Source organism: Mesoplodon densirostris, chromosome 7, assembly GCF_025265405.1.
Source record: "Mesoplodon densirostris isolate mMesDen1 chromosome 7, mMesDen1 primary haplotype, whole genome shotgun sequence".
In the NCBI taxonomy this organism is placed as follows: Eukaryota; Metazoa; Chordata; class Mammalia; order Artiodactyla; family Ziphiidae; genus Mesoplodon; species Mesoplodon densirostris.
The window spans coordinates 107,853,504-107,914,451 of NC_082667.1; the positions used below are offsets into that span (position 1 = coordinate 107,853,504).

The 60,948-nt window shown below is 41.5% G+C and overlaps 3 protein-coding genes and 1 pseudogene across 4 annotated transcripts; 2 read left to right on the forward strand and 2 right to left on the reverse strand.

Moving 5' to 3' along the window:
- Positions 1-9,143: 9,143 nt before the first annotated feature.
- C7H11orf71 (chromosome 7 C11orf71 homolog) lies at positions 9,144-9,786 on the reverse strand. Its single transcript, XM_060104949.1, has one exon. The coding sequence runs from the start codon at positions 9,625-9,627 to the stop codon at positions 9,232-9,234; it is 396 nt and encodes a 131-aa protein (XP_059960932.1). The 5' UTR covers positions 9,628-9,786; the 3' UTR covers positions 9,144-9,231.
- Positions 9,787-9,911: 125 nt separating this feature from the next.
- RBM7 (RNA binding motif protein 7) lies at positions 9,912-17,642 on the forward strand. 2 transcript variants are annotated; one of them, XM_060103709.1, is made up of 6 exons: positions 9,970-10,056; positions 10,644-10,767; positions 10,947-11,109; positions 11,753-11,840; positions 14,599-14,689; positions 16,495-17,642. In XM_060103709.1, the coding sequence occupies exons 3-6, from the start codon at positions 11,049-11,051 to the stop codon at positions 16,855-16,857; spliced, it is 603 nt and encodes a 200-aa protein (XP_059959692.1). In that variant the 5' UTR covers positions 9,970-10,056; positions 10,644-10,767; positions 10,947-11,048; the 3' UTR covers positions 16,858-17,642. The 2 variants fall into 2 exon arrangements, with proteins under 2 accessions (XP_059959691.1, XP_059959692.1); XM_060103708.1 differs by lacking the exon at positions 10,644-10,767 and having other exon boundaries at positions 9,912-10,056.
- A 3,495-nt stretch (positions 17,643-21,137) lies between these two features.
- LOC132494256 (nucleus accumbens-associated protein 1-like) lies at positions 21,138-23,227 on the reverse strand (annotated as a pseudogene).
- A 22,639-nt stretch (positions 23,228-45,866) lies between these two features.
- On the forward strand, positions 45,867-56,422 carry REXO2 (RNA exonuclease 2). The gene is made up of 7 exons (XM_060103701.1): positions 45,867-46,074; positions 47,034-47,117; positions 50,667-50,744; positions 51,261-51,372; positions 52,702-52,810; positions 54,032-54,085; positions 55,988-56,422. Exons 1-7 carry the CDS (start codon positions 45,928-45,930, stop codon positions 56,115-56,117), a joined length of 714 nt encoding a protein of 237 aa, XP_059959684.1. The 5' UTR covers positions 45,867-45,927; the 3' UTR covers positions 56,118-56,422.
- Positions 56,423-60,948: the final 4,526 nt, after the last annotated feature.

Here is a 60,948-nt window from a genome sequence, read left to right on the forward strand (position 1 = left end):
TCTAGAAAGTAAAGCAGGGGGCTTCCCTGGTGGCGCAGTGGTTGGGAGTCTGCCTGCCGATGCAGGGGACACAGGTTCGTGCCCCGATCCGGGAAGATCCCACATGCCGCGGAGCGGCTGGGCCCGTGAGCCATGGCTGCTGAGCCTGCACGTCCGGAGCCTGTGCTCCGCAATGGGAGAGGCCACAACAGTGGCCTCAACAGTGAGAGGCCTGCGTACCGCAAAAAAAAAAAAAAAAAAAAAAAAAAAAAGGAAAGCAGGGAGTGCAAAACGCCAAATTCAGGACAGTGATTATGTCAGGTGGGAGGAAGTGATGTGAGCACAAGGTTATCAAAGCGAGATAAACAGAAGAGATTTTTAAGAGCGGGGTAATATTTAAAGTTGGGTAGTAAGCACCCAGGTGTTGACTGAAAAAAATGCACATCCTAAAAGTTGAGAATTGTTTCATTTGGCAGACTTTCTGAGGACTTCAACCCCAGAGGCAGCCTCTCAGGTAGCTCTGAGGGACTGCTCTGAAGAGGTAAGGGAGGAGTGAGGATATATAGGAGTTCTGCAATAAAGGCCAGGTAGTCAGAACATCAAAAGATTATTGTTAATTGAAGAAAACCAGATATCTCGAGTTAGTGAATTTAGCGCTTTTCTATGTATGGGAAGATGTGAGAGTCTGGGCTCACTGAAGCCATTCCTTTGATGTGCACCTTGGCTCTCTAGAGCCAGTATGCCCTGCTTTCCCATCCTGAGGCTCCTCCGGGTGCACAATTAGGGGGCTGCAATGGCTAAAGACTTGGCAGTAGGCAGCTGGGTTGTCTCCACCCTGAGTTCCCTCAGGGCTCACTGTTCAGTGTGGCTGCAGTGACCTGGTGGCCGCAACATCCTTTGTTTACTGATATGATAGGCAACCTTTTTCATTCACATGGGTATTGGTTGCATTTTACTTACACTGTCTTGTACATATTATTGTCTATTTTAAAGGGGAAAAAACATCCAACCTGCTAGCTAAAGAAAACTTCCCTCTGGATTTGGCCACCAGCTGCTAGCTGGCTACCTTAGCACAAGTAGTATAGCATAGTCACCAAGAGTATGGGCTCTGAGGTCAGGCTGCCTGGTCAAACTTGAATCTCCACTCTGCCATTAAATAGTTTTGTGCCCTTGGGTGGTTACTAAAATTCTCTGCAAACTAAGGCTCAAAGATCAAACCCAGCCCTTTGCCAATTTTTATAGAACCTTCCAGCTAAGAATGGATTGTACATTTTTAAGTGGTTAGAAGAACTGCCCTAGACCACTGTTATCGAACTGTAAATGGCTTTGGAAATTAGCTTTTGCTACAGGCTTGATAATGTTTCTCAATGAATTAAACCTAAAGCTGTGAAGCAAAACAGTACTTCTACACCATACCTATACTGTGGTAGACTCATTTCAACAACTAACCTTGTTTGAATCACAAGCAATCTCAAGCTGGTTTATATACTTTACTATGCTGTTAATAAGTTAAGAAGTAAGATCTCCATATCCAAACAAATTTGCAGTAGATATATTTTCTGAGTTCACACTACTGTTCAACAGTCTTTTAGACCTAGATCTAAGTGCAAAGAAAATTCCAGTATTTCAAAATCCATTAACTGTGCAATTGAGGAGCTTGCACATAAACTTCAATTGAAAGCAATTAATCTACAATGTAATGACATGCTTAAAGGCAAATATCAGAAGAATTTAATAGAATTGTATAAATGCCTTCCAAGCAATGAATATGCTCAAGTAAAACCATATGTTCATGGACTGATATTAGTATTTGGCAGTACCCACGAAAAGAAAATTTCAAAGATATTTTCAAAGATAAAATACATAAAATTCATTAAAAATCAGCATTTTCAGATGAGCACTTGCTATTGATTTTTTTTTCTTTCTTTCTTTTTTTTTTTTTTGGCGGTACGCGGGCCTCTCACTGTTGTGGCCTCTTCCATTGTGGAGCACAGGCTCCGGACGCGCAGGCTCAGCGGCCATGGCTCACGGGCCCAGCCACTCCGCGGCATGTGGGATCTTCCCGGACCGGGGCACGAACCGGTGTCCCCTGCATCGGCAGGCGGACTCCCAACCACTGCACCACCAGGGAAGCCCTGCTATTGATTTTGATGATAGGGAATACCAACTTTGAATTCCAGTTAAGCAAAAAAAATTCCGTCTTCTCCTTAACAGTATTAGTGTTACTGAAGCCAACTTGGGTCCCCTCGCCTGCGCGCAGTAAAGCCAATCTACTGACGCTGGATTGTGCTGAAGGAAAGTGCAGCGTTTACCGTAAATGCACTAATACAAGCAGGACGGTGGCTTGTGCTCTAAAACCCCAAACTCTCCAAAGTGTTTCAGCAAAGCATTTTTAAAGGCCAGATGAGGGTGGGGCGGGTCACAGGGTATGTGGTCAGCTCATGCACAATGCTCTGATTGGTTTATGATGCGGTAACAGGGCTGTGTCACAGGGGTTAACGTTATCCATCCTTAGGTGCCAGTAGGTCTGGGGGTCACGATCATCCAGTAGTTAATTTCTTCCATTTGTTGGTGGTTTTAGCATCTGTAAAACAACTCAGGAAGTATGCATCAGATACTATTATCTAGGTATTTCAGAGAGGATATAAAGCAGAGGATATGGGGGAGGAGTCTGTCCTGGGAAGGCCCCATAGGGTCCTGCCCGGTTACATTAGCATTACAAAAAATTGTATCAATTATTATATTTTGAAATTCATCAATACAAATTTTGCAGAAAATTTTCTTGTTCCATAAATACCTACATAATAGCCTCAATTTTGCCTCTTGGATTACAAAGTCTAAAATATTTACTACCTGGCTTTTTATAGAAAGTTTGCCAATCCCTGTCATAGATTGATTGTGAGGATTAAATAAAATAATCCTTGTGGAAATAACCAGTAGCGACCTGGCATGTAGTAAGCACTCTTTTTTTTTTTTTTTCCTTTACTTGTCATCTATTTTGGACACATAGTTTCCCTATTTTTAAAATTATAGGTAGGGGGGCTTCCCTGGTGGTGCAGTGGTTAAGAATCTGCCTGCCAATGCAGGGGGACATGTGTTCGAGCCCTGGTCCAGGAAGATCCCACATGCCACGGAGCAACTAAGCCCGTGTGCTACAACTACTGAGCCTGTGCTCTAGAGCCCGCGAGCCACAACAACTGAGCCTACGTGCCACAGCTACTGAAGCCCATGCGCCTAGAGCCTGTGCTCCACAACAATAGAAGCCACTGCAATAAGAAGCCTGCAAGGCAACGAAGAGTAGTCCCCCACTCGTAGCAACGAGAGAAAGCCCACACGCAGCAACGAAGACCCAACGCAGCCAAAAATAAATAAATTTTAAAATTAATTAATTAAAAAAATTATAGGGAGGGAAAAAATTTTAATACATTAAATATTTATGTGCATAAATATTGTCCACATCTTGGGTTAGGTTATGTTCCTAGAGGCAGGTTGATTTCAAATCGAAGCACACCTTTAAACAAAATTTATTACTTTTTTACTTATAAACTGAGATGTTTATTTATATAATATAGTGAAAAATTAGAACAATTCTAAATACTCAGCTCTTGGAGATGGTTAAATAAATGGTATAGTTATAGGTCAGAATAATTTTCACATTTGGCCTCCAATTAAAATACAGAAAGTGAAAAGAGTGTAGTTCTCACTCTAACAAGAAAAAAAAGGTAAGCTACAAAGGCATGGCTTTTTTTTTTTTAATTGAAGAAAACTTATTTTGTCTTATCACAATTACTCTTATTTCTGCACTTGCCTTCCTGGAATGTTCTATTTTGCGATTTTGATTCCAAGGAGAAATAGCCTATCTGTGAAGTTCATTCATTCATTTAACAGGCATTTATGAAATATCTACTCTTTGGGCACTTAATAGGTACAAATAAATACAAAGATAAATTTAGACAACTTGTCTGCCCTCAGACAATGTAGTAGGAAAGATAAGAAATAGATTATACCTCTATCCCTGGAGCTAGGTGTGAAGCCTCACCCCAAATACATGAACAGAGGATGAGGGAGAAGGTTCCAAGGAAAGGAAAAACCAAGGTGCTCCTAAAGATGAAGGATAACTAGTTGTTAGGTAGACAGAATATCAGAAGTCACCACACTTTTCCGGTTCTGTGAGTCAATACAGTCCATTTTTTGCTTAACCTGGTTAAAAAGGGTGTGTCCTTTGCAACAGTAGAAACTTTAACCAATCTGGATGGATAAAAATTTAACTGGCAGAAAATGAGGAGGACAAGCAATTTAGTTCAAAGGTCTAGGATAGGCATAGACACAGAGGCAGAAAAGAGTAGCAACCACCCAGGGGAATTAAGAACATGAAAGAAGGCTGGCAATATAGCTTGGTCAGATTATGGAAAGTCTTAAAAGTCTGTTTATAGACTGTACAGTTTTTAAAGCTGCACTGCTTCAGTTACTTTCAGGTCTCTGGGAAGATGTAGACAATTATTTTTCCCCTCTGATTCAGAAGAAGTGTATTTTGAAGTAGGGCTGCCTTCAGATATTCCAGTGAAATAAAAGCCAAGTAAACAATTATTTTTTTAACATTACACTATTAGCATACTTAATAACTGCACCTACCTGTATTCATCAGGGGAAGTTCCTAACGCCTTTCCTTAGTAACAAAGCCAGTCTTGATCCTCAGTGGCTGGGAATCTACAGCTGCATGCTTGCCTCCATCCTCCCACCCACTCACCAAAGACATAGACAGGTACCAGAAACCATGTGGAATAAAGATGGGGTTGAACTTTGTCAAATCATGAGTGAGGAAACCAACCCGCTTGCATAACTCATAACATTCTGGAAACTTATTAAATTCTGCCACACCATATAAAAATCCATTTCTAATACCTGACATGGAGAGCCAATGGAGCTTCTTAGGTAGGCAGCATTTCTAATTGTTTCTGTAGAACTGAGGCTCCTCAGGAAGATAGGTAGTATGCAAATTTTTTTTAAATTTATGGACAAATACAAATACATTTGTGAAACATTGGTTAAAACATTGGTTAAATGAAGTTTCCTTTTCTAAAGGAATTATCAGACCCTTTAACATGTTATTACACATTATGACACCCTAAGAAGGTGATAAAACATGCATCTGTCAATTTTATTGACCTCTTGTCTTTTTTCCAAAGAGTATCTTGTATTTCTAGTAGAGGTTCTATGGAATATACTATGGGAAACACTGGAAGAATTTATGGTACTGTAAAGTTGTAGTTTAACTATGCAATCAGAGAGATATGCTTTGGGCTTATTGATCTGGAGCTATATATATTTAGGATGCAGAGAGACAGAAGCAAACAAAACAGGATAGATGTCCAGGTAAATACAGTCCAGGTGATGAAAGTATATATGGAAACATAACATAAATACATTGTGAAGATAAAATGAGCAGGACTTTGCAATTGAATTGACACAGGCGATAAAGATAGGAAATAGGTGGTATGAAGTCGTAGATACTCAAACTTACACATTTGGTTGGCTAGGAAAATGAGAGTACTTTTCATGGAAATTGGGAAGACAAAAGCTGAACCTAAGTGGGATCTAGATAGGTTCATCAAAGGAATAAAAGACACAATTTTGTTCGAAATACAGTTGAGCCTCACCATTAAGTCTACCTACTCTTCCCTCCCATAGGACTTTCTTCCTTTCCTTTCTTTTCTTTCTGCTGAGTTACCCCTCTTAGAATTAGGCTTAGCACCAAATCTGGCTATTAAGGGAAAATCTCTTTGGCCTCCTTTCTTTCTATACCCCAAATGGGCATTCTTTTTAAGAGTTTTAGAGCTGATGAATAGAGGAAGTAAATATACTAATAGGACTTCCCTTTGACACATACTAGTCAGTTGCTTAGTATGATATAAAAAACAATGGCCAATAAGAACAAAAAGGAAGTTACCATGGCTTTTTAAAAACTTATGGAAGTATTAATTTGGGGGACTATTTTTTGTCTTAGAAAATTCATCTATTTTAGAATGACAACATGCTATACTTAAGCAGTGATATTAAATTAAAAGTAATTTTGTACAACAACATGGATTTTTAATAACATTGACTACTCTTTTTTTATTTTATTTTTTTTAAATTTAATTTATTTATTTATGGCTGTGTTGGGTCTTCGTTTCTGCGCGAGGGCTTTCTCTAGTTGCCGCAAGCGGGGGCCACACCTCATCGCGGTGTGCAGGCCTCTCATTATCGCGGCCTCTCTTGCTGCGGAGCACAGGCTCCAGACGCGCAGGCTCAGTAATTGTGGCTCATGGGGCTAGCTGCTCCGCGGCACGTGGGATCCCCCCAGACCAGGGCTCGAACCCATGTCCCCTGCACCGGCAGGCAGATTCTCAACCACTGCACCACCAGGGAAGCCCTAACATTGACTACTCTTGGGAAAACTTACTTGTTTCATTTAAAGAGGTTTATGTTGGTCCTTGCTTCCACAATACAGTCTTTGTGACTCTAGGCAGATGCTGTAACTTGGACACCAGTGCACATGTTAAGAACAAGGAGAATTTAGACATCCATCGGCTCAGATTTAAAATTATGGAGCATCAGGACTTCCCTGGCGGCCCAGTGGTTAAGATTCCATACTCTCACTGTAGGGGCCGAGGGCTCGATCCCAGTCCAGGGCACTAAGATCCCACATGCTGCGTGGTGCAGCCAAAAAAAATAAAATGATGGAGCATTAATGTGAACAAGGTTCTCCTCTTATCAAACAATTTTTTTTCATATCATTTTCTTTCTGGCACATATACACTATTTATTATTCAATCAAAGCCCTACTCCTGATGACCCTATGTGAGAACAAACAGAAATTATGTCACTCCCACTGGGTCCTCTTCCTCCTGTGTGCTTTTGTGCACGTTTATGCCAAACTTTTGCTCCTTTGTTTACAAATCTCAGCCTTCTTTCCCTGAAGCTAAGGAATATGGCTTCAAAGGTGTATTTAATGTTGTACCATCTCCTAGGGTGATATGATCCAACGTGGCTGCCTACGGCAGCCCCTATTTATGCCTATTGCCTAAGCATAATTAATTGATAGCCCCCCTTCCCCTCTCAAGTGCCCTGGTTTGCACAGTAAATATGATCATCCTATGTATTGGAGTTTATGATTTAAAGTATAGAATTAAATGTTAAATGGGAAAGAACTGAAGAAGTCATCTATGACTTTTCATCTTATAAAATAAGAAGTCTTATTTCATTCTTGACAGAATTTAGCCTCTATGTGAACTTTGGAGAGTTAATTTATTACCCTGTGAGGTGGTATTTTCCACCATCAGACATCTCTAAGTTTTATGAAAATCCTTCTTACCTTCAGCCTTAATTTTATTATTCTTTCCCAATCTAAAACTCTTAGCATGTAGGTTTGGGATTCTTTCTCAACCACACCCAGCCGAAGGAATCCATATATTATGAATTAACATCTTTTCAGATATCTATTGATAGAATAGCATTAGTTAGCTACTATCTTTGCGAGAATTGAGAAAATAGTCACTCATGTTTGGTGTGACGTGATTCAAATGAGAAATCTGGGTTGAATGGCTACAAGGCTCTATCTAGCTGTATGACCTTGGAAAGTTTACTTCATCTCTTTGTGCCTTGGTTTCTTGGCAAAAAAATGAAAGTATAATATTTTTGTTATGGGCTGTTGTGAGAATTAGATGACATACATAAAGCTCCATAAGAGCAGAGACCTTATCTATCTTGTTCACCACTTTATTCTAAGTGCCTAACAGTTACTAGCAGGAACAGTTACTAGCAGGCACAGAATAAGTGCTCAATAAATATCGGAATAAACAATGAATAATCGCCTCTAGCACATTGCCTTGCACATATTACACATAGCTACCATCCTTTCAAAGGATTTTCTTATGACCTGGTTTCCAGACCTCTCACTGTATTGATCACTCTTACAGAAGCTCTCTGGTTTGTCAGTATTCTTCTTAAAATGTAGTTCTCACAATTCAATTGTTTGGTGTGTGGTAATTTTGCTTTATCTGAACGTAATTACAGACCAGAGTCCACTGGGAAAAAGCTACACTGCCTGATTACATAAAGAGTTGCCACTTACAAAAGCCACTAATTTTCTCCCAATACCACCCTTTAAACCTTGGAGAATGTATGGTTAAGACAAAATTATGAGCAGATAAGGAGCGATCAGCCAGATAAGGGAAGAACCAGGATAGTGCAGTATTACGGAAAGCCATGGCAACCAAGGTTTATTTTCATCACTGCACCTAATGAACAGTCCAGTGTGGTGATTTATTAGCCTCTCCATCTTGAGTACACTCCTTGATCTCCTTGATAGCAGGGCTATGTAAAGTTCATCCACAGTGCTTAGCACTGAGAAGATCTTCAAATACTATTTAATAGTGGAATGGCAAAAGACAAACGAGAAAGTTTAAGGAAGATGCTAGAGTGAACAGATGAACAGCTTCCTAAGAGGAAACTGTAAGATGAAGGTTTCCAATTTTTGTGTAGTTTGGGACAAGATTCAGATTAAGGAAGCTGGGATTGAATGTGAGCAATAAAGTGACAAATGTAAGTGTAAAAATTCATTTGGAACTTTTGGCAAATAAAGAAATGTAAATTGGTTTAATAATTTGAAAGAGTAGCAAGGTTTAGGTTTTGCTTTTGTTGTTTCAGTAGAGACTGAAGTTTGTAGATATTCCTTAAGAAAAAGTGGAGGAGGGGAATGTAAGAAGTCTTAAGGACAAGATGATAGAAGTGTTGGGCCACAGGTGGGAGGATACGCCACAGTAATAAACCAACAGAAGTAAAGGCAAAGGGAATAGTCTGAGGTAGAAAGGTAGGCAGGTAAGGAAACTCGGAATTATAAGTCTCAGAGTAGGAGAATATGCCAGGGAGGAGGTGTAAGACTTGTGGAAAGCAAGACAAATTTGGATCCATTGTTGGGAGGATAAAAGGATTATTGACCTCTGGGAAGGATGATCCCATCCTTTGTGACCACCTCAAAAAAATCTCTGCTGCTCCTCCCTTCCGATCTAATCATCATGGCTATAAAACCATCTGAATCAAGTAACTGTAAACATTTTACTTTGCTCTAGGCTAGAGCAACAGGACTCCCACGCATTTTTATATTAAACTGAAAAGACGTCCCTCTAAAAATAAGACTTCGGTTGCACCAAGAAAGAATTTTAGAGAAGCCTTGTTTACAAGCTAACTGAGCGGCGGAGAGAGGTATTTATTTTAAGCTGAAAGACGGGCTGCGCTAACACCTCCAAGTGCCACCAGGCGCTGTTGCAGGACACTTCGTAGGAGGTCGAGTTTAACCGCAAGGCCCGGGTAAGGTGAGAATCTGGCTTGGCGGCTTCGGCTCCGCGCCTCCTGTTCCCTTCCCTCTATAAAGCGGGTCGGGCTCCGGCCGCCACCAGGCGCCCGACGGCTCTCGGTCCGGAAGTTCAGCCGCACAGTGGACCGAAGAATAGGTCCTGGAAGAATCTCCTCGGGACTGGTAACGAGGAAGCTGTCTCCAGACACCATCGCCAACGCTAAGGCCGACGAGCTGAGGTCGCCGTGGGAAGAGCGGTAGGCCACCAGGCCTCTTTGATCGCCGGCAGACAGGGACACATAGTTCAGGGCCATCTTCAAACACTGCCCGCAGTATCTGTGTTACGTCCCACGGTCAAGGCAGACTCTTCGCGGCTCCACTCATCAGTCCAGCCGGTCTCGAACACTGAGACCGACTTCATCAGAAGCCATCACCTGAGCGACTGCGAATCAAGGAGCCACCTTAACCCAGCGATCGCCTCCCGAGCATGCGCAGTCCGTCACCGCACGTCGACGCCGCTGAGAGCCGACGTGATTGACGTTTACGTTTGTGACGCCTGGGAACGCGAGGACGTGGGGTTTCTGAGAGTGCGCAGTGGGTGCGTCGGCGGCGACATTCGGCCTTTTTCGGGAGGGGGCAATGCTGAGATGGGGGCGGCGGCAGCGGAAGCGGATCGTACTCTCTTTGTGGGCAACCTTGAAACGAAAGTGACAGAGGAGCTCCTTTTCGAGCTTTTCCACCAGGTAAGCGGCTGGGATCAGCCTTTCTCTTTCGTTTTCCGGCCCGGATAGGGCCCGGCCCAATGGCCATCCCCGCTTTCCTGGCTCAAGCGGCACGGCTCGTCCCGGCACCGAACAGGTGGGCGGGCTGGAGGTGGGGTCGCGCTTAGAAAGGGAAGCGCTCGCTACGTGTCGCTTTATTAGAAGGATCCTGGTTAGTTCGGGCCGAAGTAACGACTAAAGGTGGTGGAGGGTCCTCTGTCGGGCATTCACGTGGTAAAGAGTCAGTGCTCTTAAGCGACCTCGTAAGCGTGGGTCCTTCGTTGAGCTGTGCTTTTCCTCTTCCTGCTTTTCTCATCTTCCGCATGTAAATTTTATTTCAATTTCTTAGTATCCGTTTTCCACTTAAGTTTCTTACGAAGTTGCAGCAAAGACAGACTGATAAATACTCTGTAGGAGAGCGGCACTGTAGTGTTTATGTATTAAAATCTGTATCAAGATGCGTTAAACCTGTTCCCTCCAGTTCTTTCAACAACTGGTAATGTTTGATTAGTCGATACAAAAGTGAATTTTTAGTCCAAGAAAACTACTTTCTCTTACTCTTGATAAAGGTTAATTTCCACGCAGTGGGATAATGATGGATGTTGGTCGCCTTGTTAAAGTCATAAAGTGCTGTGAAATGTAAATTCAGTCGGTGACTGGGTTTCCGGTTCCTTATGGGCTCCCTCCCTCCAAGTAAGTTAATCTAATTTTCGGTCATATCTATAGGATCTTTAACCGAGATGGAAATCCGAGTGTATCCATTTTTAAAATTAGAGCCCCTGGTTACATTTTTGAATCTTTTAAACTTTGTAAAATTTGAGTATTTTCCTGAAACTGCCTTACTGAAATTCTGAAAACTTTTTTGTCTGTAGGCTGGGCCAGTAATAAAAGTGAAAATTCCAAAAGATAAGGATGGTAAACCAAAGCAGTTTGCGTTTGTGAATTTCAAACATGAAGTATCTGTTCCTTATGCCATGAATCTGCTTAATGGAATCAAACTTTTTGGAAGGCCCATCAAAATTCAGTTTAGATCAGGTAACTATTCACTGATGATGTTTAGGAGAGAGGTTGTTTGCCGCTTTGTTTTTAATTTTGTCATTTAAAGAACCTATTTTTGGATGAAAATGCTTTAAGCTTTATGAATAGTAAACTTTATATATCCCTGAAAATGGGTAACATTGACTGACAGTATGGATTTTGAAACCTGTAATTTTAAAATGAGAGTTAAAATTTCAGTTTGGGTTTGTGAAAAGAACATAAACTTTATTATTAAAATGACTGAGTTTGGGTTCACACTCTAAAAGCACAAGGATTATTTCCTGAAAATACTTTTCCTGACTGCTTTGTAATTTACTTTTACAAATTCTGATGTGTGATCATGTAAGGGTGAAACTTTCCTCGTAGTCAGTCTTACAGTTTAGTGTGGTGATCAGAATATTATGGCCAGATTGGGTATTTATACATTGGAAAGTACCTTATTGGGAACCCTTTGTTTGGGTATATTTGGTATTAAACACTTAACAATTTTCACTCTGATGAACTATAAAGCAATTTACTGAAATTTGAGGTTTTCACTTTTAGCCTATGTCTACCTTTTTCGGAGTGATTGGGCTGAGGGATACAAAATTTCAAATTAAGTTTTTTATCAATAAGAATTTCTCAAATTGTTTCATTTTAGGAAGTAGCCATGCCTCACAGGAGGTCAGTTTGTCATATCCCCAGCATCATGTTGGAAGTTCAAGCCCTACTTCCACATCTCCTAGCAGGTAATATTTCTCACCTATTTTAAAAATCATTTATCAGGAATTTTTTTAGGCAGTGACCTCAAAATGTATAATGAGTGATTGGTTTCTTTCTTTATTCTCCTACCTCTTTATTCTTCTGCTATATTTGCTATGTTGGATTATAGTTATATATGTATCTATTTTAAGGGGACTATAGGCCCATTATATATAGTTCCCTTAAAATAGATACGTACGTAACTATATTTATGTTCATCTGTAAAGATATACCCACACCCACATACATGTATATAACTGAGACAAAATTTCTCAAAACATTACTTACCCTTACTACTTGTAGTATCCTCTATTTTCTATTTTATTTTATTTTTCAAAAAGTCACATTAGTTTTATGACCACTAAATGGTTGTTGCTTGCAGTTTAAAAATACCTGTTAGTAAACAGATTACTGGACTAAGAGTTCATAGAATTGGATTCTAGATCTGTCTCTACCAATTGTGTAATCTTGAGCTAGTCTATGTCCCTGTCTTTCCATTTGTAAGGAAAAGAAGTTGATTTGAATGATCTCTAAAATACCTCTTCGCCACTGAGGATTAGAAGAAGTACCATATTTATATTTACTAATAATTTTCTTTGGGGAGGCTGATATTTCACCAGGGACAGTTTCTTCCGGGTATGTCTGTAGAGCTATTTATCAATTTATGGCTTCATTCAAGAAAGAGTTAACAAATACCTGTCACCTGTCAGGTTCTTCACCAAGTCCTTTGTACCTATGATCTCATTTATTCCTCACAGTAGATTTATGAGGCAAGGATTATTATTATCTCTACCTTATGTATGAAGAAAATGGAGGTTGGAGGTTAATTTGCTCAAGCGTGAACAGCTCATAAGCAGTGGGCTTGTTTTCAAACGCAGGCAGTGTGATTGAGCACACCCACCATGATATGACTAGAAAGTTTCTATAAAGTTTTAACAAGGAGAGGTAAGTGAATGAGGACTTGAAAGAGGGCAGTGTACCTAGATCATAATGAATAAAAAATGGAGAGTGGTAGATGATACTGTTGAAGTAGATAGAGGCAGATGATACAGGGTCTTTCTTATAGGCCATAATTAGGATTTTGGAATTTCACCCTAAGAACAGTTGGAAGACATTGAGATGTTTTCAGTAGGGTAGTAAGAGGAACAGGTTTGTATTTTAATGAGTTAGTTGGTTGTACTGGGAGAGAATGGATTGAAGGGGACAAGGGTGACTAGGAAGCTGTTGGTAGCAAAGTATTGGTGTTAGTAGCAAGGAAGCTATGGGAGTGAGGTTGCTGCTTTGGATTAAGGTGGTGCCAAGAGCTGGAGAGATGTGTGTGGATATGAAAAGAGTTTGGAAGGTGAAATTGTAAGAGAGCAGTAATGTGAAAAGGGTACCCTCTTAAAGTCTTTTCTTGCCAGCTGAAGTTAATTGTGTTTAAATGCTTTTCAGTGTAGTTGGAATTCAAAGCATCTCTAACCACTTTTATGGACTCTTGAAAGGTATCTTAGGTGGAGGGAAAAGAAAGAGTTTTTAACCCTTCTTAGAAATTCTTGGGGAAAAAATATACAAGTATATACTGTAGTTTTAATCAAACACTAGAGTGTACCTGATTTTTATACTCTCTGTAAGTAAAATTATACTTTTTTACCCCCTTAGCATACAGGTACATAATCCGATTTAAGAAAACCCAAAATATGGCACTTCCCTGGCAGTCCAGTGGTTAAGACTCCGCACTTCTACTGCAGGGGGCACGGGTTTATTTATATATATATATATTTTTATACATATATATATAAAGAATAAAAGCTCTTTTTTTAAAAAAAGTAGCTTTCTTTACAGCATACAAATAAAATCAGTTCTGCTTAAAAAAAAGAAGAAAAAAAAGAAAACCCAAAATAAAAAGATCTAAACTCTAAGATAAATCAATTGGTGATTTGATTCCAAAGGCGTATTTTAAAATAAAATTAAAACCTTTCTGACTTTTTCTGTAGAGCAAGTTACCTCTGTAGGAAGTGAAGAATAAGGTTTAAGTCCTTCAGATTAATATTCTGTTTATGTTACAGAACTCCTTACTCCCCAAAACCTATTATTATTTTGTCTTATCTCAGTGAAGGTCTACCTAGTTGCTCAAGCCAAAAATCTAGATATTTATCTTTTATTTCTTCTGTTTCCCTCACCTGTTATGTCTAATTGATCAAATCCTTTTCATTTTAGTTCTCAGTCTAGGCCTTTGCATTACTGGCCTGGGTACTGACAATTTTTTTTTCTATAAATTGACAAAATTTTTTTTTTTCTATAAAGAGCTAGTTTCTTCTGCCATTGTAGCACCACACAGATAATACCAAAACACAAGAGCCTGGCTAAGTTCTAGTAAAACTTTGTTTGCACAAACTGAGTTTGGTGCACAGGCTGTAGTGTGCTTACCCCTGCACTGGTCCTTCCCTCAGCTGGAGTGTGTTGCCTCCAGGTAATCTTGTTCAGCTCTAACTTCAAATGTCTCCTTTTTAGAAAGGCCAGTCCTGATCAGTCAAGCTAAAATAGAACCCCCTATCTCTCTCACCTCAACTTGCTCTTTAGTCATTTATTACTATGTCTTTATAACCATGTGAAATTGTCTTGTCTGAATCCTTACCCCAGCTCCATGAGAGCAGATACCTTGTTGGTCTTGTTCATTCCTATCTTTGTGTCTTGCTCAGGATTGGTACGTAGTAAGCATTTACTGAATGAATGATTATATGTTGGTTTTCTTACTTTTCACAGATACGAAAGGACAGTGGATAACATGACTCCATCAACACCAATAATTCAGAGATCTTTTTCTTCTTCAGAAAATTTTCAGAGACAAGCAGTGGTAAGCTGATTTTTCAACTCAAGTTGCTAAAAAACTCATACTTAGTTAAAACATTCATTCTTAATTCTTAAGTTCATTTCTTAAATTTTAGTTAGACTAGCATGATCTTTGTAGGTCACTCGTTTTAGTTTTCACTGGGCTGAAATACATATTTAAAAGATTGAAGATAAAAAGAACAACTGCTTGTCACATTCGTATTTTTCTTTAACCATTGTTGGTGTGATGTGTGTGTGTGTGTTGCAAATACTGGATACTCATTCTCTGCAACCTGTGCCGAGTAACTTCTTATCATGTGCTGTCTTTAATACTTAATACATTAATATACTGCAGTCTTCTAGACCACCTCCCTTGTGAACATGCCATTTTTTTCTGTAATAATATCACCAATGATAAAATCTTAGGTGTCTTTTGCTGTTGCATCTTTGTCTTTGATCAGTCTCCAGATCCTTCATTTTTTTTCTTTTTCTTACGTTTGTTTCTTCCTTTTTATTTTCTTTGCCCAAATCACAATCTTGAATTGTGGTCCCTAGGCTTTTGTATTGCACAGGTCTGCAGAATAAAAATATAAGTGAAATAAAATAAAATTGAGAGACCAATATAAAGAGATAACAACTTTTATAAACATATATTTTTCTTATTTTGCTGTAGACCATTAAAAAAAAATCATCATTGGCTAATGTCTGTCCACAGGCAGAATTTGGGAACCACTCGTCTAGTCACTTAGTAGTTGTATCTGTTTTCTTCTCACTAGTCTATACCTCACACACCATTTCAAAATTACTATTATAACTCTGTTTTGCTTATCTTCCTGGTGATTTTTTTAATATAAATTTATTATTTTATTTATTTATTTTTGGCTGCATTGGGTCTTCGTTGCTGTGTGCAGGCTTTCTTTAGTTGCAGCTAGCGGGCTTCTCATTGCGGTGGCTTCTCTTGTTGCGGAGCACAGGCTCTAGAGTGAAGGCTCAGTAGTTATGGCGGCACATGGGCTCAGTTGCTCCGTGGCATGTGGGATCTTCCTGGACCAGGGCTCGAACCTGTGTCCCCTGCATTGGAAGATGTATTCTTAACCACTGCGCCACCAGGGAAGCCCTAGCCTTGTGTTTTTGCTCCCATTATCTGATTCCAATAAACCTTTCTAGCCTTACCGTCCATTAGTCATGGCTCATGAGATCTATAACCTGTCTTAGCCAGAATTACTTGCTATTCTATGAACCTATTCTGTGTTTCCCTGTTATTTTTGTTTGTGCAGTCTTCTTTCCTTGACATACGTCCCCCTTGAAATATTTTCCTTAAAAAACTCCATCCAGGGAATTCCCTGATGGTCCAGTAGTTAGGACTACATGCTTTCACTGCCGAGGGTGTGAGTTCGATCCCTGGTTGGGGAACGAAGATCCTGCAAGCCGTGCGGCATGGCCAAAAAAAAAAAAATTCCCTCCATACTTTTAATACTCAGATCATATGTCGCCTTCATTAAATCCTTCCTAAAGATACTGAGCTTTTGCTTTTAATGTGTTCATCATACAGTGATTTACATTATAGTCATTTTATATTACTTCTTCCCTCCTAAATTGTATTCTGGAGGACAAAGAGTAGTAGTTATGTACAGATATCTTGTAGGTATACATTGGAATAAATGAAGCTATTGTACTACTTTAGTTGTGTTTACCTTAAGATTCAGCTAGGCAAGAATGATTTTGCTTTTCCATTTATTGTGTTCGTTTGACCATGGCTTGATAGCTGTTGCCTTTGCTATCTAGAAATATTTGTGGTTAACACATTCCCTTCTTTTTCTCTTCACTCAGATGAACAGTGTTTTGAGACAGATGTCATATGGAGGGAAATTTGGTTCTCCACATCTGGATCAATCAGGATTTTCCCCATCAGTTCAGTCACATAATCACACTTTTAACCAGTCTTCAACCTCCCAGTGGCGCCAAGATACACCATTATCACAGCGAAAAGTCAGACAGAATTCTCATCCCTACGTAGTGGATAGACATTATAGCCGTGAACAGCGTTACACTGATCATGGGTCTGACCATCATTACAGAGGAAACAGAGATGATTTCTTCTATGAAGAGAGAAACCACGATGGCTGGAGCCATGACTATGATAACAGAAGAGACAGTGGTAGAGATGGAAAATGGCGCTCATCTCGACACTAACAAGTATTAAAAGGATGTTTTCATAGTGTCATTCTAGGCCCTTTTTGTTACGTTTTTTCTGGGAATCTTTTCTTAAAAAAAGTCTATAGAGCAGCTTTACAGGTTGCCACATTTCTTTATAAAATTTTTAAAACCTAATTGCAGTCCAATACAGAAACGAGAATTGTGGTTCTAGTTTTATTACATTAATAACCTTTCACCTCAGGGTTTTAAGAAGAGGAAAGGGTTTTATGCTAAAGAAAGTGCCACAATTCCTAATCATTTTAGACAGTTGAGGAAGGGATGTATTATATGGATTAGTTGTATTATGAAGCAAATATTTTAATTATCTGTTACCTTTTTGTATTGCAAGAAATTTCTTGTTAGGGAATCAGATTTTTGGTGTATATAATGGAATATATTCAAGTTGATAGTCTGAAATGACTCAGTATTTTGTTACTAAACGAGAAAATGTAAATTCAGTGATTCATTTTACTAACATTTGAGAAAACCTTTTGGTCAAGTTTGGGGATAAATCATATTTAACTTAGAGAACTTAAGTGTAAGTTCTGCGACATGATCTTGAGTTTTACTGTAAGTGAGCATACAAGTATACATCTACACATGCTATTTCATTGTAAAATTTTAGAATTTGCTCATTAAATCATGTTCGATGTATGAAGTCACTCAGGAAGTTAAATATCTCTAAATGTATTTTTTTTACAGTAAAAATACAGTGTTAATGTAAATCTTTTTCTGGAAGAACAGAAATGTAAATGCATAGTCAGATAAAATAGTAAAATGTTTTACTGAAAGTATTCTTTTTTGGGAAAAAAGGTTCACGAAACCTTTAAGTGCTGCCTCTATCACTCAAATTTCTAAAATTTTAACATTTTCAAAGTGCAAGGACACATTTTATCATGGAGATTGTACAGGGTTCTTTTGTTTTTGTTTGAACATTTGAAAGAATTTAGTCTAAAACACTTTGATTTAAAATTTTTAAAATCTTATTTAACAAAACTTTTATGTATCAATATGCCGTTTCCCTTTCATTGTAGAACTTGTTTATAAAAATTCATTCCTTGAAAAATTTGGATCCTTTTTAATATTAACTACAACATTTGTACTATGTTGCTTTTTAATATATTGACAACAAAAAGGAGGGGTGTCTTTTTTTGACATCACTAACATTGTACACAAAAAGCTAGCAGCATACTTTTATTCAGTGATTACATGGTGTTAATTAGAGTATCCTGAAATATGCCTTTTGAACATATCAAACTTATGTTTTAGAATCAGATTTTCAGTAACACATGGTTTGTTTCTGAGCACTGTAAACTAATTTAGTTACTCTCCCTAGTCTCTAGGAGTTTGTACATTTGGTTTTCTGTTTCTAAATGCATGCAGCTTTTCTGAGTCCAGGTAAATGGAGCTAGCTATCCAATTACTCAGAGCGTTAAAATCAAGTTTCTGTTTGCTTAAGCAGTTTCATAGTAGAAGGATTTGTTTCCAATGAGCCTGTTATTTTCAGGTGTCTTACCTATATGAAAATGTACTCAGTAGCATTTGTAGATATTAACAGATTAATACTGCTTTATTGCAACTTATCTGTGGCTCAGATCTGTTCCTGTTGATTCACAGGTGACCCTGGTCCAGAATAATTTTTTTCTTTTTTAATGGTTTTTGGGACACCCCTTGTGAGGTTCTAGTGAATCTTTTTCACTTCACCCTCATCCAGTTGAAAGTAACCAAACTAAATATATGTACATACATGGTAAATTTTTGATGAATAAAGGAACGTTTGTCATATAATTGACTGAAAAAAAGGAGGCTTCAACACTGAAAACTTCTTTGGTATAGATTTCCGAACCCTGAACCATCATTGCATCCTTATAAAAATTGTATCACAACATACTGTGCCTTTAATACACTCTAGAATTCTATTTGTTTTTCAAATTTTTAAGAAGTTATTGGATCTGTATTCATTAGGTTTTCTTAAAATAATTGTTTACCTTAGTTGGGTTTTGGAATTGTGGTTCTGTTAGTTTTGTAGAATGAATTTATATCTTTTTTTGTTACAAAGGCATTTAGTTTATTCTCATCAGTATCACTGATGTTCTCATGTTTCACATTTCCCAGTGCGGCTCCTCTTCTTACAGTCGTTAATGTGCAATCTCACTTATGGCCTGGGGAGGAGGGGCTGGGCCCAGGGCAGGGAGGGTGTTGGCACTCCCCGCGGACAGGGAGGGTGGTCTGTGCTTCGTGAAAGAGACATGGGTGAATGGGCGGCCGGGGGACATGGAGGGGGGTGCCCCAGAGTCTTTTTCGCGTTGGTTGGTGATTCTCCATTCATGTTCCTTCCTGGCTGCCCGGGGGTGGGGGTCCATGCAGCTCCGGGCAGGGCAGGGCCAGGGGAAGGGAAAGCAGGAAAAGCAGCAGGCTGCCCAAGAGCAGGGAGGGCAGGGCGGGAGGGCGCAGGGGTGGCTCCTGGGGTAAGGCACAACCCTGTCTTTGGCTCTCCTGGTGAGGAGTTTCCTCCCCTGCGCCCCTGCCCAGCCCCTCTCCCCTGCCCCCTCCCCAGACCTATACACACAGTCCAGGGAGCCAGGGGCACCTCCTGGAGTCCCTGAAACAAGAGCACTCTGCAACCCAACCCTGTGCTGCAGGGGCTCGGAGGAGGGACAGGGCAAGCCCCACCCGAGGACAAGGCGAGGAGGGGCTGGACAGGGGCCTGCCCAGGACAAGGGGGTGGGGAGGAAGAAGACCCCAGTCCCAGAGAGCTGGCCCCTGCTAAGGCCTGGAAGGAGGGGAGCGCCTGGGGACTCCTGCTTCCTTTGGGGGCCTGGCTGGAGCCCCAGCCCACCCCTCAGCCTTGGTCGGCCCGGCAGCTTGCCAAGTGACCGGGATATTGTGCTGGGGTGGGGTGTCAAGGCCAGGATGAGGGGGCAAGGGAGGTGCAACTAAGGTGCTCGTGCTTTAGCTGGGGCTGTCGACCCCCCCCCCACGCCCCAGCCCCACGCACTCGGGTCGGCTGAGGGCTAAGGTACTGGGGCTTGGCCAGGAAAGCAGAGCGCCAGGGTCCCGCTGGACTGACCCTCCCCCTCGCAGCAAGCAGATGTCAGGAAGGACCTTCTCCCCGCAGGCTGGCAGGGGCTCCTGGGGGTGGTGAGCAGGCCTCCAGGTCAGATCCCAGTGGTCCAGCTGGCCCCCCCTCCCCCACCTCCTGTAATCCCCTTGCCTTTGGAGAGAGAGAGGCTGCTGGGAGCAATGGGCTAGTCAGACTGCACGGAGACAGGCGGTGAGAACCAGGGCTAGAGACAAAAATGTGAAATTGCAAAGAAATGACACCCAGTGTGTGTGGGGAGGGGTGCGGCGGGGGGAGTTAAAAAACAAAAAGAACCCTCCAAGTTTACAAGTAGAACTCAAAAAATCCACAAAACCACTCGCGGAGCTAGGCAAAGATAGAAATAGAGGAATGGTAAAAGAAGATTCCACAAACGATCTGTCACAATGAAGCGGACCCGGCCCTGCCAGGAGCTGGACTCAGCCAACTGGACAAACCAGGGACACGCTTGCAATGTAGCCCTTGGGGGGAGGCCCTGGGGTTGAGTGGGAGCTGGCCAGACCCACGGGAGCCCAGGCAGAGCAGGGCCTGGGGGGCCTCCCTCAGCAACGCGTGCCCCCACTCCACACACACACGCACATTCAGCCTGCCCCCGGCTCCCCACTCCGTCCTGCCTTCCACAGTCCCGAGGACCGAAGGGGGCATCAGACATGGTCCCGTTGGTTTGAAAAATAATAGGAATCTCATACTTAAATATTTCATTAGCTAAAAGCATGTTTTAAAAACTATGTACAGGGCTTCCCTGGTGGCGCAGTGGTTGGGAGTCCGCCTGCCGATGCAGGGGACACGGGTTCGTGCCGCAGTCCGGGAAGATCCCACATGCCGCGGAGCGGCTGGGCCCGTGAGCCATGGCCGCTGAGCCTGCGCGTCTGGAGCCTGTGCTCCGCAACGGGAGAGGCCACAGCAGTGAGAGGCCCGCGTACCGGGAACCCCGGAAACGTCTCCTCCTATCCTCAGAGACCCTCGGTCTGCACCCAAGGGCCCCCCCTCTCAGGACCTGCCCCTCTCAGGCCCCAGGGGGCTGGTGGCGGCAAGAGAGGCTGAGCACAGGTGGGGGAAGAGAAGGGCGCTGGGCCTGCCACCGCCCGCCACCTTAGGTTGGTCATGGAGTTTCTCTGAGCCTCAGTTTCCTCAGCTGTAAAATGGGCAGTCCTCATGGCCACGCCTATCCCAGCCCCTAGGCGCAGGGACAGACGAGGGAGACAGGAAGGCGCTTTTGGAACGTGGAAGCACTGGGAGGTGGTGGCGGGAGGGGTCCTGAGAACCCGGGGCCCCTTTGAGTCCCAAGGGGCTGCAGTGGGGGGCGGAGGCTGAGGAATGCTCCGGCTAGGTGGCCCAGGGCCTGGGAAGGGGGTCTTCCCAAGCCCCCCAGGCCAGCGCCTCCCTGTGCCTGGCCTGGTGAGTGGGGAGACAGTTGCTCGGGGTTAGGAGAGGGGGAGCAAGAGCCCCCCGACTGTGCACGAGTGTGTGTGCTAGAGAAGACAACGCAGACCTCGCACCACCTACTGTCCTTTCCCACCCGGATCCCCGATCGGACTGGGGTCAGGGGGTGGGACGGAGGTGGGGGGCAGAGGGGCCGGAGCATGCAGTGCCCCTCGCGGGTCCTGGAGAAGGACAGACAGTAAGTAGCTCGTGCCCAAGATGGCGGGCGGGTGTGACAGGAGGGGGAGTGTGACGGCCCCGCGGGAGGGTCTGGTGGGAGGTACTGGAGGGCCTCCTCGGCCGAGGGGCCGGCCTCGCCGTCATGGCTGGCCGTCTCGAAGCCGTGCTCCACACCCATCATGTCCGGCTCTATCTTGCCCGTGTAGCTGACGAAGGCGGTGTAGGCGTCACCCTCGGCCATAAGCAGCTTGACCTTGGGGGTGCAGCTCTTCCTCACACTCGGCGGGCGTTGGTGTCCATGAGGGCTGCGATGGCGTTCATCTCGCTCTCCTTGAATCCGGGAGCAAAGTTCTGGCAGTAGTACTTGAGAGCGTGGAGGACGCGACTATCCAGCGGTTTGCGGCTGGAAGAGTGGACGCCGGTGCCACAGCTGTTGGCCAGCGTGTTCCGGTCAAAGAAAGAGGCCAGGAGGCGCCGCAGCAGCACCTTGTGCCGCGTGCCCGCGCTGACGTGGCAGTTCATGAGCTGCGCCCGGGTGACCTACACGCTGGTGCCTGTTACCAGCTCCAGCTTCTCAGAGGGGTCACCCTCATCATAGAGCCTGGGGTGTGGCAGCGGTTGCCGATCTGGCTGATGATGTGCTCAGCAGGGAGAGACACCAGGTCTTGCCGCAATCGGATGCGATTCCGGGACTCGGCGGCCACCTGCTCAGGGAGGGCCTCCACCTTCTTGGTGGTCTGGCCGACATTCATCATGCGGTACATGGCGGACATATTGCACATCTGCTGGTACTGCTCGTCTGTGCCCTCCTTGCCCGCGTCCTCCTCCTCCTCCTCGTGGTAAGAGCCGCGGCTGTCGGTGGTGTAAGTGCCTGAGATGCCCGGGCTGGTCCGCTCCGACGTGCTGGGCCCACTCACCACTCCGCCTGCCGCCACGCCCCCCGCCGGCTTCCCCCTCACCCCCGCCAGCCACTCCGGCGCACTGTGCCGCCGCCACCACCTGGGCCTGCTGGGGCGGCCGGTTGGCGGCCAGGTCCGGCGCGGAGAACTTGGCCATCTTGCGGCTGCCGTTGCCACTGCAGCCTCCGCCGGCCTTCTGGCTGCTGTCGCACAGCCGCTTGGCCACGGGCGTGCACTGCACAGAGTCCGACTCCTGCTGCTCCGTCTTGACGCGAGACGCCAGGGGTAGTGGGGTGCCGCAGGCCGGCCAGCTCGACGTCTGCGCCACAGGGCTCTGGGGCTCGGACGAGGGGCCCTCCTCGGCGTGCAGGCCCTGGGAGTCACAGCGTGGGGAGCTCACCTTGAGGAAGAACTCTGTGCCGTGCTCCATGATCTCCTGGATCTGCAGGAAGCCCGCTGTGTACGTGAGCAGGAACTGGTCGCCCATGTTCATGCTCAGCCGGCCCGTGTAGCGGAAGCTGAGGCTCTGCTGGAAGGACTGGGGCTGCGCAGCCACCGGCAGCTCCCCCGCCGCACTCCGGCTGCTGTAGGACAGGCCCCGGATGTAGGAGCTGCTGGCGGCCAGCATGGCCCGGTGGGCCTTGAAGACAGGGCCCTTGACCACCATCGAGACATCACAGTACGGGCCCTGCAGCCGCTGCTCCTTGAGGCACTCCAGAATGCTGTGGCCGAAGTTCGGGATCTGCATCTGCAGGGTCTGGGCCATGGCGGCGGCGGCTAAGCCATGGCCGCGCTCCTGGGGCTCCAGGCCAGCTCCGCGGCGGCGGCTGGGGCCGGGTCTGGGCCCGGGGCGCGCCCCCCTGCGCCGGAGCTACGGCCCCCGCGGTCTCCGCGGCCCCGCAGCCTCCGCTTCAGCAGCAGCGGCAGCCGCGGAGGCCATTCATTGTGGGCCAGCTGAATTTATATCTTTATTAAAAATCAACATTTCCTCTGTCTTTCCAAATTAATGGATATAGAGTTGTACCTAGTATTTCTCATAATTTTTGTAAACCTCTCTCGAGTTATAGTCCAGTTTTAGCTCCTGATATATTTTACCTTTCCTCCCACACCCTGTTCAAGCTTGCTAGACTGTGCAACAGCTTTACATTTATGTGTGTGTGTGTGTGTGTATGCACATATCCCACACAGAATTGTTTTTGTTTGTTCTTTGGGATTTTTCTGTTGTTACTGTTGGTATTAAAACATAGATTTTCTTTTAAGAAGATTTAAATAGGAAAAAAATCTTAACATTTTTCCAAAGTTACCATTTCTAGGGCTCTTCTTCCTTTTGTGTAGCTCCATTTATCCATTTGGTATTCGCCTTCTTGAAGAACCTGTTTTGATAGTTCTTATAGTGTAGTCTTGGTGGTGATGAACTCTTTTAGCTTGTCTATGTCTAAAAAAGCCTCTTTCACATTTGTTTTTGAAATATAATTTGTCTGGGTATAGAATTCTAAGTTGACAGTTTTTTCTTTTCCCCTTTCAATACAGGCATACCTTGGAGATACTGTGGGTTCGGTTCCAGGCCACCACTAGAAACTGAATATCACAGTAAGTGAGTGACAAATTTTTTGGTTTCCCAATGCATACAAAAGTTATGTTTATATTATACTGTATTCTATTGTGTACAATAGCATTACGTCTAAAAAACCCCAGTGTACATAACTTAATTTAAAAATCCTTTATTGCTAAAAAATGCTAATCATCTGAGCCTTCAGTGATTTATAATCTTTTTGCAGGTGGAGGGTCTTGCTTCGATGCTGATGGCTGCTGACTGATCAGGGTGGTGGTTGCTGAAGGTTGGAATGGCTGTGACAGTTTCTAAAAATAAGACAACAATGAAGTTTTGCTGCACTGATTGACTCTTCCTTTCACGAATGATTTTTCTGCAGCGTGCAATGCTGTTTGATAGCTTTTTTACCCACGGTGAAATTTCTTTCAGAATTGGAGCCAATCCTTTGAAACCCTGCTTCTGCTTTATCAAATAATTTTATGTAATATTCTAAATCTTTGTTGTCATTTCAGCAGTCTTCACAGCATCTTCACCTGGAGTAGATTCCATCTCAAGAAACCACTTTCTTTCCTTATCCATAAGAAGCAACTCCTGATCTGTGGAAGTTTTATCATGAGATTACAGCAATTTCGTCACATCTTCAGGTTCCACTTCTAATTCTAGTTCTCTTCCTATTTCCACCACATCTGCAGTTACTTACTCCACTGAAGTCTTGAACCCCTCATTCATTCAGGTTGGAATCAGCTTCTTCCAAACTCCTGATAATGTTGATATTTTGACCTCTTCCTCTGAATCATGAATGTTCTTAATGGCATCTAGAATGATGAAGCTTTTCCAGGTTTTCAATTTACTTTGCCCAGATCCATCTGAGGAATCACGGTGTCTATGGCAGCTATAACCTTATGAAATGTATTTATTTTTTGTTTGTTTGTTTTTGTTTTCTTGGCCGCGCCCCATGGCATGCGGGATCTTAGTTCCCTCACCAGGGATAGAAGTGGTGCCCCCTGCAGTGGAAGCATGGAGTCTTAACCACTGGACTGCCAGGGGAGTCCCGAAATGTATTTCTTTTTTTCTTTCTTTTTTCTTTTTTGCGGTACACAGGCCTCTCACTGTTGTGGCCTCTCCCATTGCGGAGCACAGGCTCCGGACAGGCAGGCTCAGAGGCCATGGCTCACAGGCCCAGCCGCTCTGCCGCATATGGGATCTTCCTGGACCGGGGCACGAACCCGTGTCCCCTGCATCGGCAGGCAGACTCTTAACCACTGCGCCACCAGGGAAGCCCCCCGAAATGTATTTCTTAAATAATAAGACTTGAAAGTCATAATTACTCCTTGATCCATGGGCTGCAGAATGGATATTGTCTTAAATGGATGTTGTGTTAGCAGGCATGAAAACAACATTAATCTTGACCATCTCCATCAGAGCTCTTGGGTGACCAGTTGAGTTGTCAATGAGCAGTAACATTTTGAAAGAAATCTTTTTTTCCTGAACAGTAGGTCTCAACAGTGGGCTTAAAATATTCAGTAAGCCGTGTTGTAAATAGGTCAGCTGTCATCCAGGCTTTGTTGTTCCACTTATAGAGCACAGGCAGAGTAGATTTAGCATAATTCTTAAGGCCCTTAGGATTTTCAGAATGGTGAATAAGTATTGGTTTCGATTTCAGGTCACCAACTGCATTATTCCCTAACAAGAGAGTCAGCCTGTGTTTTGAAGTTTCAAAGCCAGGCATTGACATCTCTCTAGTTGTGAAAGTCCTAGATGGCATCTTCTTCCAATATAAGGCTGTTTCATCTACATTGAAAATATGTTGTTTCATGTAGACACCTTTATTAATTAACTTAGCTAGATCCTCTGGATAACTTGCTGTAGCTTCCACATCAGCACTTGCTGCTTCACCTTGTAATTTTATATTATGGAGACGGCTTCTTTCCTTAAACCTCATGAACCAACCTCTACTGGCTTCAAACTTTTCTTCTGTAGCTTCCTCACCTCTCTCAGCCTTCATAGAATTGAAGAGAGTTAGGGCATTGCTCTGGATTAGGCTTTGACTTAGGGAATGTTGTGGCTGGTTTGAATCTTCTATCCAGACCGCTAAAACTTTCTACATATCAGCAATAAGACTCTTTTGATTTCTTGTCATTCATGTTTTCAGTGGAGGAGCACTTTTAATTTCCTTCAAGAACTTTTCCTCTGTATTCACAACTTGTTTAACTGTTTGGAGCAAGAGGCCTTGCTTTCAGCCTATCTCAGCCTTACACATGCCTTCCTCACTAAGCTTAATCATTTCTAGCTTTTGATTTAAAGTGAGAGATGTTTGACTCTTCCCTTCACTTGAACACTTAGAGGCCATCGTAGGGTTATAAATTGACCTAATTTCAATATTGTTATGTCTTGGGGAATAGGGAAGCCTGAGGGGGGAGGGAGAGAGAGGTTAGGGGACATTTGGAACACATACACTTATCGGTTAAGTTTTCCATTTTATATAGGCACAATTTATTGCACCCCAAAACAATGACAGTAGTAACAGCAAAGATCACTAATTACAGATCATGATAACAAATATAATAATAATTTAAAAGTTTGAAATATTGCAAGAATTACCAAAATTTGACACAGAGTCATATGAAGTGAGCAACTATTGGAAAAATGGTGCCAATAGACTTGCTTGACGCAGGGTTGCCAGAAACCTTCTGTTTGTTTAAAAAAAAAAAAGCAATATCTGTAAAGGGCAATAAAGTAAAGTGCAATAAAATGAAGTATGCCTATATTTTTTAAAATGTCCGCTTGCATTTTTTCCTATAAGAAATCTGCTGTCATATATGCAAGAAGGACTCTTTCATAAGGGACTGCTATGAACAACTGCATGCCAACAAGTTAGTTAACTTAGATGATGGGACAAGTATTTAGAAAGATGCAAACTACTGAAACTGACTCAAGAGGAAATAGAAAATCTGAATAGACAACAAAGAAATTGAATTAGTACTCAAAAACTACCCAAAAAAGAAAACCCAGACCCAGCTGGCTTCACTGATAAATTTTAATATTTAATAAAGAATACCAATAATAATAATATAATATAATATAATATTATAATAGTATAATATTATATATATATATAATATATAATATATATTATATATATAATATATAATATATATAATAATATATAATAATAATATATATATAATATAATATAATATAATATATATATTATATATATAATATAATATTATAATAGTATAATATAATACCAATAATAATATTTAAATATTTAATAAAGAATACCAATTTTTCTCAAACTCTTCCAAAAAATAGGAGAGTAGGAAACACTTCACAACTCATTCTATGAGGCCAGTATTACTCTCATCACAAGAACCAAAAAAACATATAATAAGAAAATCAAACCACAGAGCAATATATCTTATAAATGTAGACACAAAAATCCTTAATAAAATAGCAAGCAAAACAACCAGAGGTATATAAATGGATTATATAACATGGCCTAGAAGGATTTATCTTAGCAATGTAAGATTGGATTAGCATCCTAAAATCAATTAATATACCACACCCTATCAACAGAATAAAAGATAAATAAAAACCTCAGAATCATCTCCATAGACCCAAAAAAAGTATTTAAAGAAATTCAGCACACTTCATGATAAAACAGTTAAGATAATAATGAAAAGGAACTTTCTCAAACTGATAAATGTCATCTATAAAACACTCAAAAAAGGATTTGCCTATTCTGGACATCTAAGCAGATTCATATTTGTCCTTTTGTGTCTGGCTTCTCACATTTATCATGTTTTCAAGATTCATCCATGTTGTAGCATGTGACAGCATTTCAATCCTTTTTATGGCCAAATGATATTCCATTGTATTGATATACACTAGATCTTCATTACTTGTGGCTTTCTTTTTTGTGAATTCCCCTACTCACTGAATTTTATTTGTAACCCCAAAATCAAAAGACTGGTGGTGCTTTTGGAGTCATTTGTGAACATGCACACATTATATATACATATATATATATGTATATATATATATATATATATGTCAATTTTCTCTAGCTGGTTTTGAGCCATTTGATTATAATGTGCCTTAACCTAGTTTTTTTTTTCATGTTTCTTTTGCTTTGGGGTTCATTGAGCTGCACAGATCTGTGGGTTTACAGTTTTCATTAAATTTGGAAAAATTTTGGCCATTATTTAAAAAAAGTTTTTTTTGTCCCCATTTTTTTCTTCTTTGGAAACTCTAATTAGGCTGCTTGATATAGTCCCATAGCTCACTGATATGCTGCTTCTTTTTTAGATTATTTTTTCTCTGTGTGTTTCATTTTGGATGGTTTCTGTTGCTATGTCTTCAAGCCCACTAACCTTTTTTATGCAGCGTCTAATCATCAATTAGTTCCAATATAATCTTCATCTTAGACATTGTAGTTTTTCTCTCTAGAAGTTTGATTTGGATCTCTATTTTTCTCATTTTTTTGGTAAGCTTTATTGAGGTACAATTGATAAAACTATAATATATTTAAAATGTACAACATGATTACACACACACACACACACATACACACACATTGTGAAAGAATTCCCCCTATGGAGTTAGTTAACACATGATTTGGATCTTTTTTTTTTTATATCTTCACTGCCTTTACTTAAAATTTTCAACATATGGAATAAAGTTATAGAAGTTTTTAATATTCTTGTCTGCTAATTCGAATATCTTTTGATTTACTCTCTCCTTATTGGATGTATTTTCCTGCTTCTTTGCTTGCCTTGTAATTTTGGTTGAATGCTAGGCATTGGTGAAATTTACCATATTGCGTGCTTGATATTTTGTATTTCTATAAATATTCTTGAGTTTTATTCTGGGACACAGTTACTTGTTAACAGTTGCATCACTTCAGGACTTGCTTTTAAGATTTGTTAGGCAGGATTTGAGAAATATTGTGTCTAGGGTTAATTCACCCCATTACTGAGGCAAGACGCTTTTTAATGCTCTACTAGGTACCTCATGAATTATGAAGTTTTTCAGTCTGGCCAGTGAGAGCAGATACCGTTCCTGATCTTATGTGAGTGTTGGGTAGTATTACTTATAATTCTGTGGGACAATTCTTTCCCCAGGCTTGGGTACTTTCTTCAAACCTGTATGCTGATCAGTACTCTCATGAATACTGGAGGAAACTTTCTGCAGATCACTAGTTTTCTCTCAGTACAACTTAATCCTCTTCAGTACTGTGTAATGGACATTCTAGTGACCTTAGTTTCCCTTAACACTCAGCTTTACCTCCTCAACTCGGAGTTTGCCAAGCTCTGCCTGTCTGCCCCCCTACCACACTGCAGCCTGAAAATTTTCTCAAGGCAGCAAGCTGCAGCCATCATAGAGCTCACCCCACTCGTCTCCTGTTTCTCAGGGATCTCTGTCCTTTGTACCTGATGTCCATTGTCTTTGCTTGTGTATTGATTGTTTCAGGCGGAAAGGTAATTCTAATCTTTGTTACTCCCTCTTGACTGGAAGTGTAAGTTAATCCATGGGATTTGATATATAGTGCAGTGACCATTCTTCATTTTAAATGGTCTGTATTTTTATGTTTGATTTTTTCCCCCTCTAACTTGAATTACTTAGGTTCTATTTAGTTATTTCTTTTTTTTTTTTTTTTCTGGTACGCGGGCTTCTTACTGTTGTGGCCTCTCCCATTGTGGAGCACAGGCTCCGGACGCTCAGGCTCAGTGGCCATGGCTCACGGGCCCAGCCGCTCCGCGGCATGTGGGATCTTTCCGGACCAGGGCACGAACCCGTGTTCCCTGCATCGGCAGGCGGGCTCTCAACCACTGCGCCACCAGGGAAGCCCTATTTAGTTATTTCTAAATGACTTTTTTCTCCATGCTTCTATTGTGACCTCTAATTTTATAGCCTTGTGAACAGAAAATGTGGCCTGTGTGATAAAAACTTATAGAGAGACAAACCAGTTCACTAGCTGGATGATCACAGGATTTTTCTAGGTTGCCTGGCAGTGAGCTAGCAGGGCTGAACCCACAGCCCAGGCACAGCTCTCCAGGGGCTGCTGAGAGAATCTGAAACCACATCGATCATTCTTGGCTGACCCTCCTGCCTGTCAGTTTCATCCTGCTCAAAGTGATGCCTGCTTGATGTTTCTTTTCCCAACTCTCATAAGGGTTCCATAGATGTTTGAAAAACACTTGTGAAGTATTCAAGTTTTCTAGAGTTCACATCCTTTTTTGTTTGTTTGTTTTTTACAGTTGTCTTGCACACACTTAATCTGACAGCAGATTTTTATAATGATATATCCTTACTGGATCTTTTCAAAGTATTCAACTTAGTTTTCTAGAAACAACTACTATTTTTCACGTTCATATTTTATTGGTTTATATAATATTTAAATTAAGAACATATATTAATAAGAACTAGCATAGGACTTCCCTGGTGGTGCAGTGGTTAAGAATCCGCCTGCCAATGCAGGAGACATGGGTTCGAGCCCTGGCCCAGGAAGATCCCACATGCCGAGGAGAAACTAAACCTGTGCACCACAACTACTGAGCCTGAGCTCTAGAGCCCGTGAGCCACAACTACTGAGCCCGTGTGCCTAGAGCCCATGCCCCACAACAAGAGAAGCTACTGCAATGAGGAGCCTGCCACTGCAATGAAGAATAGCCCGCGCTCACCGCAACCAGAGGAAACCCATGCACAGCAATGAAGACCCAACGCAGACAGAAAAAAAAAGAAAAGAAAAACCTAGCATAAGCAGGATTGGAACAGCTCAACAGATTGGAACAACTCAATGCTGGAGAGGGTGTGTAGAAAAGGGAACCCTCTTGCACTGTTGGTGGGAATGTAAATTGATACAGCCACTGTGGAGAACAGGATGGAGGTTCCTTAAAAAACTCAAAATAGAACTACCATACGACCTAGCAATCCCACTACTGGGCATATACCCTGAGAAAACCATAATTCAAAAAGAGTCATGTAGCACAATGTTCATTGCAGCTCTATTTACAATAGCCAGGACATGGAACAACCTAAGTGCCCATTGACAGACAAATGGATAAAGAAGATGTGGTACATATATACAATGGAATATTGCTCAGCCATAAAAAGGAACGAAATTGGGTCACTTGTTGAGACGTGGATGTATGTAGAGACTGTCATACAGAGTGAAGTAAGAAAGAGAAAAACAAATACCATATATTAACACATATATGTGGAATCTAGAAAAATGCTACAGATGATCCTGTTTGCAGGGCAGAAATTGAGACACAGATGTAGAGAACAAACACGTGGACGCCAACGGGGGAAAGCGGTGGGGGTGTGGGGATGATGGTGTGATGAATTGGGATTGACATGTATACACTGATGTGTATAAAATTGATGACTAATAAGAACCTGCTGTATAAAAAAATAAATAAAATTAAATTAAAAAAAAAAGAATACCAGAGAGTGATGAAGTATCAGAGAGCAGGGATGTAACACAATCTGACAAAAAAAAAAAAAAAGAACAAGCATGGGTGGACATACAGGAGTAGCTTACTAGCCTCCAGCCTTCAGCATGTCAGGGACTTTGATGTTTATTACAGGAAGAATAGAGAACATCAGTTGTGTGGAGTTAAAGTTAAACATGCTTCTAATATGGTAGGTAAGTCCTGTTAATTATGTTTTTCAAACCTTGTATGTTTTTTTTCTTGATCTTTAAATTCTAAAAGAGATGATTTTAATTTGTTATTTTCTCTGAGTATGTCTCCCAGTTTTTGTTTTATGTATCCTGAAGCTATGCCAGATAGAAAGAGAAACATGACATTTCTTTACACATACTATAACTTTTATCAATGTAAATATCCTTGATCCACTTTCATGCTATTAACTATGAATTCTATTTTTTATATTACTATATCACATCTTTATTAATATTTGCCTGCTATGTCTATTAGTTAATTTTTAATACTTCTTGATTTTAGGAGTGGCTCTTGTATTAAGATATGTTTTGATTTATTTCTGTTATACTTCCTTGTGTGTATGTAAGATTGATTACCTTTCCTTTGCTTTTTTTCTTCCTTCTAGTGCAGCATTTCATAACCCTGGATGCATACTAGGATCACCTAGGAACCTTTCAGAAAACAATTTAACATCTAAACTTTACCCCAGAATCTCCGGGGAGGAGAGTGGTATCAGCAATTTTTTTTTTTAAAGCTTGTAGCATGAAGTCAGGATCGACAACCCTAGTGTTTCTATTCCTGTAGTACTTCTTCTTAAGTTCTCAACAATCACATTTAAATTTATAATTTTCTATCAGTGGGTAGACTGAAACAGCTGTGGCAGTCAAGGTAAAATCAGAAAGGCAGAAGTAAGAGCATTAATGAATAAGGAACTTATTATAGGGATTCAAGTTAACGCAATTGTGATTGCTGCTGGAACAATTTGTTGCCTGCCTCTGGTATTGGCCTGAAGTCATTATAAGTTAGCCAGCCCAGCAGTTGGGAAGGAAAGCTGAAAAAGAACAGGAGCAGGGACAAACTGGAAACTGCTGGGGGGAAAAATAATGGAGCCTGTATCTGTCTGTCATTCTCTACCTTAGATGACTTGTATGACCTGGGTGCTGCCCCACACCAACAAGGTGAGCCAGGAGATCAGCAACAACATGCATGAGGTACCACAGTGCATGGCACCCTCCACCAAGCTTCCACCATGTGGAATATATGGCTGCTGCTTCCCTTATGACTTCTGGATCTCAAGCAAATTTCTCTTGCTGTGAACTGCATTGTAATTCTGAGACCAACTTCTTGGAGTTAGGCTAACCTTCACAGGTTAAGGGCTTAGTCCTCTGTGAGACTGCCCTCACTTCAGACACGAGCTGCAACTCCTGGATTCCCAGGCCACCTGCACTTCTGAACAACTGGCTACAAATTTGGGGGTTCCCACTACCCCCTCAGGTTTGATAATTCACTAGAATGACTCACAGAACTCAAGAAAGAGCTATACTTATGGTAACAGTCTTATTATAACAAAAGGATACAAATCAAAACCAGACAAAAAAGGAGAGACACATAGGGTGGGCCTTGGGAGGGTCTCAAATGGGAAGTTTCTGTGTCCTGTCCCCAGGCAGTCAGGAAGCATCACACTCCTGGCATATCAATGTGTATTACCAGCCAGGAGGCTTATCCAAGCTTCGAGTCCAGAGTTTTATTGGGATTCTATTACCCGAGCATAATTGCTTGAATTCTTGGCCATGTGATTGAAGTCAGTCTCCAACCCCCAATCTTCACCCCCCACCCCATGTAGATTGAATTGGTATTACTTGGCTCAGAGCCCTAACCCTCTAACCACATGGTTCATCTTTCCAGTATGGCCAGCCCCATCCAGGAACTATCTAGGGGCTGCCATGAATAACAAAGAGACACCTATCACTTGGGAAATTCTGAGAATCTAGAGATTCCCTCCCAGAAACCAGGACCAAAGGCCAGTCAAATTCTTGACTATACAATGCAAAAGCTAAATGGAAACTAGACATGGACCGGAATTCTGGGGACTATTGTTCCAGCTTAGATGACACAGTGCAACACCACCACAACAGTATTATCTCTGACTCCCCTGCACCCCACCAAGAAAACACCTTTAATATACTGTCACTTTCCTTGGTGCTTCTCTCTCACTACCAGCATATAGACCAACTCCTATGCTTTATCACAATCACTTGGATTTTAGTTTCAGATTGCCATTAATATTTTAAAATATTATCCCTTCTCTTTCTAAGGAGTTACTTCTTTCTTTAAAAAATAAATTTATATAATTTATTTTTGGCTGTGTTGGGTCTTCATTGCTGCACATGGGCTTTCTCCAATTGCAGTAAGAGGGGGCTATTCTTCATTGTGGTGCACGGGCTTCTCATTGTGGTGGCTTCTCTTGTTGTGCAGCATGGGCTCTAGACACGCAGGCTTCAGTAGTTGCAGCACATGGCCTCAGTAGTTGGGGCTTGCGGGCTCTAGAGCACAGGCTCAGTAGCTGTGGCGCATGGGCTTAGTTGCTCCGCGGCATGTGGGATCTTCCCAGACCAGGGCTTGAACCTGTGTCCCCTGCATTGGCAGGCTGATTCTCAATGAAAAGCAAAGGTTAAAGTCAAAGAAACAGATTGAGCATGGAGTCCGATTTAGCTCTTCCCTGTTACAGAAACAACAGTTTAGATGTGGCCAATACAAGTGAAAATAATATATTAATTTTTTAGTCTATTTCTTTTCCCTTTAGAATGGAATGCAAAGGTTAGTTTAAGGTCAGTGCAAAATTAGATGCTAGGAAATGGAAGATGTCTTTCTGTTTAGGATATTTGGAATTAGTAATCAAAGTGTTCTCTAATGTGAAGTACATACAGTACATATGTCTTATTGTTTTTATAGGAAGCAAAATAGATACAATAAATGCCAAGAACACGATAGTACTGAGGAATTTGTAGAGTTTGGAGTTAAAGTGTTTCAGAAAGAGGGATCCCTTCCACAGCCTAAGAGTGGGCTTTTGTCCAACACTCAGAAATGAATTGTCCAAGGAGACACATGTGCTGACAAAGCAAGAGGCTTTATTGGAAAGGGGTGCCCGGGAGGAGAGCAGCAGGGGGAGGGAACCCAGGAGAACTGCTCTGCCACGTGGCTCGCAGTCTTGGGTTTTATGGTAATGGGATTAGTTGCCAGATTGTCTCTGGCCAATCATTCCATCTCAGGGTCCTTCCTGGTGGTGTGGACATGGCTTAACCAAGATGGATTCCAGTGAGAAGGATTCTGGGAGGATGGTAGGACATACGGACTGGCGTCTCCTCTCTCCTTTTGACCTTTCCTGAATTCTTCTGGTTTGTGGTAGCTTGTTAGTTCCTCATTCCTTACCAGGACCTCCTGTTGTAAGATAACTCATGCAAGTGGTTACTATTGTGCCTGGCCAGGGCGGGCGGTTTCAGTCAGTGGTTCCCCTAACAAAAGCAATGCTTAAATTTAGCAGTATCACTTAGATAATTTTTGTAAAAGAAAATCAAATGTATTCAATTAGATGAAACAAATAGGTCATTAAAATTTTTAGTTGTGGCACAAGATGACTAAAATTCAGAGGTAAATGATAAGCTCTGAAGAGAGTCTGATTTCATGAACATACTTCTGATATATTAGTTTATTTGTTGTTAATGACAATTTTTAAAAATGGAAGGGCCATTTGATTTAAGCTAATGATACAATATTCCCAACAATTATATTTCCACATGAAGTTTTGTTGTTGTTGCTACTGTTGTTGCAAGATTTCTCCCCTTTCAAAATTAAATACTGTGCTGTTATGGGTATTTAAAATTCAATGCAAGGGTTTGAAGATGGTATTTAATTTACCATGTAGAAATAAAATTACTGTTGCCAGCACTTATGTTTGAAAAATCTTGTCAGGACAATTGAATTATTTTGAAAAGCAGTGTTCATTCAAAGAAGAGGATTTCATTTGTTAAAATGATCATTCTAAGGCTCATCTCAACAACTGTGCTTTTATGTTTTGTTCTCCCAGAATCTTTTGCCTGTATCCTTTTCTCAGCTTCACGCCTTTCTCCACCTCTTTCCCTTTAACTTCTTGACCTTTTTCCTATCAGCTTGTACTCTTTAAACAAACCCATTTTCTCTGTTACTACTTCTCTTCCATTCTCTACAACATATCAAGAAAGGACCTTTATTACCTACTTTCTCAACCTGCAGATTCTCTTATTTGTTTCTCAAGTTTGCAGCAGAATTTTGTGCTCTAATGACCAAATACAATGACATCTTGCAGACCTCATCCCGAGATTGATACCAATGACTTCACACCTTCATTCAAAATTTTCTTCCTTTATTTTCTGTGTCAATGAAAAAAAATTAATCAATAGTCATTCTAAGAAAGAAATAGTTTTATTTGAGCCAACCTGAGGATTATAACCCAGGATACAGTCTTTCAGAAAGCTCTGAGGACTGTTCCACCTGTTAGAGGTCAAAGCACAGTCATATAAGTTTTTGAGACAAACGGATATACATCAAAGGGCTATACGTCAAAGTAATATATTGACATTTTACATAGCCCAAAAAGGTGAGTAGTGATCATTGTGATCCCTTATAAGATTAAGGAAGGAATGTTATCACCTAAGGAGTTACTGTAACAGGGAAGAACAAAATCTGAGTCCATGTTGGATCTGTTTCTTTTACTTTGACCTTTGCTTTCCATTGCTTTTATTCTGTCTATATCTATAGGCATACATAATGCCTGCCTCAGGGAACCCTGTTCCTCTGCCTGAATGTTAAACTAAAGTGCCTTTGTTCAGCTCACAGAGAAACACCCTGACCCTGCTCACCTGTAAATGGCTGCAGAAAAGAAGAAATAACACATCCTCTCCATGAGGCTGGCCAAAACCAGGAGTATTTTGCAAGACTTATGGCCTTTTTACTTTACTTCCTCACCTCCTCCCCATCTCTGCTATATAAAAGAAACTAACATCCAGACCCTGATAAGATGGTACTCTAGGACACTAGTCCGCCATCTTCTCAGACACCCAACTTTCCGAATAAAGTTGCTATTCCTTGCCTCAACACCTCGTCTCCTGATTACTGGCCTGTCATGCAGTGAGCAGACCAAGCTTCAATTCGGTAACATTACCTTGCTGGCACTAATGAAACAGGAGGGAAGGGGGCAGAGCACAACCTTTGAAAGAATGACATAGTCTGAGGACATGACATAAACTGCTTAGAACCAAATGGGTCCAAGATGGCAGACAAGTCAACTTCCACTAGACCTGGAGCCTCAGTACATGTTCATTGTAACACATCAGCAAGCTAAGTGACACACCCACAGGTCCCATGATAGTTCTAAAGCCAACCATAAGGATAAAAAAGTGGGCGGTGGCTCAATTCCTGGAATTCCCCACCTCTTCCTGAAATAGCTGGAATACTCCTCCCACTCATTAGCCTATGAAACTACCCACCCCTATGAAAACTGACAACCCCATACCCTGGTGCCACTCTTGCCTTCTGAGATGGACTATACTCTCTCTGTGGAGTGTTTCTCTCTAAATAAATCTACTTCTCACCTATCACTTTGTCTCTCACTGAATTCCTTCTGTGATGAGACATCAAGAACCTGAGCTTCATTAAGTCCTGAAACCAAGTGTATGATCTCAGTTGGAAGACCATGGGGTTTTGGCCGGGTTCAAGTCCTGGCCTCATTGGTTCAAGTCCCAGTCTGAGGTGCATGGTTTCACTAGGAGAAAATTGCTTCTTTCTTTCTTTTTTTTGGCTAGTAGACATTCCTGTGTCTTCTAAGGAGATCTGGTTAATGTATAATGCAGATGCATAATGCACACTAAAGGGGCAGGGGTCATGGCTCAAATGGCAGAGAAAATTTTACATTAATTTTTTTTGGTCCTGCCTTAAAATAATTTGATTTCATCATCAGTAATGCTGCATTTTCTTGAACCTCTTCCTATCATTTTCTAAATTCCTTTGTTTACCCACCACTTCTTCTGTAAGAGTTGGGGATTACATTAGGTTACAAAAAAACAAATGTTCAAAAATAGTGGCTTAACATAATAGGGATTTTTCTTTCACCTATACCAAGTTTCTAGTTAGTATGGAAGTTCCCTTAAGTCACCATGCATGGAGAGAACAAGGTGGCTCCCATCTTTCTATTTCACCATCCTCACCACTAGTTCCATGCTCAAGATCACATCATGTTCCAAGAGAGAACGTGGGCCTTCACCACCACATCAAAATTCCAGGTAACCAGGAAGGGTAAAATAACACCTCCAACTTATATCAATTCCCTTAAGAAATCTTTTGGAAATTCCATAATATCATTTGCCAGAACTTAGTCACATGTCTATACCTAGCCACAAGGATGGCAAAGTGCCCTGTTAAAACCCAGAAACATGTTATTAATGAAGATGCTTCTAAAGATAGCTACATATTTGCTAGATAATGATCAGTCTCTGCCACAATCTGTTTTCTCAAACACTGCCTACATGATCAGAAATGATCCATGTTTATAAATGGTGAGTGGAGTGGGCTTATTAAGTAATAATAACAATGATTTATTTATACTATTTATTAAGCACCCACCATGGGCAAGGCATTGTGCTGCCTTTATGCATATTACCTCAAACTTTTATAGTAATTTTTCAAATGAAGTCCTGCTATTACTATTTTAAGGAGGAAAATGAATCTCAGAGAGGTTAGAGTCAACTTGTTTAAGGATGTATGGATAGAAATGAGCTGAGGTTGGGTTTGAATTCAGCTAGTATGGTTCCAAAGCCTATTCTCTTTTTCATTATACATGGCCCACACTGAATATTCATATTCACAGTCTTTTGTCCAATAATGTGGCATTGATATTGGACTATTCAAAATTATAGAATTGTTTGTTTGGCTGCAATGACAATTACTACTTGATTTAAGCTTTTTATCAATACAGAGATCACCAGGTAAACTGTTACCACAGGGAGGTGGTTAAATCTCAACAGTTGTATGGGTGCAAATGAGGTCCCACTGAGAAAAGGAAACAACTTTCTGTTGCTCTCTGCCTGAAAAACACAGGACCCCAGCTCTCTGCAAAATCTCCTACCCAGGTATTTCAATGCTTCCTAAACAGGTCCACCCACTCCCAAAATACTGCCTTTGTTGTGCTGGGTTGTGCATGTCTAACATCTGCCCTAAATCTTGAAATTTTACCCCACTTTTTATGGAGAAATAAGAGAGGCCGGGTACAAGAGGCCAGGACTCTTATGCCAGTGGTACTTCCTCCCCATGGAAGGAAATATCAGGAGTGAGAAGAAACATTCCTCTCTGCTCCCCATCTCTATAACTGTCTTGCTTCAGTTTTGCTTTGTGTGTGTGTGTGTGCTAGCAGAGAACTCAAGTAGGGTTTTGTGATACCATTGTTAAATGTGCTTTTTATTGAAAAAGCTATTTTAGAATACCTCTCTGTTCTTTAGACATGAGTCAAGTAGGGAATAAGCCAGGAGACAGATCTACTACTGATAGTTGCTGTTCGGTCAGAATTCTTCTTTTTCTTCCTCTTATTTTGTCAGCTTTTGTGCTGCACTGTGCTCTTCGTTTCTGGTTGCTTTTTCTGTTAGCTGATTTCTCTCCCAGGATACTCCTTACCCTTCCAAGAAACAAACTTCTGGTAGGTTTGCTTCACCAGTTTATTCAATAGGTGCCAACATATACAAATCAAGCTGAGGATCCTCTTTACATGTTAATTAGATTTTTAAATGTGTAAAAACTTAAAATCCTCAAGGTTGGCATGGACCTAAGGTATTTTGCAGACAACTTGCAGTCTCCTCTCCCCTAGCCTTCAGCTACTCCCTCTATGTAGATGACCTCCAAGTGCATGTCTCTATCACTGCCCTTGTCCCAGCAGCCTACTAGATATCTCAACTTAGTTGTGCCCCTTGAATCGCAACTTGAACCTGTCCAAAGTGAAACTTCAACCTTTCCAAAACGGAACTCATCAACTCTTACTTGTTCTTTCTGTAATTTGTTCTCTTCAACTGGTTTCTCTCTCACTATAAAGGTTAACCATTCTAGTTGCTTAGATCCAAGATGTTCTATCTCTCTGGGATTTTCTTACCCATAATATGTGTTGTCAAAGTTCTCTTCTTTCAGGATCTAATCCAATTTCCATCCTGTACCTCCTTGGTCAAAATGAATCATTTCCCCCTATATTCTAGTATGACTCTCTAATTCTTTAAAGCATTGGCATGATCTCCCTTGTATTAAATTTTGTATCTCCTGATTTTTGTACAAAAATACATTAAATGAGCACCTACTATATAATGTATTAGATATTCTCTATGTATTTATTTAGTCTTCGTACCATCCATTTTACAGATGGAAAAATTAAAGCTGTTTCCTTATCTGCAAAAACAACAACAACAAAAACTACAAAACAGGGATTTCCTTGGTGGTGCAGTGGTTAAGAATCCACCTGCCAATGCAGGGGACACGGGATCGAGCCCTGGTCCAGGAAGATCCCACATGCTGCGGAGCAACTAAGCCCGTGCACCACAGCTACTGAGCCTGTGCTCTAAAGCCCGCAAGCCGCAACTACTGAGCCTGCGTGCCACGACTACTGAAGCCCGCTCACCTGGAGCCCATGCTCCGCAACAAGAGAAGCCACCACAATGAGAAGCCTGCGCACCACAACGAAGAGTAGCCCCCGCTCGCTGCAACTAGAGAAAGCCCGTGCACAGGAACGAAGACCCAATGCAGCCAAAAATAAATAAATAAATAAATTTATTAAAAAAACAACAACAACAAAAATACAACTCTAAACCTAAAATGAACCATTAATATTTTAAATACTTCTAGTGTCTGGTATAATATCAGCTTAATAAATGTATTTTTCCTTTGGCATTCCAGCACAGTGTTTGATACATACTAAGTAGTCAGTATTAAATATCATGTATCACACAAAATGTTTATTGGGCTACATTGAGATAAGATGAACATCCAAGTTCATGAAAACCTATAGAGTGTCCATTTTGTACAAGGTGTATTTTTTTTTATTAATTTATTTTTGGCTGCGTTGGGTCTTTGTTGCTGTGCGCGGGCTTTCTCTAGTTGCGGCGAGCAGAGGCTACTCTTCGTTGCGGTGCTTGGGCTTCTCATTGCGGTGGCTTCTCTTGTTGTGGAGCATGGGTTCTAGGCACGCAGGCTTCAGTAGCTGCGGCTCGCGGGCTCTAGAGCACAGGCTCAGTAGTTGTGACGCATGGGCTTAGTTGCTCCGCGGCATGCGGGATCTTCCCGGACTAGGGCTTGAACCCGTGTCCCCTTCATTGGCAGGCGGATTCTTAACCACTGCGCCACCAGGGAAGACCTACAAGGCATATTTTATATTTGGCTTGAACTTTTTACAGTGTTAGAGTGTAAAAGGCCAAAGAATTGTCATCCTTTATTCCTCCCCAATATCACTAGAAGGAAGTAAACAACAGTTATCAGTTATCAGCAGTGAACCTGATGTCAACATTTCTCAAGACAAAGTATCACAAAGCAGGAAAAGAAGAGATACTATCACCAAACAGGTATTCATGAGGTATTTACTGCCTATTTAAAAATGCTTTATAGGACATTTAAAAGCTGTAGGACAGTTTACAGGTTTGTTCTTTTTTTTTTTTTTTTTAGAGTTCAAGATATCTATGAAAAATCTATTAACTTTTATGGCACTTGGGCGGATGAGGCCAAAACATCTCAGAAGGTACTTTTCAGGGAGTGTGAGGAAACCCTAGATAACCAGCAAGGATCAGATTACTCATGCTAATCAGGAAGGGCTGGCTCAGGAGCAGGGTAAGGAGACTGGCCTTGGTGGGGGGACCACAGAGCACCCTCTTCGGTACCCAGTTGCACTGCTGCTGGGCAACCAGCCTTTGGGCTGCCCCAAAGGATACCAGACCTTCCCTCACCAAAGAGTCTCTGTTGTCCAATAGCCTCCAGGACCCACTGCCTACAAAGCTCATGGAGAAAACCAACCCCAAACCTGGAGAAACTGATAACATGAAATAGGAAGGGAGAAAGGCAAAAAGAAATAATGGTGGTGATGGTGGGTTTTGTTTAACCTTTGCTCAGATGCAAAGAGAAACAGAATGACTACTAACTAGTATTACTACCATTACTATATGGCTCTGTGCTAGTCCTCTACAAGTATAAAAATTATTGTATTCTGGAGATTAAAGTCAAGTTTAATAGGATGGTGATAAAGCATATCAGATAAAGCTCACTGGGGACATGGTTGTAACAACGTTAGGTTTATGAACTTGCTGTAACAATTAACATGGGGAACCAGGGGTCTCTCCTAAGAGGGAGTAGGGAAGGACTTTTAAAAATAGGGCTTGGGGGGCTTCCCTGGTGGTGCAGTGGTTGAGAGTCCGCCTGCCGATTCAGGGGAAACGGGTTCGTGCCCCGGTCCGGGAAGATCCCACATGCCGCGGAGCAGCTGGGCGCGTGAGCCATGGCCGCTGAGCCTGCGCGTCCGGAGCCTGTGCTCCACAACGGGAGAGGCCACAACAGTGAGAGGCCCGCGTACAGCAAAAATAAAAAAATAAAGGGCTTGGGGGCTTCCCTGGTGGCGCAGTGGTTAAGAATCCTCCTGCCAATGCAGGGGACACAGGTTCGAGCCCTGGTCCAGGAAGATCCCACATGCCGCAGAGCAACTAAGCCCACGCGCCACAACTACTGAGCCCACCGCCACAACTACCGAAGCCCATGTGCCTAGAGCCCATGCTCCACAACAAGAGAAGCCACAGCAATGAGAAGCCCACGCACCGCAACGAAGAGCAGCCCCCGCTCGCCGCAACTAGGAGAAAGCCCGCGCACAGCAAAGAAGACCCAACGCAGCCAAAAATAAATAAAATAAAATAAAATAAATAAAACATTAAAATAAATAAATGAAAATAGGGCTTGGATGATTCTAAGGAAGAACCAGGGGAAGTAGGGGTTACCTCTGGTTTGATTATCTCAGTAATCTCTGCTCAGGAGGTGAGAGAATCAAAGTGGGGCTGGGGAAGTCCGGATAAGAAAGCAGCAAGAAAAAAATAAGATTAAAATCCATGTAAATAGTCACAGTAGTCAAAGGGTGGAAGCAACCCAAGTGTCTGTTGAGTGATGAGTGGATAAACAAGATGTGGTAAATATATACAATGGAATATTATTTGACCTTAAAAAGGAAGGACATTCTGATACATGCTACAACTTGGATGAATTTTCAGGACATTATGATAAGTGAAATAAGCCAGACACAAAAGGACAAATACTGTATGATTCCACTTATATGAGGTACCTAGAATAGTCAAATTAACAGAGGGAGAAAGTGAAATGGTGGTGGCCTGTGGCTGAGAGGGGCACGGGTGGAAATAGGGAATTAGTATTTAACGGTATGGAATTTTCAGTTTGGGAAGATGAAAAAGTTCTGGAGAATGATGGTGGTGATGGTTGCCCAACAATATGAATGCATTTAATGCCACTGAACTGCAGACTTAAATATGGTTAAAATGGGACATTTTATGTATGTATATTTTACCACACACACACACAAAGTAAAACAAACAAACAAACAAAAAAAAACACTTAAAAAAGAAGTAGTGATCTTTAAATAAGGGGAGGGTTTGTGTAGCCTTGGTCATGTCTTGTTACAAACAGATCAGAACTGAGTTGTAGGCCCAACTCAGATCCTTACTAACAGCATGACCTTGAATGAGCTGAATCCTCTCTCTCCCTGGGCCTCAGTTTTCTTCTTTATGGAATGTGGGGTAAGGCTGAATCATCCCCAGAGTCCCGTCTACCTCTAACAACCTGGGGCCCTTGAGGCTGGGCAAGTGGGGGTCTAGCAGAGCTGCTGTGCTCACCTCCACCCTTGTGACCTTAAGCCCAGAGGGACCAGAAACATCACAGTCTGACTACCAGCAGTGTTGAAAAGCTGACTCAGGTCCTGTTTCCTTAGAAACTATAAATTTAAGATAAATGTGGAATGCTGTGTCTGGAAACCTCTTATCTGAATCTCTGCCCCTGGGTTGGAAATTGAGGTAGCTTCTCTGTGTCAAAGTGACACACATGGCCCAGATTCTTTAAGAGGAGCTGTTCTCTCTGAAATGACTTCAAACAGCAAAGTTTCTCATAGTCTATGATTTCAGAGAACAAGATTTATCGGCATTCTACCCTTGTTAATTAACAAAAGCAGTTTTTATAGGTTCATGACAGAATTGAAAAAGCAAAGTCTCTGAGCAGAGTGGTGTGGCTTTAAGATAAATTCTGTTGCGAAAGGAAAAGGGAACGAAATGAGTCCACCGTGGGACAAGGCTGCTTTCAGATTCTAGAGCCCCATGTTCTTCTGTCTGCCCTCCCTCTTTTCCTTTTGGCCACGCGGCTTGCAGGATCTCAGTTCCCTGCCCAGGGATTGAAACAGGGCCATGGCAGTGAGAGCCCAGAATCCTAACCAGGGAACTCCCTGCCCTCCCTCTTATTTACATGGTTTCGATTTGTGAATTTGATGCGTACATTGTTCTGCTTTGGGACAATAACCTTTAAGATTACCAATCAAATGTTACTATACACAAAATCCAATAAGCTATAAATCTCCTTACATTATAATACCATTCATTTAAAGTGTGTCTTTATGTTAAAATGAAAGTACATTACTATGAAAACTTGTTTCAAAGAAGTCCACACATAATTTTAACTCCCCAATATTTTTAAATTACGATCATAAGTTTTCAGGATACAAGTTCTTTCATGTAAATAGCATTTCCTAAATTGTAATTTGTAATAAAACTGATCAATGTTCCAGTAGTAACTTTGAAAACAAAAGGTGTTCTTTGAAAATTTAAAGAAATAATATCAATGCTTCCAGAGGACAAAAAGCACAATTGATAAAAGTTTATAAACTTCCAACTGATTCTACTTTCTATGAATCAAGTTTAAAACAAAGAAAAAACTACAGAAGAAATGTAGACTACTTTTTGTATTTTATTTTGTATTAACTTTTTTTTTTTACTTTTTATAGACTATTTCTTATAAAGTAGGCTACAAGCGAGTAAAAAGCTAAAGCAAAACAATGTGACTCATCAGGCAGTGCAGTTAGAATATATACCAGTGTGTGTGTGTGTGTGTGTGTGTGTGTGTGTGTGTACATAAAACTGCATACGATTTGATGACACTTAGAAGACATTTCCTCTGTGACCTGGCAGGTGGTGGGTTGGGTATACCAGAGAAGTTGAAGGTGAAATCCCGGACACTGCATTATTCTTACAGCTCTTACTAGGCAACAAAGTTTCTCTCTCACAAAACCAGCTCACCAGGTATGAATGGACCACCAGCTCTGTAATTAGTGGCAATATGGCTTTCAGAAAAATACACAGAGGGTATAATTCCAGGCTGAGACCAAATGTTTGTAACAATGTCGCACTCAGCACCCCGACTTGCCACTGAATAGCCAAAGATTTAAGAGACTCAATGCAATCTGATACTCCAGGGTCGAAAGATCTTGTTGGTGGCCATCTCTACTCGTGGAAATAATGGAAACGATAGCTGTTAGTGGAGGAGATTAAAAATACTTTGATCAAAACCAAAGCAGATTGCAGAGCGAGCAAAGCTGTTTTTAGTTCATTTTAATTTAATTTGCTGCATTGATTCGTTATACACGGACGAGATTTAACCTTGAGAACTTGTAAGGGTGGACTAGGAAGTCATTACCACTGACACCTAACAGCTGAACTGAAACACAGGCCACGGCAAGCCCCTGTATAAGGAATAAGAAGCAACCCTTTGCCTATGAAGGAAAGGGACGTTTAGTCAGCACCTACAGCGTGCTAAGTGATCTCTTGGATAAGATCTCATTTAAGGATTTCTAAAGGACTTGTTGATAGTGGAAATGGTCTTCTGGACTGAAAAAAAGCACACCGCCCTGCAGTTTCATGTAAATGAGAAAAATACCCAGTGTGTGGAATTGCAAGTAAGTAAAAAGATGGGGGAAAAAAAGAAAAAAAGATACATTAAAAAAAAAAACGGTAACCAGGTCTTTTTCGACTTAACAAACTAAGAGAGTTCTTCCTCAACTAGACGATTTACAACTAATCCAAATTCAGGAAATAACTCCTGGAAACGAATAAACTTAGTTCTGAAAAACATGCGCGTCCAGTAACATCCGAAAACACGTGGCGGGGGCGGGGATATCGGGCGCAACACCAGACAAGACTCTAACTCCCATCATCCCATTCGGCAGCTAAGCCGGACTGTTCAGGGCCAGCCGGCGCACTGGATGCTGGAACTTGCGGTTTTTGTTCCTGCACCTCCCCGCGGGTTAGCGACGTTTAGTGACCATCGCGCCTGCGCCAGCGCCGGCTGAGAGGCTGGGGCCGTGGCGGCTTGTGCCGGGTGATGCTAGGCGGCTCCCTGGGTTCCAGGCTGCTGCGAGGTGTGGGTGGGACTCGAGGGCCGTTCGGGGCTTGGGGTGTCCGTGAAGCTGGCGCAGCCATGGCGGCGGGGGAGAGCATGGCTCAGCGGATGGTCTGGGTAGACCTGGAGGTAAGTCAGGGCGGCGGGGCGTGAGGGGAGGCGAGTGAGGTTTCGCGCGTGGGACAGAGTAGCCGAACCTGTCCGGGGAGAGTAGCAGTGTCTGGGTCTCAGGTGTGGCAGGTGAGCGCCTCCCGGCTGTGGACGGCGCAGGGCAGGTCGGGGGGGCAGGAGTCCTGCGGGTGTTGGGGACTGTGCCGGACTGTGGGGTTTCTTTTCCAGAGGGTGGAGTCATCCATATGGCTTGCCCTAGCCCCCAATTCCGCCCAGATGTGGACCTCCCTAACCCTCTGATGGGCTCAGGGTCACGGGGGTAGGGGTGCGCACAGCGGTTGTGCTAGACCCCAGTTCCCCAGTCTCTCAGGACCCTAGGTCGTTAGAGCTAGACGGGACTCCGGGGATGACTCAGCCTTACCCCACGTTCCCTAAAGGAGAAAACTGAGGCCCAGAGAGAGGACTCAGCTCATTCAAGGTCGCGCAGTTAGTGAAGGTCGGGGTTGGGACTACAACCCAGTTCTGATCCCTTTAGGTTTTCCATACTCAGCCAAGGACTCCCCTCTCCCTTGATCCTCAGTTTTCTCATATATGAAATGGGGATCGTAACACTAGATTGTGATGAAGATCAAGTGGTGCAATTAACATAAAAACTTTGTAAACTCTGCAGAGATGTAGTAATGTTAGTTATCTAACTCTTCCAAAATTGAATGCTGTCAGCACTCAATTTTGCTTACTTTGCATCGGCCCCAGAGTAGGACTGTGATGCCTGGCATGTAGCAGGCCCTTGGTAAATGTTTATTGAATAAATAACTCATAATGAGTGCCTTGAGGACTTGCTCAAGGAGCATTATTGTCTCTTTTATCCTGGCTGTGGGATATAAATTGAATATGCTTGAGGGATGTCCTGTTAAATAAACTTGGATACAGTAGGCCAGAAAGACGGTTTTGTGTGTGTGATGTCTTTTTTATTGCAGATGACAGGATTGGACATTGAGAAGGACCAGATTATTGAGATGGCCTGTCTGATAACTGACTCTGATCTCAACATTTTGGCTGAAGTAGGTTATGCCTTGTAATACAACCATACTGTTTAGAGTGTACTTTGGAAATCTAAAGATTGGTGCACCCCCCCATCTCTTTATTTAAAAAATAAGAAAACTGAGGTCCCTGTAGATTAAGGTCCAAAATAATGTTCTAGGTCGTGGTGGGCTTGGTACTAGAACCAAAGTAATCCATCTCAGAGCCTAGTACTGCCAAAAATTAGGAACTATAAATGCTATCATTTGCTAAGAGCTTACTGTGTGCCAGGCACAGTTCTAAGTGCTTTACATGTATTCACTGTTAATCCTCACAGCAACTATAAGGTCGGTACTGTTATACTCACTATATATAGAGAGACGCTTTGGCAGACAGTTGTTGGGTAATTTGCCCAAGGCCACCTGGCTAGTTATTGGGAGAGCCAGGAGTTTGACCCAAGCAGTCTGAGTAAAGTGCTCGACTGTGGTCCCACCAGGATTGGTGACTCATGCCAAAGTTGACTTCTTTATATTATAATCTTAGCTTATATATAGCTTAGCTTATAATTCCATATATCCAGTTTCTACCTTTTCAGCTAGGACATGCGATTCATCTAGATCTATATTAAGATTTTAGAATTTCTGTTGATACAGAATCATAAAATATCCTCCTGTTGACATATTGGGCATGATTAAGGTTTTAACATGCTGCTTTTAACTGAAACATTAAGCAAAACAAATAAAACACACCTGTTGCCTTTTGGCCACTCACAAAGCATTTAATAAGTGTGTGAGAACGTCTGATTGGTAGAGGGTGAAATTCTGGGCCCTGAATAACTCTGTCAGCAGTATTCGGAGGTAGTGAGAAACTCTAGAATAGGAACACAGTAGGGATGTTTTGGGGAAAGACAGTTTTGTTAAAATAAGTTTCCAGAGGGTCGGATTGATGTGCTACTGGCACTGGATAAATTTCACAAGTCTACGGTTAAGACTTCTACTTATTTTCCTGGTTAGGTAAGAGAGGGGAGGAACCATTTTAGATGAATTGCTACTTTCATGGAGTACCAGGCACACATCTTGGAGTACCTCCTGATACATCAGCTGGAGGGGAATCATGAGACTTTGTATCTCACTGTAGCAACTACCTCTTTTTTTTTTTCCAAAACAAAACAAACAAAAAAACTTTTATATAAACCTTGAGTTTTAGGTTTGGTTGTTTTTTCCTGTCACTTGGAATTTCCTAGATATGAATAGTGAAGAGAAGTGTGTTTATTTACCAGCCCTACTTACTCTTGTCTGAAGAAGAGTTTTTCCCTTAGACTGTTGATATAATGTTAAATACTGACAGTTTAATGGACCAGTTAGTTGATATGTACCCTGGAGGAAATTTGGGTCTGTAGTCATACAGCTGCCCATGAGGGTGACATTTGTAAATAGACCCAGTCTGATGAGGATAAGGATTTGTTTTTTTAACATCTTTATTGGAGAATAATTGCTTTACAATGGTGTGTTAGTTTCTGCTTTATAACAAAGTGAGTCAGCTATACATACACATATATCCCCATATCTCCTCCCTCTTGTGTCTCCCTCCCACCCTCCCTATCCCACCCCTCTAGGTGGTCACAAAGCACCCAGCTGATCTCCCTGTGCTATGCGGCCGCTTCCCACTAGCTATCGATTTTACATTTGGTGGTGTATATATGTCCATGCCACTCTCTCAGTTCATCCCAGCTTACCCTTCCCCTTCCCCATGTCCTCAAGTCCATTCTCTATGTCTGCATCTTTATTCTTTTGAGGATAAGGATGTTTAAAAAAAAAATTGCTAAGGGACAGTTAGCACTGAAGTGTCAGTTCTGTGGAATATATGTTTTATTCTTGTATACGAGTCTCAGGAAAATGTTTTATGCTAGAAGAACAGACATCCCACCTGGAAATTTTTCTGTAAGTAGCTTAGTGTGCCAAACTGGAATCTAGAGTAAGTTAAATAGCCTTAAGTTGATAGTCGTTGGCTTTTTCCATCATGGTTTGTTAGAATTGTGTTTTGCAACATGAGGTTTTCGGTTTTTTAAAAAACGTTATCAAAACAGCAAGGTCCTACTGTATTGCACAGGGAACTATATTCAATATCCTGAGATCAACCAGAACGGGAAAGAATATAAAAAAGAATGTATATGTATGTAAAACTGAATCACTCTGCTGTACAGCAGAGTAACACAACATTGGAAATCAACTATACTTCAGTAAAAAAAACAAAAACAAAACATAGGTTATCAGAGCAAATTTTTTGCTTCTTCATGGAGATTGCCGTCACCAGTTTTCTTGTTTGGCTAAAACTCCTTGTTAGTTGTAGCTGTCAGGCATATTTTAGTCAAATTCTTGCCATTCCTCTCACTAATTGCAAAGTACTTTTACCGCTTTAGTAGTAATCATACCTTGGATTTAGAGAATCTTTTTTCCCCAGAGAGTTCAAAGAACTTTCATATCTATAATTTCTTTTATCCTGTTAACATCCCTGTGAGGGAAGGGGTTGGGGGGGCTGTTATCTCCATGGTACAGATGGTAAAACTAAGCCGAAGGTGACTTGCTTTAATGCCACAAGTTGAGCTTCTGCTACTGCTGGGATTCTGTCTGACTCACAGTTGAATGTTCTATTAAGTGGAGCTGAGAATTCCAGCATCACTTTTTTTTTTTATTTAATCTTTCACGTGTCACCAATTACTTTTGGAACTTTTTAATGTGAAAATACTGTTAAAAGTAAACGGTATAGTTTTATGCAAAATATTATGTATAGTAAGTTGTTTTTTTGTGCTGTTCTTCTCCTGTCTCATCCCACTCCCCAACTTTTTTTTTTTTTTTTTTTTTTTTGCGGTATGCGGGCCTCTCACTGTTGTGGCCTCTCCCGTTGCGGAGCACAGGCTCCGGACGCGCAGGCTCAGCGGCCATGGCTCACGGGCCCAGCCACTCCGCGGCACGTGGGATCTTCCCGGACCGGGGCACGAACCTGTGTCCCCGGCATCGGCAGGCGGACTCTCAACCACTGCGCCACCAGGGAAGCCCAATGTGTATTTTTTTTTAAAACAAGTATAAGTGAACTCATAAACATGTGTACACTGTTCTGCAGTTTGCTTTTTTCACTTGGCATTATAGACACTTTTCACAGTCGGGTTGGCAAGCCTTTTCTAAAAAACACCAAATATTAAATATTTTAGGCTTAGAGTGCCACGTACCTCTCTGTCCCATATTTGTTTGTTTTACAACCATTTACAAATGTAAAAATTATTCTTAGCTTGCTGGCAATTAAAAGGAAAAAAAGCCACAGGCTGGGGCTATAGTTTGCTGACCCTTGGTGGATACCTGTGTCCTCTGTTGATAGGCATTTCAGTTTTCGGTTGTGTTATGTGTGTGTTTGTTCATTATTTTTTGTTGTCATAAATAGTGCTGGAATGAATGAGCACCACTTTTAGAGTTAACAAAGTCCCTCATCTTTCTTCCCTTTTCTAGTATATATATGTAATTCTTAAAGCAGTTAAACTCAGAAACCAAGCTTATCCCCATTGATTCTGGATGACTAACAGCTTTTCCTATCCACAGGGTCCTAACCTGATTATAAAACAGCCAGATGAGTTACTGGACAGCATGTCTGATTGGTGTAAGGAGCATCATGGGAAGGTAACATTACCATAAAAGGGGTAGAGGAAGATTGCTTGGCAAGCCTGGGAAACTGCTTGCTTGTTCACTTTTCATCTTTGGGACCTCTCGAGACCATCTTCTCCTGAATGTCCTCTTTTTTCCTCTCCTGCATTCAGTCTGTCGCGAGCACATTGCGGATTATCAAGTATTGCTCAAGTCAGTCTTTTGGATAAGGTTAGACATCAACTTTCAGAGAAGGGAGAATGCCGCTCTCCTGTTAAGTTGTTTCTTCCCAGAGGTTATATCCTTGGACTTTGAGCACCATCTTTTCTGACTGTGTGGAAATGCTATTAACAATCAGGAACATAGCTTATTTGACTTGGATTCTTTAAGAACAAAATCGGTGCCAAGATGGCAGTTTCATTGTGAACTTGAGCTCTGTAAATGGTCCATCTGTGGTTATATTTGCCCATTTTAGAAGTGAAGTTTCATATCTGGATGCCTTTGAAAACTGACTTCATGTATCTTGGTGGGGCTGGGGATTCTCTCTTGCAGTCTGGTCTAACCAAAGCAGTGAAGGAGAGTACAATGACACTGCAGCAGGCAGAGTATGAATTTCTGTCCTTTGTACGACAGCAGACTCCTCCGGGGCTCTGTCCACTTGCAGGTAAAATCCAGTCCTATGTCTGCCTTGTAGATAGTCTTCCATCGTAGCAGTTCAAGAGACTGCGGTTCCAGAACGATCAGCCAGGATCATCGTGCCTTCCACTTAACCCTGATTTGGATTATCCATCTTACTTTTGTTGCTCAAATTTTCCTTGTATAATTTATACGTGAATATCGGGGAAAATGCCCCGAAACCTGACATGAGATCTGGGATACCCAGATTAACTCAATAAAAATTTTCCACCTATTTTTATTATGGACAAATTTCAAATATACAGAAAAGTTGGATCTAGTAGTTGTTCACCTTGTGCCATGTTTATCTGTCTATTTTTTTGGACATTTGAAAGTAAATTGCAGGCATCATGGCACTTCATCCCTAAATAGTTCACCCAGCATTTCCTAAGAATAAGGACATTTTCTTAAGTAACCACAATATCATTGTCACATTTAAGACGATTAAAAACAATTCAGTAACATCATCTGATATCTACTCCACATCCGAAATGTCTGTTTTTTAACCAGGATTCAGTCAAGACTCAACGCATTTCATTTGGTTATTATGTCGCTTTAGTCTCTTAATCTAAAATGTGCACCTATCTTTTTTTCCCCCTTGTGACATTGACTTTTTAAAGAAACTAGGCCAGTTCTGCTAGGATTTTGAAAGGACTGCCATTGTCAAAGGGAGGCTAATGTCCTGTGGTGGTGTGTTTGTATTTGTATATGTAAGCTGGTATAGTAACTAACATTTTCCTTAAATAGTCATAAAAAAGTTTTGACTTTAAGTACTATAGCATGTATTGTATAAATGTTCCCCCTAGCCAATGCAGCTGGTGTCTGTTTTAAAGTTCTTATTTAAAATTTAGTGTTTTTAATATAAATTACTGTGTGGAAACATGAATGTGGATATGGTTGATTAAAATTGAAATGTAAATAAATGCTTATCTACTTATGAGTTTATCTCCAGTTAAACTTTTAGTGTTAGTGGTATAGATTTTGTGATACTGGGAGAAAATTTGTGCATGTGGTATTATCTAAAGAAGTTACAGATTTGAGCGCTATTTTAAGTATGTAGAATGATAGATTCACCCTTTTGTCCATAAAGAGGCCATTTACAAATTTATTATGAGATAAACTGTCTAAATACTCTGAAATCTGCACTTGTAATCTAATCAGATACACTCAAACCTAATTTCGAAGTTTTGAGATGCTTTGAGGAATTGTTTGAATTCTTTAAAAAAATCACCTCCAATTAAATACAGTTTATGAATTTTTATGTCCTCTTGTATACTACTAGAAATACACAGATGCGGTATGCTTCGTGTCTTTCTAGGAAATTCAGTTCATGCAGATAAGAAGTTTCTTGACAAATACATGCCCCAGTTCATGAAACATCTTCATTATAGAATAATTGATGTGAGCACTGTTAAAGAACTGTGCAGGTAAGGGCTGTATTTAGGATCCATTCGACTGCCTCATTTAGCATGTTTTCCTTGTGAATTTGTAGAGTAATTGAATAAAGGTGTAGAACTGAGGGGGCCAGGTGGGTGTACAGCTTCCTCATCCCATTGTCTCTTGAACTGGTGAGAATTGGGAGAAAGAACATCAAAAATCTTCCATATAAATTTCACTAATCTGGAAAATTTATTGAGCACCCATTTTCTGTGCCACGTATTGGCCTATGTGCTGGGAACATACAGATGAAAAGCCCTCAAGTGCTTAGAGTCTAGTGAATTGACAGATGTGGAAAAAACACACCTGAGAAGCGTACTGTGTGATGACGTCTGTTAGGGAAAAGTGCGGGTAGAATATTGCAGGCACGAGAGAAGGAGCACCCGACAGCTGGAGTGAGGGGGATTGGGAATTAGCAAAAACTTCACAGAGAAAATAGCTTTCAAGTTGAGATTTAAGGAAGAGCGGCCGTTTTCCAGGTATTTAGGGTGAGGAGTGAGCTTTTCAGAGAATGGGCAGAGGTATGAAGATAGGCGGGAGCCGGAAGGTAAAGGTGATGTGATTAGATCATTCTGATTAGAAGGTGGTAAGAAAAGAGGTGGGAGATGAGCAAGACTCTGGCACCATCTCGGAGAGAGAAGAAGGAGCTCGGGAAATGGCAGTGGGCGGTAGAGAGCAGGAGGTAGAGCGTTTGAGAAGGTCAGTAGCATGGCATTGAGTGCCTGAATGGGGGCGTGAGGGAAAGGAGGAGGTATAAAGTGATTCCTCGCGTTGCTACTTTGGGTGGTTAGGTGGATGATGGAACTGATCAAAGATAAAGGGGAAAATAAGAGGAAGAGTAGATTTGGCTGATGGGGGAAGGGAGACGTTGAGGACGATGAGTATGACCATATGTGTGTGTGGAATTGGAAGTGTCTGGTGGATTTTAGGTGGAGATGTCCCTTCGGCAGTTGGATATCCATGACAGAAGCGCAGGAGAGGGCTGGGCTGGAGTGCGCAGATTTAGTAATCTTATACATTGTTGATCTTGCCCAAAGAGAACCTATAGTATGAAGAGAGGAAAGGGAGGAAGGTGGAGTCCCAGGCAGGGAGGTAACTCGATAGTTACAACCTAAATGCCTTTTACAAAATTATTAAACTACTTGAAGGACGTAATTATTCAGTGTATTTGAGACGGTTTCCTTTGAGAGTTCCATTTTTGCTGTATGTAGACGCTGGTATCCAGAAGAATATGAATTTGCACCAAAGAAGGCTGCTTCTCACAGGTAAGCTTGGGTCCTTCCAAGTGCTTGCCCATCTGACGCACGCACATAACTCCCAAATTCCTGACTGCTTGAAATAATGTCTCTGTTCCCTTGGGGGAAAAGTAAAGGACAACTACATAAAGATAACCTTCTTTTGCTAAGATTGTCAGGAATTCTGGTCAGTGTTCTAACATTCCATTGTGAGATATGTATGGTCTTAATGTCTTTATTGCTGTTTTGAAACTTGTAGATAACTTAGTTTGTAGGTATGTGAAGCGGTCTAATTTTTCTAGTAATGAGCAGTATAATTTTCTTCCCATAAAGTGTATGGATTTGTAGTCATTTAAAATTAGAACACTTTGTGTACATTTGTGCAACACAGTTAGCCTAACTTAGACACATTGTAGTTTTTCAGATTGTTTCTTTTTATGTCTGCAACCTTAGGCTGAAGTACACAAGGAATTTAAAGAACTTGTGTATCTAGAGTCCTCTTTTACTTTTTGGCGTTGTCGTCTCTGAGGAAGAACATAAAACCTGGTGGGAGATGTATCAGCTGACATTTGTTTCATCCATGTACTGAGCCCCTACTGTGTACCGTGTACAGTTTTAGCCAAACAGGAAGACCAAGTCCCTGCTCTAAAGAGCCTGGCATTAATGTTTTTTATTGGGCTTTCATGGCCTACAGCACAATAACACAGGTCTGGGATACCTCTTGTGAAACAGTTGGGGCTTGATGTGTTTTGGATTTCAGGATTTTTCAGGGTTTAGAAAGGTAGTAATACCCCTAACAAGGCCTGAGGAAGCACCTCATAATGGAACACATTGCTGTTTCTACAGTGAAATGTACAGATATTCACACCAAATGGCATAACTAATGACTATAAATAGCCTCACATCAAGATGGGTCAGGTTTTGCCACATAGTGGGCTATAGAAGAACTTTGGGTTTTCAAATCTCTTTTTGGATTTCAGTATTGTGGCTAAGATGTGGTTGTACCTTGATTTAGCCAGAGGCTGTATTTTTGACAGTTTCAGCTCTCCACTGGTTATCCAAGACCTGGGAAGAAAGCAAAATTGTTGCCTTAACCACAGAAATAACTGTCTTAAAGCTCTTGCACTAAAGTTTGTGCAGTTTGTTCTCTAGAAGAGGCCCTTGACAATCAAAGCAGATTGATTTACTTGCACGCTGTTCTAGTAATCTTGGTTACCTGATTTCTCACACTACGACAGATGAGAAACAGCGTGTTGGAGGAGAAGAAAGGCTGTTAGATGGAGGCAGGTTGCCACTGATTATAGCACAAATCACCACAAGAGAGGAGGTAGATCCTCTTTTGTGGTTAGGTACTGTCTGATAATTGACGTTCATCATGATGATGGAGTCACGAGTTACATTCGAGTACGTGATTATATTTTGTGCAGTACGTCATTAAGTATTGTGCAGTGTTTCCCAGACTACATGCCATGAGCTGTTAATATGCATTCCACACAGGTGGTCGATTAAGTTTTAGAAATACTGTGTATATAGTACAACCTCCTCTGGGGAATTCACAACACATCAGTACATTAAATGCTTTGCAAAAAACTTCAAAAGAAGAAATGTTTAATCTAGGTTTTCCTAAATTTATTTGACCCGGGAATTCTTTTTTTTTCCCCCTGTGGAACACCTCACTATGTTATGGAACAGTTTGGTAAACTTTAATCTGTTATAGTTTAGAATTGTTTTTTTTTTAGATCATTTTTTAAAAAACAAAGCACTTAAGTTTGCTATGCTGAAATGTTCCACTTCTTGACGATGTCAGATAGTTTCATTTACAGTAGTACTTGTTGTTCTTAAGTTATTTATAAAAAGTTACGCTTTGCAAAATGGTGATCATCTCCTCTGGGTTTCGGACATTTCAACTCAGCGTGGTATGTTTGCTTGTAGGGCACTTGATGACATTAGTGAAAGCATCAAAGAACTTCAGTTTTACCGAAATAACATCTTCAAGAAAAAAACAGATGAGAAGAAGAGGAAAATTATAGAAAATGGGGAAAATGAGAAGACTGTGAGTTGATGCCAGTTCTCATGCTGCCACCACGTAGTTGTCTGGAAGGACCTCTGGTCGTTTTTCTGTTTCTTCCCCTGGGCTCACGCTGACTGCTTTGGCAGAGCACCTTCAGTGCACTCGCATCTCCCGATTATTCAAGCACACAGCACCTGGAAATTATTTTTCTCCTAACATGCTGTTTTCATTTATGACACAGCAGCTCCTTTGTAAGTACCAGGTCACATCCATCCCTTGGTACATATCTGTATTTGCTTTTAGACCATTTCTTTTGTTTAAAAAAAAAAAATAAAGCTAGTTCTATTGAAATGCAACCCTTTTTGTACCATCTGTTCTTTAGTAGTTTAATGACTGGAAGATGATGGTTTTTTTTTTTTTCTTTTTTAGGTGGTATGCCTAATGTTTAAATGCTCATAATGCCATTAGGAGTGGGTTAAGTTTCTTATGTTAAATAGGAAATTAACTTATTCTGTTTTACTTTACAAGTCAAGAATAGAAGAACTGGAGACAGGCTCAGAGAAGCAAGTTGGGCTTATTGTTAGTTATAGTTACTGAACTATCAGAGCTCTGGAATAGCTGCTCTTTTCTATATTCAAGAAATTCAAGTAAGCCACCAGACAGTGATTCTGTAGTAATAACTAAGGCTTATTGAATAGATACTATCTGCAAGGCAGCCACGGTGCTAGGTTTGTAGAATGTAAATAGTTGGCTGCCCTGGGCCTAATGGTCAGCAAGTGTTTGAGAAAGGATTTTGGTTTGAATATCTTAACTCCTAAGTTTATGTACTTTAGAGCACAGTAGATAGTTTAGTCCTCAGCCAGAGGGTGCATTAGGATCATCTGTCTCTACAACAAATCTCCTTCAGAGATGCCCCCTAAAACAAGGAATCAGAATGGGGAAGGGCCTGCAGGTGACCCACGTCTCCTAGAGAACCACTGGACTAAAAGACTTCTGTGCTGACCTCAGATTCCATCCTAACTCGGTTATATGGCCATTATATCAACATAGCAGTGTGATCCTAATGTGAGAGCTACAGACAGAAATCGCTGGACTATAGATTAGAATTACCTCATAATTTCGTTGACTAGGTTGTTTAACCTTATACAACAACCTATGAGTGGAGAGAGGTTCAGTGGTACTTCTCTAAATGAGTAAATGAAGGCTCAAATTCACAAGTGTAGCAAGTGTGAGTTGATGAAAAAGTTAAGTCTGTTGACTTTTCTGACCAGTGCTTTTTCGACTTCTCAAAGTGGCATGGGTTTTAGCTCATGTACCAACTACAGCGGGTTGGAAGACAGGATTTTATAGTAGTTAAGAACAGGGCTCTTGAGTCAAACTCTGGATCCATATCTGAGCTCTGTGACGTACTGAGTGACTTTGGCAAGTTCACTTTTCGAAGCCTCGCTTTCCTCATCTATAAAGTGAGAATGGCACTACCTAACTTAAAGAATTGTCAGGATTAAATTACATACTACACATAGTTCTGAGCTCAGTGCTTGGTACACAGTGGGTACCTTGTCATGATGGCTGATGCGTGATGGTGATGGATTGACTGAGGCCAGGATCTCTGGGAAGGGCTGCTCTGATCCATAGCTATGGTGCCTGGGCCTTTATCTTAAATCAGTGTTCACTTAATGCCCATGACTGTGATGCTGAGGACTGTTACAAACGTCACTAACAGGGTGACTTTGACCTGGCTTAGTGCTTCTAACTAGAATTTGACAAGATGGTCTCTGTCCTTACTTGGCTCTGAGGAATGTTATCAATTCTAATGCAAGAAGAGATGAAAACTCTAGGCTTGAGAAAGCGGTTCAGAGGAAGCAGATACTACTATTAATGTCATGGGATTTCTCCCACCCAGCTGGCCTCTTTATTCACCAGGTTCACTGTTTGAGCCCTACCATTTCATTTTCTCGAGCATCTTAACTCCTGGTGTTCATTTTGAATCTTGTGTCACAGGAATGGCCAGCTTGCTGTTTTAATCCTCTGTTCTGTAGCTTCATTATGTAGCAGAATTCTCTGTTATCCCCTAATGGGGCATGTGTTAATTTTTAGTAAAATAATTGGCAACCTGTGAGATAAGCCAGTCTGGTTTGATGTAGGTCTGTGTGAAGAGGTGATGGTTCAGTGATTAGTTCATTATTTATTGGTCTGCTTCAAAATAAGAAATTTAAATTTGTAGTGCTGGTAACTATTTCACAGGGGATTCCTGAGTCTAGAAAGTAATTTCTGTGAAATGAACTGTAATGCAAATCGGTTTAAATGTAACTACAGCCTTAAAAATGATCAGTATGTTTGTTTAGCAGAGCTTGCCCCTCCCGTGCTGCTGGGGCTCTTCATTTGGTGGTTCTTCTGTCTGTGCTGTAATTATCCTGCAAGCTGTATTGTTAGGATCATCCAGATGTACTTCCCCTGCATTAAACTCAGGAGGTGAATGAACCAGTACCGTGATGCTAATCTCCAGTCAGTAGTCCTTGAGTGTTCATGATAATCTAGCCATTGTACTGAGCGTGTGGGTAAGAGAGACCCTATTTTCTTCGGCAGCTTAGCCATAGGAGATAAGAATGGAACTTGAGACACCTGTGTTTCCTCATTTACAAAACAATATATCCCTTTATTAATAAACCAGCTGACAAGTTCATGGGGAAATTGATAGTTTCCTTTCGCACAACTGGTGTTCTTAACATGTATAGGCCTTAAAGAAAAAATAAGGAATAGCTAGTTATAGTGGTCAAGTGCAGCTTTGTCATTAAGTAAGTTTTGACATATTGATTGCCTTGCGATAGTCTATGAAAGTCCTAGGTACACTCGAATGCCTATCTTGAAACATTAGTAAGTGGCAAGGATGGTGGAAAGTTGGTGGTTGCAAGGGTAAGCCGTGTGTAGCACGTTCATGCAAAAGCTGTTATGTTCTGTATCTATTGATGATGCAAAAGCTATTATGCTATATATCTATTGATAGATGCTGTATATCTACTGTGAAAATTAATTGAGTTTTAGTTATTTGAGTGAAGTCTTTAATTTTATATGGCTCCTTTTTTTTTTCTTTTTACCTTTTGAGCCCTCCTTCCCCCCACCTTATATGGCTACCGATAGAACCATAGCAATGGTGGTGATATAAATGAAGAGTTCCTCCCTAGTTGAGTATTTTCTACTGAGTAGAGGAGTACTTGAAATTTTCTAAGAGAATAGGTCTTAAATCAACATACATACACACAAGGGTAACTATGTAGAGGTATGTAGAAGTGATGGATAAGTTACTTCGTTTGATGGTGATTTTTCCACTATATATATATGTATAAACATTAAGTTGTACACCTTAAATATATCATTTCTGTATGTCAGCAGTATCTCAATAAAGTTAATATATACGTTAAAAAGTCTGCAGAAAAGAAGGGATTTTAAGTCTTCGTTCCACTGGAAGGCAGGCAGATGCAATAGTTGCTTTCAGCTTGCCAAGTTGAATGCATAGGCCCTGAGACTTAACTTGGTCTTCAAGGATAATTTAATCGGTTAAGTTTTGCACCTGGGTTATAATGGCATTCACTGGCATTCTATGGTATGGAAAATAAGCGTCTCTCATTAGGAATGAGCCCTAGAAAATGGGAAGGTTGTGGAGTGTGGAGCAAAACTATATTCTTGTGCAAATGAAAACATACAGCCTGCAGAATCCTTGGGGACCCCGAATAAGTTGCAGAATTTGGGTTGCACAATGATGTGAATGTACTTAATGCCACGGAACTATACACTTAAAAATGGCAAAAATGGTACGTTTTATGTAATGTATATTTTACCACAAAAAAGGACGTGTAATCGACCATGACTCATTTTCAGAATGATCCTGTCTTAGGACGAAGGAGTAACGGGAGCCGGCTTGGAGGAGCTGAATCTAGGACCCTTGCTTGTGCCCTTGGGAGGAGTGAGTTCCCTCTGTTTCCCTGATTTGGAATAGCAGGAAGCCGGTAATTTAGGGTGGTGTTTTCTGTTATGTCCGCATCGGAGTGGTATGAGGAATTGCTGGTTTTGTTTACAGACAAGGGAAATTTAACAAATTAATATCGCTGAGGAGCGTCTAGCCGCCTGCTGCTTCTCTCCAAATTTAGCCATGTGGGTTGGGGGAGAGATGTTTCTGAATTCTGAGTTAAGTGTACTTCTTGGTTAATCTAGGTTAAGGGCCAATCTAGGCTGTCCTGGAACCCAGTCCTATTTAGTTTTTGTGGAAGAACTTTTTCCACTTTGCATTCCGTCTCACCAGCTCACAATTCATATTGAGCAGTGGAATTCATTACTAGAGACTGTATAGTTTTATATTTTCACTCATCTTGGTTGTGTTCTCTCTGTTCAAATCATTCATTTATTTTTCCTATACACACTGTCATCTCTACTATTCTAAGAGTTCTAAAGTACCTTGTTATATCCTTCTGCCTTCTTATTCTTTTACAGTCTTCTGTGAAATAGGTTGACTTGATAGCCCAGTCATTTTTTTTTTTTTTTCTTTTGCGGTAAGTGGGCCTCTCACTGTTGTGGCCTCTCCCGCTGTGGAGCACAGGCTCCGGATGCGCAGGCTCAGCAGCCATGGCTCACGGGCCCAGCTGCTCCGCGGCATGTGGGATCTTCCCGGACCAGGCCACGAACCCGTGTCCCCTGTATCGGCAGGCAGACTCTCAACCACTGCGCCACCAGGGAAGCCCCTTGTATTTTTTAATAATGTGAGAAAAGCAGTCAGAATGTAAATAAGTCAAATGGAGATACAAAGTAATCTGTTTAATAATGTAAATGGTTCTCATTGAGGGAGGGCACATCTCAGCAGAAATGTATTTAGATTTTTTATAAAAAATTT

Excerpts from the sequence above, each read along its gene's own strand:
- C7H11orf71 (XM_060104949.1), bottom strand. The coding sequence starts at position 9,627 with ATGGCCCTGAACTATGTGTCCCTGTCTGCCGGCGATCAAAGAGGCCTG.
- RBM7 (XM_060103708.1), top strand. The coding sequence starts at position 9,961 with ATGGGGGCGGCGGCAGCGGAAGCGGATCGTACTCTCTTTGTGGGCAAC. Across the intron at positions 10,057-10,946 it reads TTTTCGAGCTTTTCCACCAG|GCTGGGCCAGTAATAAAAGT; the intron begins GTAAGCGGCTGG and ends TTTTGTCTGTAG. Across the intron at positions 14,690-16,494 it reads ATTTTCAGAGACAAGCAGTG|ATGAACAGTGTTTTGAGACA; the intron begins GTAAGCTGATTT and ends CTCTTCACTCAG.
- REXO2 (XM_060103701.1), top strand. The coding sequence starts at position 45,928 with ATGCTAGGCGGCTCCCTGGGTTCCAGGCTGCTGCGAGGTGTGGGTGGG. Across the intron at positions 46,075-47,033 it reads TGGTCTGGGTAGACCTGGAG|ATGACAGGATTGGACATTGA; the intron begins GTAAGTCAGGGC and ends TTTTTATTGCAG. Across the intron at positions 51,373-52,701 it reads GGGGCTCTGTCCACTTGCAG|GAAATTCAGTTCATGCAGAT; the intron begins GTAAAATCCAGT and ends GTGTCTTTCTAG.